This window comes from Bombus bifarius, unplaced genomic scaffold (assembly GCF_011952205.1).
Source record: "Bombus bifarius isolate JDL3187 unplaced genomic scaffold, Bbif_JDL3187 scf7180000007987, whole genome shotgun sequence".
NCBI classification, from domain to species: domain Eukaryota; kingdom Metazoa; phylum Arthropoda; class Insecta; order Hymenoptera; family Apidae; genus Bombus; species Bombus bifarius.
The window spans coordinates 2,851,489-2,904,574 of record NW_022884369.1 but is presented as its reverse complement, the minus strand read 5'-3'; the positions used below and the strand labels follow the sequence as shown (position 1 = coordinate 2,904,574).

General features: G+C 32.8%; 2 protein-coding genes across 4 annotated transcripts; one reads left to right on the top strand and one right to left on the bottom strand.

The window, feature by feature from the left end:
* The first annotated feature begins 394 nt into the window (after positions 1 to 394).
* Positions 395 to 25,305, top strand: LOC117205314 (protein windpipe). 3 transcript variants are annotated; one of them, XM_033443595.1, is made up of 3 exons: positions 396 to 826; positions 18,365 to 18,414; positions 21,355 to 25,305. In XM_033443595.1, the coding sequence occupies exon 3, from the start codon at positions 21,372 to 21,374 to the stop codon at positions 23,466 to 23,468; it is 2,097 nt and encodes a 698-aa protein (XP_033299486.1). In that variant the 5' UTR covers positions 396 to 826; positions 18,365 to 18,414; positions 21,355 to 21,371; the 3' UTR covers positions 23,469 to 25,305. The 3 variants fall into 3 exon arrangements, with proteins under 3 accessions (XP_033299488.1, XP_033299486.1, XP_033299487.1); XM_033443596.1 differs by lacking the exon at positions 396 to 826 and adding an exon at positions 9,957 to 10,143; XM_033443597.1 differs by lacking the exon at positions 18,365 to 18,414 and having other exon boundaries at positions 395 to 826.
* Positions 25,306 to 26,877: 1,572 nt separating this feature from the next.
* On the bottom strand, positions 26,878 to 32,576 carry LOC117205313 (leucine-rich repeat-containing protein 15). Its single transcript, XM_033443592.1, has 6 exons — positions 32,124 to 32,576; positions 31,169 to 31,472; positions 30,593 to 30,821; positions 29,197 to 29,792; positions 28,437 to 28,839; positions 26,878 to 27,544 (listed from the first exon to the last, which is right to left on the bottom strand). Exons 1-6 carry the CDS (start codon positions 32,334 to 32,336, stop codon positions 26,923 to 26,925), a joined length of 2,367 nt encoding a protein of 788 aa, XP_033299483.1. The 5' UTR covers positions 32,337 to 32,576; the 3' UTR covers positions 26,878 to 26,922.
* Between the last annotated feature and the right edge of the window lie 20,510 nt (positions 32,577 to 53,086).

Here is a 53,086-nt window from a genome sequence, read left to right as displayed (position 1 = left end):
TAAATATCGGTTGAGTTAATACATCATATTTTACATTTCACTCACGTTAAATCTTATTCCCATCATTTTTTACAATTACTAAATCAAACAAATCTAACTTATTGCTTAAATTCTTTTTCCTCTGTTCCATTAATTACGAAGATAAATAAAGTAACTTTATACAATAAGGTAGAGAGCTAAATAAAAATAATAGTTTAATTGATCACATTGATTAAGTAGAAATTGGGATGAATCATATATTATATGTCGATTAATAGAAAAAGGATACAAGAACGGGGGAACATGATTTCGCAGTTGTTTAGTATTTCATCATACATATATAAAGGACAAACCTGGGAGATCGGCGTTCTTCAAAACGATTTCACCGGTTCCCCGAGACAGATCGCGCACACCTATCGCTACCAAGTGTGCATCGTGAATCGTGGTGGGGCCGCCGAGAGAGCAAGCGGAGAGTTGGTAGGCCTGCCCGCTGACTACGTTCTCTCGCTCATGGATTGTCAGAGTCCACAGTCCTAACTCGGCCTCAGGCTACGATAGATCGTATCTTACGTCGGTTCGATCTTGCCGCGAATTCATCTTGCGCGCGTCAGCTTGTTCCGGTCCTGACTGACCTCTTCGTTCAACTGCGACCGATCGAAAGACCTTCAAGTATCATCGAAACTCTACCGATACCTTCCTTTTATCGCGCCTCGCGTCGATAACGTTCCGCCGAAACGGTTCTTTCCTCTTCTTTTCCGAGTGCTGGTGAACTCAATTATTCAAGGATACTTTGCTGTCTCAAGGATTCTTTGGTAGGATAACATACCAAAAGACTGGAACTTAGGAGGTAAGGACACGTGGTTTCGCAAGACTTCTAGGGAAGTTGGCCTTCGTTTGTGAGAAACCTCATTTTAGTTGGAAGCGAATCAATTCGAGAAATCGAGTGTGAATGGAAGATCGCGTTTCCAAGTAGATCGTGACATCCAATTAATTTGGGATTAAAATTTTTTGCTATGTCAGTTTTCTGTCATTTGCCGGCTACAGGTTTCGAGTAGTGTTGGTATTAATGTATGTATGTATGTATATGGCAGAATGTAATATGATTGTAACGAATACAGCTTTGTGCAAATTCTCAGAAATGAACGATGAAATTCATTTTTTATTTTCATATTAGCGTATTTGAATGTTTCATCGACTGAACGCTTCGCGGAAATGGAACCTTTGACAAAAATGTAAAGTTTAAAAGAAATGAAAAATTCAGAAGATAAAGAAACTTCCAACGGGCGCTTTTATCGTGAGCACGATCTATGATTATAAATTTAATAATCTTAGTTGTGATCTAAATCTAGTTCCTTGATAATACGTATGTAACATAGCCATTAGTTTTATAGTTAACTGCACTTTCTTTGTAACCCAAATGAATAGCTATTTATACCTGTGTCCTGTGTAGATTAAATTCAATTCTTATCTTGCATCTCATGATTTTTGTAAGACTGTATTTCCGGCATCGACGGTCGAGCTGTATTTCTCTAAACTTAGAATAAATCGTTAGAGATCAAGTAACGTAACCTCGAGACAGTCAGGGTCGGTCAATGAAGTCTAGTTCGGTCGTATTTTGATTTATGATAGGTAATAATAGGTTATTAGGCTATGGTTCTGTGTCTTAACATTACAAAATTAACAGATTTACTTTAAACTAATTAATAAAAATCTTAATAAATCTCGACTTGTTTGAATAAGATTTTAATTCATATTAACAACGAGTTCTTTTACTTTGTATTGTTGTCCTAGTTTAAATTTTTGCATAAATACTTGTTCCAATAATCTACATTTTTAAAACAGCAACGTTAATAATTATTTTACTTCTACTTCCTTATTTCATTCTAAAATTATTCAACTGTGCACAAGTAATAGTGCAGTACTTCCTGATTTTACCTTGATCGTATTAATACTTTTATAAAATAAAGAGATAAGTCTTGGTATAGAAAGGTAGTTTGAAAAAGTTTATTATCCAGATTCTATTAGAAGTACCTGCATCTTATTGTTACATTAAAACTAATATTTATGTAACATATACCTTTTACTCCCATAATCGTTTACAAGTAGAAAAGTGTACAAACTTTCTACAATTTATTTAGTGTTGAATATCTTTAAGATATTGTTCATTTTATTCTTATATTTTACACTTAAAAACCTGCCTCAAAATAATAAAATAATTACCTTTTTAATACTTTTAATTTAATATATCTATCTAAAAGCCTCCAGCGCACATCATAATCGTGCACATTTCAGTAAGCATTCTTAATTCCATGAACAATACAAACACAGAATGTATATAAAAATGTGAACACTACTAAGACACATTTTTTCAACATGATATACATGAACATTTGCATAAATTCCATAATAAATTAATTATAAATGCTAATGATCCATTTTTCATTCCTTTTTTTATAAATCAGCATATTCATAGTTCTTATGTTCAACACATTGATATTGGATTCACAAGCTTAAAAATCGTCAATAATGACGTGAAACTGCTACATCAGCAATGTTCTACCTTAAAAGTAACGTTTTTAAATAATTAAAGGATGCTTACTGAACACTTTAAAAAAATAAATGAGCGATTTCATATTCAATGGCTAATGATTATATTTTATCATCAAAATCATACTGAATCCTGTAATGAATTTGTGTTGTACTCCAAGTTGTACTGGGGATTATTACTTTCAAAATATGTACAGGGCATCTTACAGTGAATTGCCATAGATTATGAACACTGAATTGTCGTAGTTTACTGTACGCAGTGCACATTGCTTCTTAATATTAACTAGATAGCTTTGAATCAGTGTCAATATTTGCGAAATGATTCTATATTGTTAACACACCTAGCTTTATATATAAATTACAGTAGTAGAAAGGAAAACTGTTATGATGATGTCAGATGGTTGACACACCTCCGTTACTCCTACAACTACTTCATTCATTACTTTTCTTCTTTGAAGACATTGACTCCGTTCGTCATTTTTACGTAATATAACAAATGCAGTTATCCACCGATTGATAGTTTCTTCAGTTCGAACGTTACGGCTCCCATTGAAATGATGGTGGAAGTAGAATTTAATGACTTTTTCTTACCGTGTGAATGGAAATTATTTTTATTTCGACATTGGGATATTACTGACGGGTTAACAGGTATATGCGTGATTGGATTGCCACGTACGTCATGATTAGTCACGCCACCGAAGCATACTTTCCACTCGACTTGGGAAACCAGCAATTTAAAAAAATTGTTATCATCTTGGATTTATGTCACGATACATTGCATTCCTGGATTTGTACAAGTACCTGTTCAATTCGTTATCTTTCTTTTAAATGTATATGTATTCTTGCAAGTAAAACAGAAGTTGTATTACAAATAAATAATAATTTCGGTACTATTCCGTTCAATACCACTCGATAAAAATTCGTATGAAAATTTGCATTGTCATTCTTCGAAGGTATGTAGCTATTATTAGATCCCTTAAAGGCCACCCAACTTGTAGTAGTTTTGTTCCATAGTGAGTTATTTTGGTTCTAAATAGCTTCACTAAAGATACGAATATTCCATTTCAAGGGCAAACAGGCTAGAACTCTCCATTTTCCTATGTGAGAATACGATGACGTTGGATTTATTGTAGACAGGCAGGCTCAGGATTATATGCTGCTTTTGATTAACATGTTGCACAATACTTATTCAGGCTATAACAAGAACTTGAGGTCGTACAAGTACAGGCTTAAAAGATAATGAATGCCGAAGACGCAACTACGTATCTACATATGTAAAATCGCTTCATTCAATAATTTCTCTTTCCAAATTTATATAAACGAAAATTTAAATATTCCACAAAACGTTAAGCATGGAAAGAAAATTGTATTCATGTCCAATGGATATAGCTTCTTTGGTTCTTGTTAATAAAAGATGTATATTCTTCATGAAATTTGTATTTCGGCAATTTGTAAAACAAAAAATTATTTATGCTTATAAACAAATATTTTTCACAATTCCATATAGGTTTTCCCTAGAATACATAAGTTCTATATATTTTATAACATAATTATAAAATAATACCTTAATAATTTATAGTAATAATAATATTAAACAACAGGAATTAGCTAATCATATTAATGTCAATATTGTACGTACATTAATGTTAATTATATTGTGTTAGAACTTAATAATATAAAATAATAATAAAGTGATAAAATATAAGTGATAAAATATCACAAAAATCTGTTAGAAAAATAGATTTTTACTTATTGTAATAGTAAAGTTATAAAAGTAAATAGAAAATTTAGTTGCAGATTATACAAAATTCATAAAACATTTCTTTTTTGCTAAAATACTTTTGTAAAATGCATTGCAAAAAAACATTATTTGTATCGAAACCAAAGTGCGAAGTATCGCTATTTTCATATGTGAATCTACAATATCTTATCAACTTTTTATCCCACTGTAAATATGTTCGATTAAGGGAATGTAGCTTTATATGTTGCAAATATTCTCCTACGAGTGAAATGTTCAACCCTTTTAAAGCATCGATATACCATTACTTAATTAGGATGATACTGATTGAAAATGATTGCTGATATTGATCGACAATTGATAGAAATTCATATAAGTGACGCGTAAATTGGCTTATAATGGATGCTAAATACTGTAACAGAAATATAACTTATATAGTATACATATATATTATATATAAATATAACAATTATGACAATACGGATTTTTATGTATTTATGAGAAATTTGAAAGTACAAAATTGCTCACGATACGGATAATATGAAAAGATATAAATAAAATATCCAAAGTATAGTGCCTTCTATAATACTTAGTAGGAAAAACAATTTCCTATCGATGTTCTGCTTTTTTGTACAAAATATATTTACTGTATCTTGAAAAATATGAGTTTGCGTAAATATCCACAGTCTAGTTAGATTTATAGCTATTATATTTTCATTTTAATAGCTTAATGTTTGTAATGATTGTAAACTTGTCAGTAAATCAATTTTTTATTCCTTAGAAATATTTATAGCTGCGTCTGGGGGAGTTTTTCAAATTAAACATGAATGTTTTGTCTATTATCACGACTATAAATATTTTACGGGCAATTTCCTTGCAATCACTACTTCGATAGGTCAATTAAGAATTTATAGCAAGTAGAAATCTAAAGAAACCATATCTACGCATAAAATAATATCGTGGAACGTTCGCTGATATGTACATATAATGAAAATACGTGACAATTAGATTGTATTCGGTGCTCCAGGTTTTTTCAGCATAATAAAATTAATATATTTCATGGATAAAATGAATTAAATTCATTATACTGCGAATTTCTTATTGAGTCCTTCAATTTTCATAAATGAACTGCAATTATATTAACTCCTAAAACGTATGTTAATGCTTTTTGTGTATTCTTTTCTTTAAATTACATAGTAACAGAAATCTAATGATCTAATGATTTCCCGATCATAGGTTGGATCGATAGATGTTTATTTGATCATTTGAGTTAGACGAGGAACAATTCCCAAGAAAAGAAGCTTGAACAAAGAACAAGCCATTTTGTATTATTATTGTAAGAATTTAATGGAGCATCTATGAGCCTATGTTTATGCTACAACGTTTTTTACATTTTTATTCATAGAATATGCTACCTTCGCTTTGCGGAAGATACCTGAGCACCTTGCATACTAGTATATTCCGATAAATATATTTGTTGTCACAGTCAATAAAAATGTTTTGTAAAACAACAAATAAAGTTCAATCGTAATATTTTGCAATGTTTTTAGAGTGTTTTATTATTTTGTTATGTGACGGATATTGTTGAGAAGTTCTTGCATTTTAGCTTCAATTTATTAAGAAAAATATAATATATTGCATAATATAATATAGTATAATATAATATAATAAGAATATAACATAATATAGTAAGAATATAGTATAATATAATAAGAATTAAGAAAAACTATTTTACAAGTGAAGATCAAATCATTGATGGCATTATTTGGTTTTTATCTCATTTCGACTTGTAAGGATTTGTGCGAATAATATTTGCAAAAACGAATCGAATTGAAGGAGTCTTGACTCGAAGTCCAATTGACGTAACTCAGAGTATGTCCATATTATGATATCATGATAAATTCTCAGGTGTTTGTAACGAAACCAAACAACGTCATCGAAGTCAGTTTTTTATTACTTCAGTCTTCCCCTTGTAGATGTTTGTATGTATCGTACGATACGTTTTACTCTTACTTTTTATTTATGTGTTTCCCTTTAGTTCTTGATTATTCTTATCGGAAATTTCCAAGTACGCGCATGTAGGAAACGTATAGCCTTACAGAAAATTGTTTATTAATGTAATACTGCTTATGTATATTGTTAAAATATAAAACGTGATATAAAATATAAAAATCTTAGAAACAAAAAAAATGTTCCGGTGTACTTCCGCGTTATTAATCTTGCGTTGTTAATCTGTTTTATATTTTATATTTATCCTATATTTACACACTACATTAGCATTGATAAATTCTTCTGAAACGAATTCATTCTGTATCATGTAATATCTACACACTTACGCAGTTATGTTACTGGAATTTCAAGGTTTTATCGCAGCAACATATGATAACAATTATTCGATTATTTCTTACTTCTGACTACGTGACTACTTCCGTCAAAAAAACTTCGATCTAAGTAATACAGCTCTTTTGCTGTTACGATAAGCTTGTCAAAGTAGTACATTCTGCAACTCATTGATTGTGATACGTAAAGAGATAATATGTATTAAGATAATGCGTATATTACCTTACTTTTTTTGCTTGAAAACGTAATATTCTGTATAATTACGCAAGTTACAATCTTATAGATTTCATGATTATCTGCTTTACGTTTCTCTTGTCGTTTATTTGTTAATGACCTGGAGGGTCAGTTAGGGAGTAATGCATCTCATCTTGACATACGCACATAAAATTTAATATAACATTTATAAAAGTAGACGGAATCATGGTGTGATGTAGAAATTAGTGATAGAAATTAGAAAGCATAATAATGGAAAGCATATAAATGTAATGCGTTGCTATTAATTTAATGGAGGTTCATGTATACTTGCAGGTGATAAATTGAAAGTTTTCCAACGAACATACTTTTATCGTTATGTGACATCATGCGTAATTATCATAATTCGAACGAGCTGAGGCTTTCTTGGAACGTTTGCAGGTTTTACGTACCTTTTATCATAAATTTATCAATGCGTGTTATCGTTATATGTGATAAACATAAAATACCGCAACTTTTATCTTCTTTTTTCATAGCACAAATTTTCAATATCATTTATGTAATATAGAAATATGTGTTAGTATGTATTGTATTTGTTAAGACTAAAACAAATATACAGATAACAAAGGAATAGTCATTTTCGAGACATTTGTCTAATTCTCAGCGAGAAAATAGTATAGCGATTAATTCGCTATAACCTTTTACAATAATTTTATATGATATTTATAAAATTTCACACGTAAGTTATGTTATTTCTTCGTGTTAATGATAACTTATTAACCTTAAATTCTCCATTTGTACATATGTCCATAATATTAAATGGAGAATTAGAGTTAAAAAGTTCACTGATTTTAACTCACAAATAAAAAAATCTGTTATTAATGTAGTTCATAATTCCAGACATTTATCTATGCAAAACTTTACTTTTAATAATCATTAAACATAAATATCTACTTGTGTAATCAGTTACTGTATCAATTTATTGATTCATAATTCGTATTAATAATAATTAATTGATATTCATACATAAAAACGTTTTAATATCTCTTATATAATCAAAATGATTGAAAATTCATTGAGAAATCGAGTATTTTTCAAATGTAGTGCTATTTAAAAACCGCGTAAGGTGGCATAAAAATTATAAATAATTATATATAAATGTATATAAGTAATTCTGTTATGTAATTCTTAGATACAGCCTAATATAGTAGCGATTTGAGGTACCGTATTGCAGCAACCTTACAAAACTCTAGAGTTACCCAAAAGAAAATGTTCTAGTTTCACAACAAGTGTTTAAAGACAGTTACGTAACATACATGTAATGTCGACTCTGTAATATGTAATGCAGCATATAGTCATTCTTTTTATATTTAATATTCTATTTTAATAATAATTTAGTTCATAAATGTAATAAATATTTCAAAAGGTGGTAGTAGTAGTATCGTTTTAAATTTAGATTACACATGACATAGATACACATGGGTATGTATCTACCTATTTTCTACATTCTTCTGTAAATATTGTCTTAAAAATCTTAAAGACTTTATGTTTAATCTACATGCCTTCTCAATTTACAAATAATTAATATAGAAATTACTCAAATATTATCATTTTTATCGAAATCTCGTTCCGATATTAATTACAAATCCTCGATTAAACATATCCCACAAAACCGCAAGTCCGCTTATCTGTTATATACTCCGTCAAAGGTAACGTTAACTCAACACCTCAAACTACCCAGAAATATGGAAGCAATTAACTGTAGAGCTTGTTTCTCGGTTGATCTTGGTTAATTCATGATTTTCTCTGATCTTTCAACGCACGTGTCATTTACTGTGAACTTTCACGAAGATTATGTGCCTTTGAACAAGAAAACATTGACCGCAATAACTAGTATGTTGAAATACAATTAGGAAGAAGAAATTTGGAAAAAGAATAAGAAGGAAGAATAAAATACAGAAAGCAAGCGAGAGGAATGGATATAATAATGGTCAGAAATTTAAACATCATATGAAAAATTTTATATTAAAAATAGTCCATAACATAATGGACATGTGCATAAAAGAAATATTAAGGATTTGATAATATATGTTAAACGAAGAAAAGAAAACAACATTGACTCTTGCTTTCGTAGTTAAATATGTATTTACTTTTGTACCAAAAATGCTTAATATATAGAGGCAGGCTCAATAGTATGTATAAGCGAGCATGCGACGATTCTTTACAAAAAAAAAAGAAAAAAAATGGAGAGGATATAGAAGAAAATTTTTTTGTCCCAGTCTCAGTTTTCGAGAAAAACGAGTTTAAAAACTCGTCAATTTATGCTTAAACTTAATTACCGACTAGCTATGAATAAACAATCAGTAAGAAGTTATTCTACATGCGAAAACAAGTAAAAATATAAGTGAAATAAGTACAGTTTAAATTAAGCAGTTTTATAGTTTGAAATACATTCTGTACAAAGTAAATGGTGAAAAAATATAATCTAAGCCAAGTAGATTTATGATGTAAAATATATTCTGCGAAAAGAATTTAAAGTACAACATCCTAGCAATAAGCGTTAAGCTTATTATACAAGATAATTGTAAAACAGATTCTTCCTACCTAAGTAACTTTGTAACGAACGTATGCCAATTAACTTCTTCCATACGACGCTCGTCCGTCGCTCAGTGTCACTTGACGGCAACTGTAATAATTATTTAAATGTAATATGTACAAAAGTTGACAGATTACTTATAGTTACGCGATCAGAATGACTAAACAAAAGGATATAAACAGTTGCCTGAAGGCAATGGTAAATTGTATGCTTTTTGCAATTGTCGACTTTAGTCCAACGCTCATGTCGAAGAGGTTAATAGTCATCGATACCCATTGTATAACATTTACGTAAGTAATTGTAAGAAGTAAAAGATGTCAGAAAGGAAAAGGATAGTGTATTTTCATCTACTTGGCTGGCTAAACAGGGATAGACGTTATTGACGACATTAGCAATGCTGATACACTGAAGTCGACAAAGTGACCTACGACCCCTGCATATTTATTTTAGTTTTGTCGGTCGGTCTCATTCTTTTTATTTTGTTCGTATCCGTGTTTTACATAGTTCCAAACGTTTGCGGCACTGTGTGCAATCCACATTACGTTCGCCGTTCCCGTTCGCGGTATACGAAATCGCTAGTGAACAACGAAAGCATAGTGTATACAGCAAAATTCTGATGTAATATCATGATACAGTATGTTGTGCAACCTACGAATCACGTAACGTGCCAAAATGTTCGGAACACCTTGAATTTTTCTCAAGAATCGGGAACGATAACGAAATTCTGTACTGCTGACCTTCGATAGAGACAGTAAGAAATATTAATCGATTGTATGTAATATCAAAAGAGTGATTTGATAATTAAAAATATTTTAATCCTCCGAATGATATATGTTTTTTACGTTTAGTAGATTTTTATTATTGGCAGAAAGTATTATAGTTGAAATATCGAAATTATTATAATTATTTATTAAAAGTATACTAAATAATATGAATGCTGAAGTCTCTAATTCAAATAGAATTTTAAAAGCAAATAATTGTTTATACTTGAATGTCGGCAAGTGTATACGTTTTAGTTTTTTAATATTCATAAGCAACTAAAGAACAAAGTATTTTAAGAATACATACTTCGTTTGATAAAATGTAGCTATAAACAATGTAGTTATGAAAAATTTTATTGGCGGAACTTCCTTTTCAAAATTTTACAGTTACATGGGGAAGGCGTAAGGTGATTATTGAACAGTAGGTATTACATTACTACAATTGAAAGCTTTGAAGTGTAACTACATGTTTACTAATCTGAAATATAGTTTTATCTGAAGTGAGATATATCCTACAAATTTATAATACCGTCAAAATGTATTGACCGTGTTTTATAAATTTTCTTTATATATATGTCTAGATATAATAAATAAAATACTTTGATTTAAATATAAAGTGACAATTATTCAGCACAAAGGATCAAGATGTGCAAAGTTGAAATTTATGCAAATATTATACTTCACCATGGTAGAGAAAAACCGAAATCATGTAAAAACGAAGTAAACGTATTATGAGTTATCGAACATCGACGTCATTTAATCGACGATTATAAATTACATAGATGTGTTATATCACATGATATTAACGGAGATGTTAAATATTATCCTGAAAATATTCTTCTTGAATTTTTATCTGCACGTTAACAAATTATTGCTTATTAACAAAAGAGATAAAATAAACTATTTTTTCCATCATATTGATATTTTTTACAAAACTGTGTACTATTTGCGTTAATATTACATGTGTGGAAAATAATTCATTAATAGAAATGGTTCATTGTTCAGATACCTCGTGTGCTAGAAACTATTCTTAAAGGGCAACTTTTTCAAAGATTGCATTAGATAAGATAAGATAACTTTTATGTTGCTTATGTTGCCTGTTACTTCTTTTTCACTCATTTGAAGATGTCTCAATATAACACGATATTCACTTATGTAGTCTTTTTTTACAATTTCGCTGTTGAATTAACAAAACAATTTTATACAACGATTTTTTCGAGTTGAAAAAAAAATAATATAGATAATATAACATATAATATAAGATAATATAGATAAGAAATAATATAAATATGAAAATATAGTGAAATATATTTCTCTTCCTATAATCGTAAAAAATAAAATAGAGTGTTTAATGTTTAATTCCTTAGATGTGTATATAAAATTCTTTCACAGTTATTCACTGACTTCTAAACACTTCTACTGAGATAATATATGCTTTCTAATATTTTTTTTGTAGTATTTAAGATAGAAAATAACAAAAATTATTTCCTTATAGTGCATTTTAGATTATAAGGATCTAATTTTATTTGATTGAATTTTTATTTAATTTAATATAATGTAATATTTTTACTTAATTTAGTGATTTAATAATGTAATAGTAATGGAATAATTTTTAATAAAACTATAACTAGTTATTATTGGTATTTTATCTACTATTATGTATCATATCTATTATATTAGTTGTTACTTTTCATTGTTTCTCTCTGTCAAAATTTATATTTTTTTCTTAACTAGATTAAATTACATAACCTTTTGATATAGACGCGTGCCGATTGCCAAGCTGAAAAACGATCGACGTGTTACAATAACATTTTGAGATCTAATTTTATGCCAAAACACACCGTCTACATGTATACGAGATCAACGGATCTCTTCCTGTACAGGTCACGAATGAAAGTAAAATGAAGTAAATGGTTCATAGTGGTTTGATTTGACTTTGTTATACGATCTTTTCTACTGCGATATAAAAATCGATTTTAATGAGGTGCGATATACATACATACACATGTATCAGCTTTTGAGACTTAACTGCGAACAATTTAGTTTTTATTAATATGCAGTTAGATTTCTGTCGATTTGTGTTTAACATGTAAAATTTCAAAGAAATCCACTTTCCGAGACTTCAAAGACGTCCAGAAAGTTTAAATAAAATATCTGTATTTCCTTGATGCTTTGCGAATTTGTATGTATTTATGTAACAGTATGTACATTATACATATCCAATGACGTTTTTTCCCTGAAAGATGCAGTCGAGAAAGAAAAGATATCACAGAGAATGCTTTACACTTTTTTTTAAACAGAATCTTGAATTAATACATTTCCTTTTCCATTTTACCATAAATAACGCATACAGTAAAAAGTCCAATAATCTTGAAAATTAAAAATCGTTTGATAATAATTATAACATTACCATTTATAGGGATATTAATTACAAATATCATGTTTTTCACGTAGTTAATTGAATTTTTTAATTGTATTGTTCATTAATTGAGTATCTGTTACGTTTTTACTATTTTTTTTATATATAATATTACGTTTTCTCCGCTGATTTTAGTATGATTATATATTTAATACAATGGTAAACACTCATTAATATTTGAGGTAATTGCTAACATCGGATTTATTACGTTTGATCCACGCAAATAAATAGAGAGTTAAGATCGACTAGTAAACTGTTTAAATATAATTGTGAAGAGATCTTAACATTAAATTGTTATCAGAATGATAACGGGCTTATGTGGGGGAGAGAGAGTTGAAGATGTTGTTCTTAGATTATACCTCTTAAAATAGTATGGAAATTGAGTTGACCTCTGTTCTATTATAAAAAGTGTCGTGACTCACATCTTCTGTTTAAGTCTATGAATAATTTTCAGTACCATTCTTTTTCTTGCTGATTTTTTTAGTATTGTGTTACTGATTTATTTATTTTACATATAGAAATGGTCATTCTCCGTATTTTATACATACATACTATCCGAACACTTCAATCGATTTATAGTAACAGCATTAGGATATGAGCATTAGTAAAGTTATTTGTTTAAAAATTGATCGACAACAGATATATACCTTTGTATGAGATTCATCGATGTATCTACTGTTTTCAAGTATTATTGTTTAAATTGATCAGATTAGATGCCTAAGAACTTATATTCTTTCTGAAACATTGGGAAAATTCAATGTTGAAAACGAAATTACATAGATATACACAAGAAATAATTATTAACGATAACTTTAAAAAAAAAGTTTAAATAATTTACACATATACTGATCATCATGGAATACGTTTTTTTTATGATTTAAAACTACTGTTTCAACGGGTCAGATCACAAATCGTTATTTTGTAATTCTTCATATTTATTATTAGTGGGTGAAAAAAGATATAAAAATATTTGGTATATTCGCCTTGCTCTCTTAGCCGAATGACACGTGCGACATTCACACCACTTGCTTCGCTACGAAATGTATGTCAGCAGCAAGATATCGTCCTTAATTGCTTCCATTGGTTGTCAATAAGAACTATTTCAAAAGTATTGACCATGTGATTCTTATAATTCAAATAGATTTGAAGACGTTGGTGTAACCGCAAAGCATTATCGAAAATTTTGACGTTACCAAGTAATATACTATTTGGTTTGCTTTCATCAGTTACGGAAAACCAGTTTTCATGGTGATAACGGGATTATTTTTTCATTGTATTACAAACAACTTGTCAACGGTCAATGATAATCGTAAAATTAATAATTAATATGTTACATGCGTATATGAATGCAAGAGAATCTAGTTTTAGTATTAATTTACATAGTAGCACATTCATATAAGAGAAATTAAAGTTCCATCGGCTTTGATCTTGTCTCTGTGCAATTTTCTTGTTACAAAAGATAAAGTGCTGTTGATCTTGTACTTGTATAGGAGATGTCATTAATATTCCGTTATACAGTTGAAGATAGCGCTAATGTTTCAATTTTAGGTAATTGGCTAATTTATCCTTATCATCGTTATCTATACCGGTGTTATCTACATTTTATGTTAATATGGTTTTATGATGTAGCTAAGATTTATAGAAACAAATTTTACTTTACAAGTGGTAGCACTGCTCGTGGAAATATGTACTATATCCACGCATTACCTTTTGCTGCAAAAGCACTCGTGTACTTTCATTTTGTATTTATTTTTAGAAACTGTTTTTTGTAAATTGTATATTTTATAGTACAAGTAAATGACTGATATTGCTAATTATATGATTCATTCCCTCGGCATAATTTTTTTACTTTTCAGTTTCTTCTGAGCACTAAATATGTGCAAACTCATTACTTTCACTTATTATCAAGCATCATGGAATATACTTTTTTCTGTAATATTTTTTCGACTTCTTTTTCGATATATATTATAATAAAGATTCCAATCGATAAGAACCAAAAGTTACTCTTTATATTGTATTTTTGATTAATCGTATACAATAATAATACTCTTTCTATCGAATTGAAGTTAATGCCGTTTGTTAACGGATAATTACAACTAATTTTCATTACTTATAATCTTTGATATTACGTATTACGTTAATTATTAACACAATACAGAGATCTTATCGATTTCCTTAATTTCTACTTAATAATGCTCAAAAAACCAATAAACAAGTTTAAACAATTCTCTCGTACTGTCATTCGATGGAAAACATTACAACTCTCTCGTCGTTACATTTTTGCCGGCAATCACGGAGTCCGAATGATTAATCGAAAGCGGCGATTCATAAATAGGAAAGCTCGTTAGAATAGCACATATGAAATTGTTATTTCCGATTACTTTGAGTTGATTGACCTGTCCTGACGTATGGTTCGATCCTGATTTCTGGTGCGTTACGGTTTGCTAATCGTTTCGCACGACCGGCTGCCATCGATACCGCGATACCTGCGTGGTTAAGACACTCTCCCTGTGTGGCCTGCGTCTCTCTTTTTCGCTCTTTCCCTCTCTTTTCCCCCTGACTTATACCAACCCGCATTCCCTCGCGCCGCTTTCCTTTTTCCTCGGTTCCGCTTCTGTTCCTTTTTTCCCCTCTGTACCTCTTCGTTGCGCTTCACGCTGCCAGGGTCCTACCATGTCTTCGAGCTCCCGTGAAACACCTTGGCATTCCTTTAAATGGATACTGCAGATACTAAATCTGTAGTTACGTTATACGTGCAACATCCGCGTAATAATTATACAGGTGCGTTCATTCCATCCTCCATCCGCTAAGTTAATACATTATGTCCAATAATTTGCTCGTCCACATCATCACGTAACCTTATGCTTTATTTAATAGGGTGTAATTCTATTAAATAGCAGCAGTAGAAAATAGTCAATGAGTTTTGTATCTCATTATGATTATATTACAAATTTCGATACACTTTAAGCACGTTCTAATTACATACTACTGTAGAAGTATTTCTTTTTTGGTATGGTTTCTATCTTCGTGAGGTTATTTTAAGAATCGGTAGCGTTGTAACTATCCAAGCAATTAAAGAATAAGCTATGTGTTAAAGATCATATTATATATGTAATTGAAGGGTTTAGTACAAAAATCGGTTAGATTCATTAGTGTTTGATGGCGTATGGCAGTTGAAATTTTGTAGATTAATAGATTTTTTGATACGATACATGTACATTTATTTTTTTTTGTTTTTTTCTTTTGTTTAGTAGAGATACAGAAACGAAAAGCTAATTTTTGTTGGCTATTGGCAACAACAAGAAATCTATGCTCATCAGCAAGAGAGAAGATTACTTCCCATCGTGGGGCTATTCGACTATTGGTAGCTTCAGATCTGAAACGACGTATACACATATACATAAATAATTTTTATCTTAATTTGGCAAATCTTCATTTACGTACTATTTATTATCTTTCGGAAAGCAATAATTCTACGTCTCGGTATAAAGTAGAATGTAATCTCAAATTAACGTAATTTATGCATGCATTGTTCAAGATCCATATCATCGCTTTATCATTGATGTAGACAAGACATTATCGTTTAACAAAGAAAAATAACCGATTAAATTATGAAGCCGATAACTTTTTTTCATTGATTTCATGGAGGTCGACGAGTTCAGATGGAATTTCACAGACACTTTCGTCTTCCTCGTATCGAAAGGTACACGACCTCTTGAAACGACTTCTGGAATTGCCGACTCTGTTAGAAGCACGTGGTGAACTGGACCACGAGGCCGCGAAGGTACCGTTAAGCGCGCAACCGGCAAAAAGTAGAGGCATGACCAAAGCGGGTGTGTATGCTCGTTGCCACGTTCATTACAACCTCGGATTTCCTGGTCAGCCCTATTGGAATCATTGTCACTTCCTGTATTCGTATTGTACAATTTAGGATGGATCAGTTCTTCGTTGTTTCTTTTGTTCGCGATAATACCTTTTTTCAATCGAACGTGAGCAAAATAATACTACTTTGAAGAAAAATAGATGCTGACGTTTAGTTTATTTAACCTTCATATTTAGCCTTTATTTAACTTGTATTAAGCTTGTCGTCTTTGTAAAAAGAAAAATTAGCGTACCTCGTAAAATTCTAAGAATTTTCGAAATTTCCCGACGTCAATTTAAAATACCTTATGTTCACTTAAATATACTTTTGTACATTAAATCTAAATAATGTTTTGAATCGTGCTAGCTGTTCATAGTAATTTGAACTGAGGAGGATTTATGCAAAATAGGTTCCAAGTATCATAATAACGTTCTCTGTCACACTCTATGTGATTTTTAGAAAGGTATCTCCGTTTTCTTGTTTTCAAATATTAGGGCCGATCTCAAGGACATCTTGGAACTGTAAACAATATTGAAAAGATTGCGACAGATCGCAATAAATAGATGAAGGCTTTCAGTGCGGTTTTCGAAGCTGGGAATAATGTCTGAGGAGTATAGTTCGTGTATAGCGTTCTATATACTTTTCCACTGTTTCTAACTGTTTTAAATTGAACCATTGTATTAGCTAATAAACTTCTTAACGAAATCAGTTTTTTATATGATAATTCAGAAAGTGGAAGCTGTAGTGAATCTAAATAAATTTCTTAGCAATAAAAGAAACGAAAGAAGCTTGCGTAACAGTAATACAAATTTCAACTGTATCATAATTTATTTTAATTAAGTAGGAGGTAGTATTACCTTTCGGTGTCCAATAAATATTTCCAACAAAAATTTACATAACATTATGTAGAATACATATGCTTAATAAGCATAGAATGATTTCCAATAACAGGTTTGATTTATATCTCTTGTTTCACTATTTTGTAATAAATGTTAACTGCAATAAATATTTGTAATAAGTGTAATTCAATGGGATTAGGTACTTATTAAAAAAGGATTTTTACTTAGAGTATAGCATGAGAATATAAATAAGTAGGTTTAAACATGTACGGTATATAAGTAGCGGTTGCAGACATAATAACGTTATCCTTTGAACTCAAAACGGTTAACGTTGTCTTGCGGTAAGAATTGAGTAATATAAAAGAATGTAAGAACGTTGTAAAACATTAAGAGAAACTAACTTGTTCAGTAATTGTAGTTCCCCTGTAATAACTTTTACTGAATGTGTATGAGGCAACTATTTTCACTTATGCTTTTATAATGCGAGTCTGACTAGTATTACTTTTCTCCTCCTGTTCTTCTTCTTCTTCTTTTTCGTGTATTCCATTGTATATAACTTATTATTAGCGAAACGTAATTTGTGATTCATAAATATTATTTTACGAAGAACTAATAATATAAGCTACTCTTGAGATATAGAATAAGACAAATTAATACGATAAATAAAAGTAGCGGTGGCTTGGTGTTATACAAACGTATCGTTTGTTATAATATTTTGTTCAGCATAGAAGAACATAACGCGATTCTATTACTTATTTCTCGATTCTACTCACTTTTGTTCGTCACTTTTCCGCGGACCGAATATTTTTATCGAAAAGTTACGTCATTCGAGAAGAATCCATTTGTCGTATAACATATGTATAATGAAGCTGGTGACAAGGTAAACTAAACGACAGGAATTTCTCTTAGCTGTTGGCTCTTGATCTCTTACGATGACATTTCCGAGAAAAGTTTCTTGAACTACTAATGAGATCCGCTTACTTTACCTTAATGCCTATAACTATTTATTATAACACCGTATATTTGATAATCGTTGATATAAATTATATTCACGTAGCAATTCTATTCTTATATTTTTCACTTTGCTGCAGATGCTTTCAAAACCACAGTCCTGCTAAGGCTACATCTGATCAAATATATCGTGAGTATTTTATTATAAATATCTCTTGCTATGCTCGAAATTATTTTAAAAACGAACACTCTCGAATCAATAAATAGTAGGACCTACAGATGCTTGAATTTTATACCGCTTACGAGAAAGGATTGCAGAATCTGTATTAAAATCTCCTTATCTTATTGGCCATGACCTATCTCCACCCACGCGTCCGAACAAAACACTTGGAGACTGCTTTGCGCAGTACGTAACTACTTAAATTCTATTAACCGATCGCGTCTGTTTGCACATCAGGCGCAGAAATTGTCATAAGAATACCCACACACATGTCACTTGGACTTTAGATCGATGGAATTATCCAATGGGCAGTGCACACTTTTAAAATACACTTCATCGGCACATATACGTATTTTTATATAGCTTTATCATGTAGTTTTATCTAGAACTAAGTTATTCATTCGATTGATTTATTTCCTTAACAATTATTTAGAAATTTTAGATTTATATAATAAAGCTATAATCTTACATTTCTATATTAAAGTTCTGTAATATTTGAACATCTTCAGAATCCAGTCTATACATTAACCTTTACTAATCTTAAAACGTTCGTTCCTTATCTTTATATTCGTTTAATTCACGTTAGAGTTTGCATGATATACAATGGACAAAATAAAGGCAAACAATGGCACAATTATTTGAATTATCGCCCTGATATTAAAGGGCACTTGATATGCATATTAGCAGTCAGAGAAATTTCAAGGCATACAAAGAACGCGTGGTGTGTGCAATCGTGGTCGCAAATTAATGTGATTATAATCGAAAAAAGAAGTTCAGTGCTTGTGCATTCTCGTGAGAGCTTCGCATACCGAACAACGTTTTCCTTTCCTTTCATCTGAAGAAGATGATGTGTGTATATAGTAATTACTGGTGGCGGCACGTAATGTTGTCAACGTGGGCAACATGCAAAATAATGCAAATAACGTAGTAATGCCGAAAGTAATAGACTCACCTTTGGTTCATCTATCTATAGAACGACTGGAACGATAATTTAGCGGTTTAATGTGGCATTTACGGCTACAAAACTAGTCGCCATTTTATCGCTTGTTTCTCACGATTGCAAACCTACTTGAGTTATGATTTTTCCAAGAGATGTTTATTAATTTTAAAATCAGTTTACGTTTAAACAATCAATTAAGAATAAATTGCCGACAAGGATATGTATATTTATTCCGAAGGAAAATAATTTCTAGCATAGAATTGATAGGCTTCTATATGTTTTGGCAATTTATTCTTAAAAAGCTATTGATAGAAGAAATTATGATAATTTAGACTGAAAAACTGCAGTATATAAATATCCATACATATATAACGATATTATGTAATTTTTTACTAGTAAATAATAAAACATAGTAGATAATAAAGTTACTATAGTGCAAAGCATATCCAGTATTCACAAACATTATTCGTTAAACAACATACGTTTGAAAAAATTTAAACTGAGGAGACTGCTTTCTATGGTAATTTTTGAGGCTGAAAATGTAAGTTTGTTGCATAAAATATGTTACGCCGGGCCTCTCTGCCTGGCCCAGGTCACACACCGCGGGCCAGACGGACACCAGATGTCCGCTTTTCCGTACGGCGTACCCTCAATATCCTTAAGCACCCGTCATAAACCCGAGTCACTTGCCTGCTAAGGTCCTTCAAAACAAACAAACATCTGTGTCCGAAGCATTTCTAAAGACTATTGTCTACCACGGCGGGACAAGGGAAAGTTAGTTTTCTCACGTGCGCTGCAACTTTCCTCCCACTAACCACTTTCTGTCGAGGGCATTTAAGACCCTTCGTTTAACCAATTAAAAACGAAGCCTATTCCCTCACTCTCCTAAATAACATCGGCCCCAACAAATCCGATGGTCCCGTGCGCTAGACACACCCATCCTTAGCTTTCCTCGGACACAGCATCGTCACTCAACTTCACTTCTTCTACATCGTTGGAAAAGTCAACTACTAATTATACGCTAATGCCCAGCGGGGCAGTCTAAGCATAACGCGAGAGTCGGTCTCGGTATTGTCGAGCATACATTTCCTCTCCTAAATCTCATAGTGCTACGTCCACTAATACACTAAATCTAATTATAAGAGCCCTGCTCTAACGCATATATCTATCTTAGCTTCGTGCGACAAGTTGTTAATTGCTTATTTCTCTACGTCAGTGTAATCTAAGTGCTGGAAATATATAATTTATAATTCTGTGAATCCCAGGGTTATACAACCTCAATCACCCCTATTATCTCAACGGAAATCAGGGGATCGATCAATTCGTGGTGTCGATTGTTATAATCGTAACGGGGATTTACGACCCCCGTTGACGTCTCTCCTTGCGATTACGTCTCCCCGCGATTGGTCGAATAAACAAAATAATAACTCTGAACTACAACTTCTTCGCAAATAATCGGCGATAATAAAGCGGATATAAAAGTTTTCAAGATATCTGTATATTAATTTTCTTAGTTATTCGTGTTAAAACATCAATTAGCATTGAAATCGTTAAAGAAGCAATGTCATCGATTCGAGTGTTTCACGTGTGCGATTATAAGATTATAAGATCTCTTTTTATAAATTACAATTTCGATAAATGAAATGATATTATGATAAAATTATAATTAAGACAGAATTTTATCAAAGTTTTATCAAAAAGTGTCGTTATTTACAATTTTAATGCAGATTTATGTCAAATAAAATAATTGAAATATAGCTATAGAATAAGATAAATTAAATAACTTTATAAATATTACTATGATTTTATCATCCTGATTATCTATTCTGAACATGTATGATCTTATATGAACTAACAACACACTCCTGTTCTGTTTATGATTTTTCTAACATCTGCCATTATTAATCTCAAAATCAGAACGATGAAAATTATAAATAAACTAATTATAAATTCTCTTTTCTTTTTAGCAGGTGAATCGGATAAAAAGATGCAAAGAATACTGTTGCCATTGTTCTTAACATTCTTGAGCTATTCAGGATGGACCAGCGGGCTTTGCGTTTTGGAGAACGGTACAATAGCTCGTTGCCACGATCTCGAAGATGTCAAATATATAGACACTTCTGCCCTTAACTTGCTGAAAGCTTCCACGGAGAAATCTACCCTCGGGCCAAATCTTTTCGTCAATTTGACCAGTCTTCGGCATTTAGATCTTTCAGGAAGTGCCATCGAACAAATAGAACCAAAAAGTTTCAGCCAATTGACGAATTTACGAAGTTTAAACCTTGCGGATAATCGTATTGGACATTTGGAACTGGCTTCTCTAGATGGTTTAAATCATTTGCATAGTTTAAATCTTCGTAAGAACAATCTTCGACACTTGCCACCAGCCTTGGCTCGCTTAAAAATTCTGAAACATCTGGACGTTCAAGGCAATCCATTGGAATGTAATTGTGCAACACTTAGAGTAAAAGATCTAATCGTAAAAAGAGGCGTGAAAATCCCGAAGAAAGTTCTCTGCGCTAGTCCGAAAAATGTAAAAGGAACATCATTGCTCAAATTAGATACGACGATTATTTGTGAATTCGAGGAACAAGATCGCGAGATGCAAAATGATCAGGCATCTACGTATTCGGAGGAAGATTATGGCTCTGGAGATTTGTTTGATACAGAGGAAGAGAGCATGGAATATTCGATAGAAGCTTCAACCACCGAAACTCCGAAGGAAATCGCAGTTGAAACACCATTCCCAGAAATTCCTGTTACTACTGCTTCGAGTTTTGAATCAAAAACAACTGAATTACAGCTTTCGACTCAAACGACAGTTGCTAGCGAACCGACAGATGCTAGCAAACCAACAGATGCTACCATAACGACAAACAACAACGACGATGAGATCTTTTTCGATTCCGAAGAAAAAAGCAATCCTACTACGGTGGATATGACAACGGAAAGGAAGAAAGTCTACCAAGATGGTCTATTTTATCCGACAGAAAGTTCAGGCGATGGAGAAGACGGTTCTGGAGAAGGATCTGGAACAGGCATGGATACTGGTGACTGGAATACAAGTTACCAACCTGAAACAAACGACGAAGAAAAGGAAGTTTCTCTTTTTGAGAGATTCTACAATATATTTACGGGATCAACGACGTCTTTAGAAACGAAAAAGGAACCTAACTTGGAAGAGGAAGAATTTATCGACGCGTCTTCGACTAAAGGTATCGAGGAAGAAGAGGAACAATTAGTCGACAAATCTGTGTCAAATCCGGTTGCAGTAGGTGTATCAAAAAAGGATTCCGACGAAGCAGTACCAGGTATTACTGACATCGGTACCAAAGCTGATGTAACGACACCTGTTAATGGAGTTGAGCTATTCGACAGCAAGTTGAATGAGATGACGAAATTAGGCAAAGTTAAAGTGAACGAGGAAGACGCGGATAACGAATTGACGGTATCTCCAGCGAAACAATCGAAGAAAGGAATGGGTTCTTACGTTGTTCTAGCTGTTTTATTGGCGGTTTTGGCGACTCTCATAGGATTTGCAGCTTACAAAGGTGACTTTTGCAGGAAAGGAAGAAAACGTGATGATGTTGAAAATGGGACTGAATTGAAAGACATGCAGAAAGCTTTGTTGGAAACGGGAAGTTCAACGCAACCAAAGATAGCTTCGAACGGAAGCGTGGAAAGCACACCTTTGGTCGCAGACACGACAGATCATGATGAGATAAGGATTTCGAATAACTACCAAGTGACGGCAGAAATACCGCGATCTCCGAACGGTATTTCCGACCGTACAGAACCAGTAAAACCACCGCGAGCGATTACTCCGCAAAACGATCAACGAATTGAAGAGACAACCGGTCAAGATGGAAATTCTCCGAAAGATGATACGTTGTCGTTACGGACAGATTCTATAGATCCAGTAGTTAATGGCAGCCCGATTTCACCAGAAAAGATCCAACCTCCCTTAAGTCCCGGTGCTCAGAGAGTGAAGATTACTTTGCAAGAAAATCCTGACAGCGTGCCAAGGACCCCTATACTCATCACGAGAACAATGGCTGGTGAGAATCTAGTCAAGACGCCATGAAGTAGATTCGAAGGGCCTTAATCGGATGAAAAACTTGAATCCACAGGAGAATCAACGAAGACGAAGAAGAGATCGGTATGTTCGTGTGTGCCGAATTATCGGATTCATAATGCCACCAGTGTTCCTAAATCCATGCCGAATGGGCCTTGATTTCAATGGATTTTTAAGATACTGTGAGACACACAATTATACTATCATCGAATCTGTGTTTTGACTAAGAAACGGATTGCTTTAAGTGAAAGTCCAGCTTTGTAAACGTACAGTTTATTGACGATTCGTTTAATCGAGTTAATAGGAGGAATGAACGATTCTGCGAAATGTTGTTTGTACATATTTGCAAATAATAGTCGTACATTATAATACTTCCGCTGTTTGAACAAAGTTTGTGGATGGATACTATTTGATACATTTTATATACGTTTATGCAATATTAGCACACTAGTCAGTTCTCTTAAGCATCTTCCTTCCTGTGTAAACTCGAATGGAATTTGAATACGATAAGTTCCATTAGAATTCTTTATACGCGAAGTATACCATTATTGTTGCAATATAACACGAGTGATGCTAAAGCTATAAGAATCTTCATATATAATGTCAAAATCTTTCTCTATTCGATTCAATTTTTATATGATACTACACGTACGGTTTTCGTTAAATTTTTCTTGAGATGTATTATAATATATTGATAGTAAACGAATGTTTCGTTTTGTGATATTAAATAAAAAATTAAATGTTCTTCTGGAAGAATACAAAAGAGTTTGACTTTCGCTAGCGAAACTTAACACTTAATAATTAAAAAATTAATTTATATAAAATCTATATCCTATGTATTTATAATAATCATTCCAAGTTAATCATATCATCCTCATCGAACCGATGATGTTAAATAAAATATTGATATAAAGTAAGATAATATAGAGTATATGTAATTTATAGTTGGAGACAAGCAGTATATTTGAAATTTGTTTGGAAAGGAAATTAAAACTTCAACGTTTCAAATATAAAATGTCAATTGTGTGTCTTGTATCCGCACGAGTTCGCATAAGACTCAACATTTGCATTTTTTAGCAATTCTTCAACTGCTGAACAACCTTTTTACTACACTTAAAATTCCATAAGGATAAATATTATTAAATGCGAATAATCTATTTATGAAAATCAACATTACAAAGTGTTAATGTTAAATATTGTTTAAACATTTGTTACGGTGCATTGAAAGTAATGAGAATTATCGTTAAAATTGTTGGATAATAATATTTAGCTAAAAAAAATTATGGGTTTCCCCTCAAACGAGGAAAAAATATTTTTAAGAATAATTCTCTGAAACTTGTAGCTTTGATCATATTTATTCTTCTATACCAAATTTCTCTTAACTTTTGCAAACCAAATGCGTAAAATATTGAAATATTTGCCATTAAGATAGCGCAAATCTCCTTGTAAAAATTATTTCCAAAGAAAACCTATGCGTCCTTGTATTATGGCAGCAAACTATTTGTGCAAAACACGAGGCGTTTTAATTTCGTTTAAGCGTGTTCAGTTGAACTTGTAGCAAAGAGAATTATCTCATTGATACTGTGATTATCACTGAAACGCTAAGAGAAGGTAATGTTCGATCCTTCGTTTTATCATCGACATATCATCGTTATTTTCGCCATTAACTTTGTTCCCTAGATAAGTTTTCCCATGCAACATTTATGAAATATACATTGTTACATATATATAGGTACAAATTGTATGATAGCGAATATACAGTTGAAACAATCATATCGATATATTTTTCATGCGTTTATAATTTTGAACAATGGATGCGAAATAAAATGATAATATTTATAAAATACATGGTTGTTTTCGTCAGTATTATATCAATCCTGTTAAAGTACCGTTTAATTATAATGAAGTATAAATGCTTAATCCATAGTACCTATAATTCATAAGGAAATAAATAACAACGTACGAAATGTGGAGAAATAACATAAAACAGTAGCGGAAAGGATAATGATGATGTTTTTATTGACTACTGTAACTGTTAATGATAAGAAAAAGGATATAAATATTTTTTATGTATAAATTTTTTTATGTATATATATATGTATGTATAATTATCTCTTTCATAATAACTTAAATTTGTGAAAAACAGAAATATTTAAGAATTGAAATGATATTGAAAATATGCAAAAATGACTATTATACGTATATAATGATTGTTATACGAATATTAAAAACAACTTGGTGACAACATACGTTACATTCCTAGATACAAAATGTCTGTTTAACATCATTGTTTACTATTTAAGAGATTTACATTTTTCTGAACAACTATTGGAATTTTCTTCGCTTCATGTGTTACGATAAATGGTACGTTTATTGCTCAAATTACCGGCTACGGTGCCAAGCTGACTCTAACTGTATTCAAGTTGATCTGAAATTACTGTAATTTTACAGTTCCTTTATTAAATCCTAATCCCTCAGTGAAATATGTTGTTTCACGTGAGTAAAAATATAATCAGCTGTAAGTTTCATTTCGTTATTAATTCTATACGCACACGCACATATATATATAATGTTTTTAAATCTGTTAGACGAAAAATGTATCTTTACATCTAACCATAGAAAAATATTTTTATACAATATTTTGACTTCTTTATTAAGACATTTGAATTATTATTACATACATAAGTTAAACTAATGTTTTATCTATTACTTACGAAAAATTTAGATCCACTCTAATATATCATGTAGCATGTGTAAAAAATTAATTGCAGATTACAAAGAAATATTGCAATTTTGAGAATGACGACTTCTTAAAGATAAGATAAATGTGATATGATATACGTACGTGCAAAAATTAAGTACTTAACGTAATCTAAAGGTTTCCAATTAAAAATATAAAATAATCATAGTGTGTAAGAGATTCCTTGTATTTACCTTGTCCTAACTTTGTCGTGTTAATTCGTTGATTTTTATTAATAAATACTTTGACTTATTAATGCTACACATTATATCATTCTGTATGATCTTTAAAACATTATGTTCGTCGCTTTTTAACTTTTAAATTTCTTTAAATAATAAATCTCCTAAGCAGTTATAATTTATCACCACTGAATTTTTTAAATGTATGAATTTAATAAAATTTAATAAAAGGTAAGCATAAAAGACGTTCGAGAGAAATATACCTTTATTGCGTGATCTAATAATTCGTAATCCTGATTAATTGCACGTTTCATCTTTATTTAACTATTTTGGCAACATGTTTGATCGTTCTGAAGAATAATGCAAGTGCGTTATTACAAAATTACTTTTTCGTTGACAGTAATCAGTTTTATTTAATATCTTTCGATGGTAGATTAATGATTATGAATGTGATCATTTCGTAAAAACTAGGTATTAAAAATATCAAAATATAATAACATTTCGTTTAAAAAATATTTTAATGAAATTGATAACAGATAGTTCTTCAAGAATCTTGTTCTGCGGTAGATTCTCTGTAACCGCTCTTAGGTTCTCTTCGAAGTTCTCTGATCACAATCGATCTACTAGAACCGACTGGTTGAATATCTGAGTCTTCGTCATCGGTCGAGTGCCCGTCGTAAACTGTGTACCTCCGTCGCCTTTTTTTTGAGTTCGGTGTTTGCGGTCTGGGTTGAATTCTTCCGCTTCCTGATTCTACAGAATCACTTATCACGCTTTGCCTTCTGGCTCTACGTACCATATAGGCTCTAGAATTTTTCTGATTCTGTGGTAAAGCGGTTTCGCTGTTATCGACGGAGGTAGTTCTTTCTCTTCTGATTCTTTCGTGTCGTCGCTCTTCCCTTCTAAGCAAATCATCCTCACTCTGAATTCTCTTCTTTGTTCTCCTTGTTCTTCTATATTTATATCTTATGTTATCAGCAGAACCCATAACACGCGCAGAACTTGTTTCTACCGAAATTTCATCCAAATTATCTAAGGACCGGGCTAGTCTCGGCATTTGTACTGCTTCTTCGTAACTAGGTGGCCCTATTAATTCGAGAGGATGGATTCTTGGTTCTGGTGCACGTTCCAAATGTTCTTGTTGCTGTTGTTGCGTAGCTTGGTTTCTGTTGAACAATCAACAATTACTTTTTCTTTTCATGATAAAAAAAATATTTAATAAAAACGATTTAATTGAATTGAGAGTAAATAATTGAAATGAGAATAGATAAAGTCAATTAAATATTTGGATTCTTATCTTGATAACTTTAAAAGAGATTTCATCAATTATGTCGAATGCACCATGATAACTTCTATTGAAGTCATTGAAATTTCTGTAATAATATGGATTTTAAAAGAATACAACTTCCGAAAAGAGACACTTAGCTTTTGTAAATGAGATTTATAAAGGATTGTTAAGTATACAATCGTTAATTTATAACCGCAGCTATACTTTGATCTTTTTAAATAAACTTATTTCATTGAGGTAAAACAGATTTCTAATTTATTGTACATAGGTAATATTGTAATTTGTACAGATTGACAGATGTAAAATGATAATTAAGAAACGATGAAAATGTTCTTGAACTGTAATTTTAAATTTTGTAGTTAATATCACTATATCGGAAAAATTGCAAAGAATTATTTGTATAGTTCTCGTTTTCGTAATTTTAAAAGAAAATTCCTTACTATCTGTTTTATCTTTGGGGAAAACACTTTGTTCATTTAAAACAGATCGCTTATAAAGTTTTAACACTTTTTTTTAGAATAGTTATTTTGTTTGCTATAGTCGAATAATTTCTTAATAATGCAATCCGTCTGAATTGAAATACTTTCGTGATTATTATCGTCAGTTTTAAATAGATAAGTAATCGTTTCAAATTAGATATTCATAATATTGTATATAAAAAATTTCAATATAATATTTTTTATTCTTAGAGAGTTCTTAACAGTTCTTAGAGAGTGTAGTTAAGTTTATAAATCGTGTAAGTCTGAATTCTTTAAAAGAGTCTTCCTCACCTTCTTTGCCTTAATAGTCTTAAAGTTTCCAATTGTTGTCTTTGTTCGATAGCTCTCCTTTTAATCCTCATCATATGTCTGATAGATATGAAAGTTCCACATAAAACAATGATTGTAAGAATAAAGAGCATCGCAAATCCCCAGGTTCTGTCCTTGTTGTAATAAACAGATCCATTCCATGCGTTGAAACAAGCAGTTAGCCAGGTATAACCAGATACGTTCGATGGACTTTGACAAAGCAAAGTTTGTTCCACAGTTTTTGCTGGTCGTTCAGTTAGAAAAGTATACAACATGTATAAGTCCTCACAGTCGCAACGCCATGGGTTATCCTCTAATTTTATGTTGTTTATATCTGGATTGTTTCGAAAAACTTCTGGATTTATAGCTTCTGTCAAACGATTTCCTAAAAATTTAAAAAGTTTGCTATCATTAAAAAAATTCGAATAATTCTAAGCGTTATCAAAACAATTGATTAAGAACTATTGTCTGAGCAAATTAGTAATCAATTATTTAATTTTCCTCGCTACCTCTGTGTCGTAAATTTAATGTGATAAGATGCTAATTAAAATTAACATTAATCGTTAAAAAAATTTATCGGTTGTTTAGTTTTGAAAATTAACGTCTACGATGTATTTCGATTGGTCGACTTATACACGATACACGAGCAGGTAAATCATTAAAGAGATACGTTTCAAAAATACTTGAAGATCTCAAGATAGGTATGGTAGCAGATCTATCGATAAACTGGTAAAAATCAAACCTGATAAGTCGATTCTTAGTAGTTGCGGTAACTGAAGAAACGTATCGTTGAGCACCTCGATTATTCTATTTTGCCTTAAATCTAAATTCTTCAGTGATGTGGATTTTAATTTTGCTGGAAGCCTTTGTAGTCGATTATCACTCAAAATAACGCTCCTTATTTTTGGCATGTTTGCCAAGAAATTTCCATTTAGATCACTTATCAAGTTTGACGATGCGTCTAACGTTGCTACCGTTGACGTGAAGTTTGGAAGCTCGTGCAAAACGTTGTAGGATAAGTTGAGCAATTTGAGTTCAACATTTTCGTGAAATGTCAATGGGTGAATCACTTCCAAGTAATTGGCAGACAAATCTAATACTTGCAGTTTCACTAGACCCTCGAACGTGCTCATATTCAATTTTTCAACTCCATTCGCGTTAAGGTAGAGGAAGCCGAGTTCTCTATTTTTAGCGAAGATTCGATCCGGCAGCATGCGAATCATATTGCGGGATAATCGAGCCTGAGTCAATAAGGGAAATCCGTGTAGACCTGGCCTATCCAGATTACATCTCGACACGTCCAGCTTCTTTAGTTTCGAGTGTGTCAATGTCGAGTTTCTGAAAATAAAATATTCACGATATTGTTTATGTAAGTGTAAAATAGGCTAACATACTCAACTGTTAAAATATTAAATTGGGTTTCATTTATCTTTCCTTCTTTTTTATTTTTAAAAGTTAAAGACGAAATAGTTGTAAGGATAGCAATTTTTATATTTTTACACAAAATCAATATTTCTTATTGGGTTCACTACCTCTTACTTGTGTTACTTTTTCATAGAGAGATGTAATATCTTTCTAAATTTAATAGCTTCAGTAATATAATAAGAATACAGAAAGAATAGAAAAAGACTGGTGTATATAATAAGATAATAACTTGATAGGCTGGTAATAATAGAAAAGAATCTAATGCTTCTTAGAAAATATTATGTTCTAGATCGTATAATATTAATTTGAAGAGGAAATTATAAAATTTCGTTCATTCTCTAATTAAAATTAGAATAACGGCTGCAAATTTAATTAGTTGCGAGTAATTGGCTTCGTTCTTACAGTTTCTTATTCCTTTCAACGTCATCCTGTAATGTCACATGTTCTTAATATTTTTCATATTTGTATAGTAAAAAATAGACTTTTTATGCGAATAACGACGTAACGATCATACTGTACGATAATACAAACGAAAATTGATATCGCAACCAGAGTTGCAGAAACAGTTATTCATGTAAGACTATGATTTTAATTTTTTGTTTTGGATATTTTTTCATAACCAAAACTGAATCATCTTTCGTATTACAATTAATTCTCAAACGTTGTCCTCGGCTTAAGGAATAGTTTCTTTGCTTAGAATTTCGATTGCTTACCTCGTGCTGTAGACTAAGGTAGGATTGTTGGACAGTCGAAGCTCTTCAAGCGCTGGAAATCCATTGAAAGTATCGGGTCTTAAGTAATTTAAGTGGCAGTCAGACATATCGAGCCACTGTAATTTTGGACTCCATGTTTTGTCAATGTTTTTCAGTGGGTTTCCCATTAACGTAAGCATAGTCAGTGCTGGTAGATTATCCAACGATGTATTAGTGAGTTCCCGTATCTCTGTTAAATGAAAAGGCGTTAAAAACAAACTCGATGGTTAACAATTAAAGTTTCTTCTCAGAAGCGTATTTACATCGAGGAATAAATTTACAGTGTCCTTATACGTATTAAATATATTATTTAGCTACTGTCGCTTTCAATGAAAGAATTAAACAAATAAATCTTCCGAATATTAAATAAAATTTAATTGGTACTTGTATTTGGAATTTCGGTTTTTATATCTTTGAAAATTTATTTGAAATAAAAGCCTTGGAAAATTCATGTTTACGATGAACAAAGAATAATTGAAGAGTACGTAACAAGTTTATTATGAAAATATTCATATAATTAATGAAATATAATTGTACCGCAGTAACTAGCATCCAAAGCTTCGATACTGGCGCTCATTAATCCCTCCAATTTGGATAATGGATTTGTGGATAGGTGTAGAACCGTTAACGATGGTAGTTGTCCTAAGGATCTGATGTCAACGACGTCTTTTATCTTGTTGTCGCTTAGATCCAATCGTCGTAAACTTTTCAAAGACCTTAAATCCTCGGGCAACGAACTTAATTTATTTCTTGCTAAATTCAGGTATTGTAAATCTGTGAGTCGCGTAATATCATCGCTGATATTCGTTAATAGATTGTTGGATAAATTTAATTGTTCTACCTAAAACATAATTAAAAGATGATTGTCACGAAATAGTTAATAAATTGTTCTTTAAAACGTTGTCAATATCGAATGCACATTCTTGTAACTGGTATGTCATCATTTCTTGTACGTAACGTTTTATGATCAATACATGACATCAATCTATAAAAGATTATTGCTCATATCTCATAAGATTGAAATCCATTGTGTCCAAAGTTATTACAGATAATATAAAATTTCATGTGAAATGATATTTATAATATCAGAATACAATTTATATAACGTTGATTGATTCCCAAAGCGAAAACGTATTAATGATTCGAACGAAAAATTTCGTACATGTGTATGCATGCATATTTTCATACTGCAGTACTTCTATGTATGTTGACGTTGCTATTTTTACATAGTTCGACATATATAGTACTTTTACATATTGTTATATATGCAATACTCTTCAAGATATTCGTTAAATACTCATTTCCTTTCTCTACCGGTACATTTGTAGTAATGACTCATTCTTAGTTGCTTTTTTAATCATTAACGCGATAAAGCATAGAAAATGTCTGTTACACCGCCATTACCAACACTCGCAAACACTTCTTTTCTTCTTTCCAACACTACGAAGATGAATTCGTCATTAGCTTAATCTTACAGAGAGAATTCACCTACCACGTCGCTTATATTTTCAGGAAACACTTCCAAGCCTTGTTTTGAACACATGACAGTTCTTGGTTGTTGGCTGAGGTGGCACAAACATCTCGTAGGGCAAGTACTTTGACACATCGTGATCGAGAAAATCGAGAAAATTCCTAAGTACGTGGCTAACAAAGATAGCAAACCATGAGGCGACATTATCCGGTCCTTCATATTGTCTACTATCATACGCGATCGCGTGAACTTCCATAGAAATCACATTTTCATTCGGAAGCGGACTCAGATTCTTGTTAATAGAAACGTGGCAGGAATTTCTATGTCAACTTTCGACTGTACATTTTCACTGTTCTTTTCTTTGAGGTTTCGTGGAATGAAGATGAACGGTTGCGGATCAATGAGTGGGCCAACAGTACTCGGAACCGTCCTGAAAACTACTGAGTACTTATCTTTGATAAGTAACGTGGGATATGCCACATGATATCTCTGTAAGATAACTGGCGCGTACAACGAGGTGTGGAGAACATTATTTCCAGTGATAGTAAAAAAATCCAAGTGATATATCGACAAATGCACCTGTTATTCGTCTAAAAAATTACGATCATCGTTATATATGAATTATTTACATTTACTGGAACAAATTACGAGGTGGTAAAATTCGAAGAGTGTTAAGTACAAAAATTGAATATTTAAAAAATCATTAGAAAAGTACTACTACCTATTGTTACAAATATACCATGTTCTTCTATACATTTTATTGTGATGAAAGAAAGTATAGAAAGATTAATTATCGTTGATACTTAAGAAATATTAATGGGACTATTACAGGAAGTATATTTAAAAAACTAGTTTATGGAAACTTTTTCTGACAGAAGGATACAGTGAATCGTCTGTGAATTGAAATTTGAATGGGCAGTCCAGTGGAAAATATAAGACATTAGATAAGTACCTCAAGCATCCGAAAAGCCGATATTGAGGCGGCCATCTCCGCAGTCTAAGTCTCTTTCGGCTGACCCATGCGGATATTTTCCCCTTTCCCCAACTACTGTCGATGTATTACAACCTTTTTTTATCAATCCAACAGGGCAGCATCTAAGGTTTTCTGCAGACTGGAACAACCGCAACCCGGAATTATGTCGATAACCAACGTCAATACAATACAGTAGCAAGAATGCGATGAGCACGTTGGACGATAATCCATAAGATATTTAAGAGATAAAAGGATAAAAATTCTCCTTGCTATTTTCATTTTCATTTCCAAGTTCTAATCGCACAGCCTTACTTCAGTTAGTACTGGTATCTGAATATGGCCATTCGATTTTAACTTTCTCGTAAGATAGTTCTAATTTCAGTGAAGCACTTCATTCGCGTACCTCGTTACATATCCTTGGCTGCTGTAAGGAAACAAATAGCGACCAACGTATAGAAATTTACCGAGATTACAGCCTAGCATAATAAAATAATAGCTACAGTTTACAAAGAGAATGCTCGCTACTTATCAAGTACCTACAATGTAGAACGTGTGAATCAATGCATGCGATAAGAATTTAGTTAAAGTTAGATAGCTGTGACATGCACCGATAAAGGCTCCTCCCTTCGTGTTGATAGATTTAAAAAAGTCGTTATCCGCGCAGGACTGTGTCTCTCTCTTTTTCACACGTCCGGTTGGTCCAATGGGGATGATAGGTCACACCCTCGGGAGGGTGCAACCGGTTTAGCCAGCGCCGGCGCTTAGCCGACGGCTTATCCAGTAGGGACAAGGACGCGCTACTTCTACCTGTTGATATACTAAACCAACCCCTTCGTGGAGATTTTGCAAATCCACAGTTCCACACCAGACATTTGGTCACGCCCTCCAACCTGAAGATTACACGAATTCTTTGCATTCTTGTACCTGCTACTTTCCACCTACTCTTCCGGCTCGTTATAACCAGATTCTGTGAATTTCAAACATTGAAGCTACGAGCTTTTAATCATCTTACGCCGAACATTACGTTATTAGAACAACGCCACGCATTCGCCAAGCAAAAGTTAAATATTGGGTTATGGAACGAAGAGTACTTTGCATCACGATGATGGTTATTCAATGGTTTCTGTATGGGTTTGATTATCAAGCCTGTATCGATTTCCTATTTCTAATTTCAAGTCACAACCGGTGGATATACTGCAACGTATAGTTGTAATAAAAAAAATCGGCGCTCTTTAATACGGAGAATGTGAAGTGGCGTTGATTAATAAAATTTGATTAAAAGTAAATTTGGTGTCCAAAGACACGATTCCGTGTTTAGTATTTAACAAATTATTAAGCGACAATCCATATATAAATTTTAAAATTTATATACTTCTTAGTTAAACACTGGAATATACGGAAATAGACAATTCTAATTCAATCGAACGAACACGACAGATTTGAAGTGAACGTTTTTCTATTCTCAATAAAGTTGCTATATGTAATATTGTTCAGTTCTTTTACGTTTCATTGTTATGTGAAAAACTGTTTCCCTGCAAATGTTCGAATCAACGCGTCGATACCCGTTTGAAAAATATGTAATCTTGTAGAGACCGAAGTATGTATCGTCTCGGTATGACAAATCAAGAGAGAAAATACATACTTCTTGCCCGTTATCTCGAAAAATATTAACAAGTATATCTATTCTCATCTGTCAGCCGTTTAGTAACAGAATCAAAAGGTAACAAACGTATTCTATGCGTGTTTCTGGCAAAGCCGCGGTTACCATTATCGTAAAGGCACTGCCCATCCAGACAACAAAAATTCATCCGGCAAACTCGCTATTGAGGCCAGCTATACGAAACAGTTGCTGGAGAAGATATTACGTTGCTACTATCTGGCCTGGTAGATTCTGTCCTGTATGTCTACGTAGGTATATATATATATATCTATATACTATATACATCTCTCTATATATTTTTAACGCCTTCATTTCCGGCCACGTTGGGACACCGGAAATAGCGGGACGATACCTCGCGGTGTTTCAGGTATTGATCAGTTCGAGAACTGGGTACCACCCACCCTCAGCGGGTGGGGGTGCACCCTCTGCAGACTGGAAGCTTCGACCCCTGTACCGACCCCCTCCCTTTTACCCTCACCACCGGCTACCGGCGTCGCTCGTGACGCCCCCATCCGCCTCCACCTCCATCCCCTTCTCTCTGCCAACCTGCAGTTTCAACTGCCCTCCACCCACCGTGCCTCCATCCCCTGCGACCCAGCTACGAGCCATCGAAGACGAATCTTTAGATATCGCCGTCGTCTCCGCTCGGATCTTCGGGTTACGCTTCAGTAGGCTCTTCGGAAATAAAACGGGGACGAGTTTGCATTGGTATCGTTTGCACGGTAGCTTCTTCTCAGGAGACGTTTCAGGATTTGCCACAGCTACTTTATGGACCGTTTAATTGGAAATACTGCGACGTAGAATTTCTTTGAAGATTAAACCGCAATTCTTCAGAATGTTACGTTGCTGTTGTGTTTAATATGATATTTCTTTCGTCGAATTAATGAGAATTACGTAGTTACGTGTTAGATCCAAGTTGTTTTTTTTCGAACGTGATAAGCTTGGAACCACAGAGTCGTTTGACGTGGAAGCTTGACGGGAGGGTCGAACTCGCGCTTTTTATGCTTATTACATATTTATCCTGAGAAAAAATTGCTCTTCCAAGAAACTTTTATCATTTTCGACTCTATGTTGCAAAGACGATGGCAGATAGTTTTGCATTGGATTTAGTTTTATCTATTCGTAGAACAAAGTATACTGTAAAATAGTATGCTGACAGGAAATTTGACTCGTAGATATCAAATACGAATAAGAGAGTGTCATATTCGTTGAATGTCTTCTATTAAATCCTACGTATTAATTGCCAATTCCTTGCTAATTCATGCGAAAGTACAATGATACGTAAATTGAAATTACTTACATATACATATATCTTAGAAATACATATCTCTCCGATCTCTAATTACTTACGTATAGTTTATGCTACTAGTTTCGACGGGAGTTTAGGAACAAATATCCTAAAGTTCTATGCAAAACTATTTTTTCTTTACAAAAAGCACTGACTGTTGTAATTAAGGTAATTTTCGTGCTTAACTTACTCGTTTATCACCTTTCGACATTAGAAACGGGGAAAAGATACTTTTGCGGGGGTTATACACGCGAGTTGTGAGATTCCGGAGTGATTTTATTTTCCCTAAAGCCACCCCCGCCACGCAATGGCTCTAAGCTCGGTTATAAATAACGGCTTATCTTTTGTCGGCTTCAACGCCACTGCGAGTCTGTACAAAGGCAAACTCCACTCCTCAGAACGACCCTACCCACCACCTTTTATGCCTTGTAAGGGGGCGCGTAAAAGAAGACGTCTTTCGGAACGTGCACTCGTAATTGCTGTGGCATGTATCTGAATTAAATCCAGCGGTTTGTCGTGGTCTTTCCGCATCGACAGGCATGCACAGATTGTACGTACAGATTTACGGTATCCTGTACGTGGCTTTGTCCTACGGGTTTACCCTACGTTCCAAAGTTTGGGATTGTTATCGTAATTCCAAGTGTTGATGCATTATTAAAATTAGTGGAGTCGGAATACATAATAAATGCAAGGATTTTTTAATGAAAGGGATAAAGAAACAATTAAATTGCAAGTAAAAATAAAAAACACTAAAATTATTTCATTTGAAGGTATGAAATTATAGGTGTTTTATGATATATATATTACCTATATTTTGATAATATACGAACTTTCGATGATAATGTGTGCATATATGTATATACATAGATTATTTTTGTGTTCTTCAGAAGGTGATAAGTACGAAAAGAGTTAAAGTTGTAATATACAAAGTTTAAGATTTTTTTGTTGATTGCAGCAAGATAAAGTGGATTGAAAATTATAAAATATGCGAATTTAATTAATATATCAAATTTTTAAATTTCGGGCTTCACATCCGAATCGTACAACAGTGATACCGATTAAATCCTTCGAGATTAATTAGTTCGTTTTAGGTAAATTAAACACCAGTGTTGATACTAAAATTAAGGAATTTTCAGGAAATGGAGTTGTTTAGCTCGTATGTATTTAGTATAGTCGTGTGTGTGTTGTGACAGATTTTAATACTTTACCTGTTACTAAATGTTTCTATAAAATATCTGTAATTGCAATCTAATTATATCACATATTATCGATATTGTAAATATATAAGAAACTTTATTTGAGCCTTGTAACCTTCCTATAGCAGACATGTACGTAATTAGACTAGCTACATTTAGACATCGTAAGTAAACTTCTTGCATTACGTAGTACAACAATTTGCTAGTATTCGTGAAATATACGCAAAACTACAAAAGTGTCAAGTTTTTTTTTTATCTAGTTTATCAGCTATCTTTACCAGACTCTGATTAGACACCAAACAGATTACGTTATAATTTTGTCATATTTATCACTTTGTTAAGTTAACCAACGATACGTTTTCTGTTTTGCTGCTGCGATATCACCCACCACTAAGTTGTTATTGCCGTGCAGCTAGCTAGCTTAAGTATGTAGGTAGATTTCTCGCTAATATTTGAATGGATGCCGGCTATTTGTGGTTCAGTGCGTCTTTAACAAGATCAGAGACATTGAGGTGCGGGACCCTCGCGAGGATGAGGTGCAACGTACACAGCAAGATACGCGTGTGTTTGAGTCTCCGTCTACGTATACACGTCTATAAAATATACGTTGGGTCCGTGATACCGCGCACATCTGTTGGTGCTCCCAAACTATGGAGAAAGAGAAGGACACGCCAAACCTTGGCATCCTCGATGTTTCCGTAGCATTGTTTAATCGTCGTCCGGACCTATCCTTCGTTTGCTGTCGTTTCTATTCGCCTTCTCTTTCCTACGTTCGTCTCCCTGCTCTCAGACGATGTAAATCCGTATTGGAGTTCCGCACGAAGCCTGTAACCCTGAAACAGGATCCTGTTCGAGCGAGTGACGATTAAAGGTCGTAGGTGGAAGAAGCGCCGCGTTAAGGAGAGTGCAAATTAAGATTCGAGGGAAATCAGACTTTGATGTCACAATTTGGGTAATAAATCGTTTCGCGTGGTGTAAACGTAAGTAAGGAAAAATTTAAAGAAGATAGAATATCGAATCACATCGCGGTGTATTTAAGAGATTTAATTCGAAGTAATTCTATTATTCGAGTCGAAGTAATTATATTATTACTATGTGAATACGTAAAAAATGTCTTGTTTCATGAAACTAGATGAAATTTATCGTTTAAGAAGAGAAATGCTAGTAAACAAAATATAGATATTTTTTATGTTATATGTATATTCATTGTGAAAGGAATATAAGTAGTAAATAATTACATAAACTAATAGAACAATTAAGTAAGCATTAATGTCAGCCAGAGTCCTCTGTTAACATAATATAAATGTACAAAGAAACTACCAGTAACATTCATCATATGCAATTCATACATACACACAATATATATGATATACATGAAATGATACAGATACAAGGTAAACATCTACAGGTAAAGTTTACAGATACATCAATTTCTGAGTGAATAAGAAGAGATACGGGATTTAACTTTTTCAGATCAAGGTTTTTTCAAGGAAGATATTTACTTGGAATGTGATTTCAAAATTTGTTCACTAAAAATTTCTTGTACGTTATATCTGGTGACTTCCATAAATTGACAATTATCATTGTAGCATTTTCTTGCCATAAATTGTCATACCGTGAAAGGTTCACACATATTTATAGTAGTTGAATTAAAAAGTTCGAAGATACAGATTCATTTGATTGTGTTATTATATCGAACTTATGTAAAATATACAAGATATAAAGCCTGAAAACTTGGTTAAAACAACGTCTCAAACAGTGAAAAATGCTAATTCATTTTCGAAATATTGGTGTCACTAAATAAAACCACAATTGTTATGTTAGAACGAATTAATTCGTTCATGATCCTCCTCCGTTCTAGAATACATTGAAATACGCACTATATATTTCGAGATCTAAACAAGAAAATGTTAACGAAAAGTGAGAAACATAACTATAAAAATGCTGTAAAATTAATTTATTTATTGTTTACACGTCGTATCTATGTCTGAACCAATTAGCTTTCTTACTATATTTTCCTCGTGGTTACAATTATATAACAAAATAAATAAACAATATGTTTAGACTAGATTAGGACATTTTTAAAGAACAAATAAATAAACTATTAATCTATTTTACAAACGATGAAGATTGATAATTTCTTCTATTTAATTATAAGCAGGAACTTTTATGGCGTAAGAAAATCGATAGGGTTGATATTACTTCTCCGCACTTTGATTTTGTTCGTAACAATCGTTCGCTATAGTATTCGTTCGTTGTAGCATATTCCACTATATAGTACATCAGTCGTGAAATTGGTGTTGAAATTTTCAAGCATAACGAGATGTATTAAAATAGATCTTCTAACATACTGTCTCGTTAGAACTGTCCAAACTAAATATCGTTAGCATGCTATTAAAATCAAAGCGATGAAAGATAACAAAAATATTATGTATATGTCTGTGCAAATTAAGTATCGTCACACCGTTCTCCTGCTAAAGAGGCGGCGATGTCAGAACATTCTTCGTGGATGAGCATATTTCATAGCGCTATCTGAGAACCGGTGTACATCCGAATATGCCTAAAGAGTCGAAAAGATTGCGTCGTCTACGCCAGGCAACATGCCAATCTTGCTCGATGCTTTTTATTGCCGCGATAAGCGGCTGTCCTGTCTGCTTCTCACACCCCCAACAAGAAAATACCCGACGAAACGTTACGAATGTAATCTTTACTTCTGTACCGCTCCTTAATGGACGGTTTCGCTCCTTCGTGCCACGTAGCACGCACTAGCGACTAAGTTTAAATCTCTTGCAGATTTGACAGAATGTATCTTCTTTATGGCAAAGAGGGAAAAATGAGATAAACTTTTGTAGTGTTTAGATAAGGGTTAATAGAAACAAAAGGCTATATACCTACTTAAAAGCAATTGAAGATTTATTTTACGAGTCTTTATGTCGTTATATATAAATTTGTATATTTATATATTACGTACAAATTTCTATTGTGTAGTATGTGTATGTACTTCGTCAACCCACAACCTAAACACATTTTTTTATCGTTAACAAATTTCTCAAGTTGATCTTTTTGCACGAGTTTTATATTTACATTAAACATCCTCTTATTTCTGATTCAGATATAAAATTTGAGGAGCGCAATATGAGTATAAAGGGAAAAGTAGCTAAACTGTAGATATATCAAAGTGAATTGGAGAACTGAATTGATTCAATGCTCTTAATTTACGTTAAAGCCATTGACGTGTCTGCATAATATAGATACTACGATATGCATATACATATATACTTGTATCAAATCATTCCACAAATTTGTATGCACCTTTCTAGGCTTATTAAAAAAAAGTGAGTGATAAAAATCATTTTAAGAAGATAGAATGAAACTGCTGTTATCAAGATGCAGAGGAATTGCACGAAATAATGACGAATGGCTATATCGTTGATTGAAATGAATCGCAACATCGTATCTTTTTATTGCTTCATTATGAATGAGAATTATAGGAATTTATGGAATGACCTTGGTATTAAATCAGTAAAATCAACCTTTATGTGGAATTATATTTTAATATACATATATTTTAATGTACGCGGTTTTGATACAATTTGAATTGCATATTATTAGTAAAAATCGAGAGTTATTTCCACCACATTTCTTATGTTGTCCATCACATTCTCTTATAATTTTGACAGGCCTCATTAAAAACACCTTGTCGTGGTCTAAACTGTATTTTAGTTGTATTGTTTAAATTGTACATTAGTAAAATTCCTTAATAACGATTTAATTTAAGGTGATATTACTTACGACGCTATACTTTTTCGTACAATCTGCACTAAAAATTTATAAATTTAGAATTTTAGATTAGGGATCAGGCAGTTGTGAGTATGAATTTAGTTTTAACTTAAATACCTTGATGATACGTTATGAAAACGATATGTGGCAATCGTAAATTTAATCTTTTTGATAATTGCAGAATTAAACAATTTCTTAAGTTCTGTATAATGTGATCTTTTATTATTCCATTTTGAGAATTTTATTATTTTTTTATTTTCAGTAATATCAATGATTTGCGTACTGTAGTATAAATTTGCAATGGTAAAGGAACATTATGTTTTCTATATAATATTAAATGAGAGTGCAATTTTATAAATATTGTTGATCAAAGATCAATCATACTTTATCGAAAGAGCTCGAATCACGTGTGGAAATAGAGAGGAATAGTTCGATTTATTGAGAAAATTTTCGGTAACGCAATACCTTAAGAGCTATTTTGTTCAACGTCAATGGAAATTCGATAAATCGTCTTTACGTTATGCTTAAAGCTTTCCTATAATGAGCCAATCAGGACGTTCTGCGATTAAGTTCGTTGCGCCGCAAAACTTAACTTAGAGAACCTCGACAGTTCTTTGAAACTTGGAAACTTTGATCCATCTCCGCCTATAAACCTCCTTCTAGAAGTTTTTAACTTTTTCCTTAGATAAGGTAAGCAACCTTGCCTGTCATTTAATGAAGATCGTATTAGAATGTACTACTTCGTATCAGCTTTCGCGTCACAACCTAAACTTATTCTGCATATAAAGAGATTATATCAACTTTAATCACAATACGTATATTCTTGCGTTGCTCACGTTAACTCATTGCCAGTGCGCCTACATATCTGCAATCCGTTCAACTGCGATGTCTGGAACGAGCGTACATATATGTCGTAGACAGACTTTATCATAAATAAATTATCGTATTACAAATTCTATCGTCTTCACCTGAAATTTTTTTCAAAATAGAGAAACAAATTAAAAAGATTCTAATTTTATACTCCAATTAATACAAAGTATTTGCTCAAAGAAAATATTTAAAAATATCAATTTGCTTGTTGATACTTTGGTTCATGTTATTAATTTATACATAAAATACAAACATTGGGTTATACCTAATAAGTTTAGAGATAAAACTACAAGATTAAAGATCAACTACAGAGCTTATTCAATTGTATTCGTGTCTAATTCCTTGTGAGTTTAAGATGAAAATAAATTAATTAGAAAATTAATCTTGTTTTTATTTGTAGTTGAAATAAAAGTTAGTCTAAACACTTATTACAGTCAGTCGCGAAAGTTCACATACATCTATGAAATTTTGAGTATCTGACTAACCAGAGACACTAAAAAGGAATTTAAAAAGTTGAAACGTTTAATTCACAAAAATCTTAGGATAAAGTTATATCAAAAATCACAAAACCTTTAATTTTTTCAACATAAAAGAAATAGCAGATCATTATTGGTACTTACTTTAGGAAAAGGAGGAGGAAGCTAAAACATATTAAATATAATATTAAGCTTATTATTACTTGCAAAAATTTTTCATATAAATATAACAGGTGTATGTAATTTTTACATTGTATTTTATATTTCTTTACTTCTTCTTTTTTAATAAAGGTGAATGTGAATAAATTGTTACATTTTAACGATATATCTATAGTTTAGTGTGTCAAGAAAATTTGTAAAGTTAACATTTTTACTATAACATTTTACATTTAAGGGATGTCTATCTATGTAAAAATCATATATTTTTATGGTGTACAAACAATATAGACCAAATAACGAATTTTCTATCTTATATCAAAAGAAAAATTTTCTAGAAAATACTTACCCTCCTACAATGATAATTAATCTCAATTGCGGATACTTACAATATTTCACATGTGGGAAATTACATAGGTAAAAGTACGATAACCAAAAATTGCAGATGATCATATCAGGTTTATCTTAGTCGGAATATAAAGGATTAGGCGTATTTCAGACACGGCAGTTATTTTCAATTACCCTTCGACCCCCTTCAGTTGCATCCCCACCCTGTTCGAATGTAGCCCGGCCCGCTCAGGGCCGTATAATGTATGCGAGATAAAGGCCAAAGAGGCGCCGTCGTAGACTAAGATATTACAGAGAAATGGTATAAGGTGTGGAAGGTGGTGGCTGGGGGAGTTGGTTGCAGGGTAGCTGGATACGGTAGCGCGGGGAAAGGGGTACCCATAACTTATCGCAGATTTAAGGCTCTTAGACTTAAGGGACTCTAATAATAATATAGCGCCATTCCGCCACCGTTATATGGAATTCTAGTACATGTACTGTATAGCATAGCTAAGAATTCTCTATGATTTAACCCTTTAACGTACAACTTTCTGCGACCTGACCTGTCAAATATGCATAGTTTCTTTTAGCAGAATTGTTTCTTAGCAGTATGTTCCTTTTTCGTAAATTTTAATGTTAATAAAAGTTATGTTTTGTTATAGAATACACTTAAATAGATGCCAAATATAAAGTAAGAAATGAAAGAGAGAAAGTGTTTCTATAAATATGAAAATGCGATCGTTCATTGGCACCAAAAACGTGTTAAAGACGTTCAGTTAACTGTGCCTGAGCGTTAAGGTAAAAAAATATTGTGTAAAAGTAGTATATATATATATATATTGTATATGCAAATACATATATTACCGTTCGTCTGGACGATTGCGTAAGTTGATACGAAGTAATTTAATTAGAAAAATACAAATTAAAAACTAATAAGCTGAAGATTTAAGGCGATTTTATCCTTTCTATTTAGTATAGTATTGTTTCGTACATGCCGAAATTGACACCTGTATGAATATGCCAATAAAGTTCTTTAGCCTCGACTCGTTTGGTTTTTAAGCTGTAGATTCTCAGATAAAGAATATTCTGCTAAACTGATTGAGGAATATTATTGTAATTAACTTAATCAACAAGATTTAATTCGCTAAACGTCGCAAACTGATAAAGTTCCGTTACAAAGTGAGCGAAGAAGCGTTTGCATATTTATGAGTGATTCCAGGTAGAACTTTTTGACTGAAACAATGTTTATATATTCTACTACTTATATGATCTAAGATTGTTTCTTTAAGCCTTTTACTATATACATCAAAAAAAAATTTTTTCGAAATAACGAGTAGGAAAGTTTGATCTCTAAACGCTAATAGCAAAGTAATGCCTTCAATTATATCTACAATCGTTTTCCAAGGAGAAGATGGTACCTAATATAATCAATGCTCTCAACTGATATACGAAGTTGAAAACTCCTTGTTAATAGTTTTAATAAGGAAATATGCTAATTTACAATAATATTGACTCTAATAGACTAACGCACAATAATCTTGAATCTTAAATTACTCCATCCATTCTCAGCAAAGATGACCGCAAAGAGTGTAGGATTTCATATTCCTCTAACGTTTCTAAAAGTTTTCCTATTATGTCGGAAATTCGTGATTCAATCTTGCAGCATTTTCCGTTTCTATTGGGAAGCACCCTATAAGTGACAGAAAGAAACATGTTTCACCCTTGAAATGAAATACTAAATAGCATCTCACGCCAAATAGACGCTCTAATAGACTGTAGAAGCATTTGATATTTAAAAAGTTTTAAGTATTTGTACCCTCGAGTAAAAACTTGCCATGAGTAAGATAGGTTTTCATAGATTTCCAAAAACGGCGCTCCCCGTGGTGAATGTCGCAGGAACCATGCCGGCCGAGTAGATAATGCAAAAGAAGAGAGGAACAGGCAGCGAATAGGGAGATTTAAGACGGCGTGGCGCCATGGTAAACAAAAGCCACGATAAATTTCATAAGTCGCCGAATTAATAAAAGATTACAGCGCGGTTACTGCGGGCAGCCGCAAGATAAGAAGACACTCGGCGCGAGTACTCTCGACGGAACGGCCTCGAGACCGCAGCTAAATCATCGGATATCTTGCCCCCGCGATACATAAACCACCCTTCAAGCTTACACGTATACGTTTCATACACCGTTCTCCGCGTTCTATCTTCGCGAGAACAAGGATGCCCTCCTCTCGATGCCCGGGAAAAGGGCTCCGGATGTCGGACAGCGAATCGAATCGTCCTGCTAACAACCAGCCGTTAAACGCCAATCTTCCGTGACTTTCGAGTCCTTCCGACTTAATAATGACGAAACAATGTCAACGCAACTTTAACATGTACGTAACAAAAAAAAAGAGTATCCAGAAAAATTACGAAGTATGTAGTGTTTTTAAGAAGTACAAAGGCAACTCAAGAGAAGGCTATAAGTTTTATATGTAAACATTACTATACACAAGGCAATTATTAAAATTTATTGCTCGTGAAGGATTAAAAATATTTCCCGTATTTGGCGTTGGAAGCTCAAGACATCCTGACGAAGGAAATAATTTTCTGTAGGTCGTCTGTCGTTTTACTATATCGCAATAGGGTTACGGCGCTGTTGGATATACGCGATTGTTACTTATCTTAAATAACATTGTTATTGTCTATATTGTTTCATCGCTAAAAAGCTATAATTGTTAATAATTAATTGTACTATATATATTTTCTTGAGATTGTACTCGCGAATGAGTAAAACAAAACAGTGCAAGAGATTGGTAACAGTATAACCCTCTCAGTGATCACGATCATCCCTCGATTCCACTTGCTAACCAAATGTCTATTGTCTAGCATCATAGTCAGAATATTGAAACATCATCGGCAACTTTTTCACATTACTTGATATAATTTTATTTCATTCGATATTTATCATTGATTTAGAAATTAAGTTTCAGTTTCATCAACTTGGTGTAATCTAATTTAACTGAGATATAATAAACTACTGTTGTTAAATACTTCATTCGTTGTTCACAATGCTGTTAGTAATAAAGTTCCAATTTTTCTAAACTCCTCAAGCTGGCGATTTTAATTAGAATTTTAATTAACGATTCCATCTTCGTGACATAGTAGATACGTACATCGGACACTTCCAAGGTTTAAAATATAGAGGCTAATTATATTAGAATTAATCAGAAGCTAATAATAATAATAAATATATAGTAGAAGCAAAGAAAGTTCGATTACATATGTATAATTCAGATTCGATAACGTCGAAAGGACGTTCAGGCTTTAAAAGATTAATCCTTCCACATTTCCAATGATTCGCCAGATTTTCGTATTTACTTATTATTACTAGATAAGATGTGTCGCAGACCGGCGGACAAATATCTGGGTCTGGTATTAATTGGCAAGCAGGACACTTTGATAGGCAGTCCGGGGCGAATGGAAGACCGAAAGCTTCACTTTGATGTCGAGAACGCGGTCCATTTCGTACTGGGAAGCTCAATTAATTAAGCAACGATGAAGAGGGATGAACTTATATGTCCGAGAGTTTCAAGACTATCCTAAGTCATATGATTTAATAAATACGATTATCGTCTGCTTGAAACTTTTCCCGAGGATCGAGGTACATTACAATAATAAATTCGACGCACAGTTCCCTTATACTTTCATAAATGGTTCACTTTTTGAGATTTCTATATTTTTTAAATTTGTTTCACTGCGAAATAGTACAACAAGTAGATGAAATATTACAAATACTTTGCTGATATTTTACAATACTATCTTAGCTATGTGACTAAATAATCAAGTAACGTAATGAATCATTCTTTCTTGTTTTAACAGACGATATTAATAGAGAACGCATAAAAACAAAGAAATACCAAAATATATCATTAACGTAACGATCTCAACGTTTTAATCGTTAAACGTTTTTATCGTCTTAATGACAATCAAATGTTTTGCGCTGATATGATTCTTGGTAAACGTCGAATTAAAGTGAGAGTTAAGTCTATGGTATTAAGACGCGGACCTCGAAGACGAAGAGGACAGTATAAAGAAGAAGGAAGAAGAAAGAGCTAAGACGAGGAAGAAGGGGAGGACTAAGAGGAACATGCCGTAGTAGAAGAAGAAGAACAGGAAGAAAAGAGGCGAAGATACAGAGGCGGCCACCAGAGGCGGTGATCTATGGTGGGATTACCGGTGGCGGTATTTCTTCATAACCGTTTCTCCGGGTTGCTTCTCTTTTCTCTTCTTCGTCGTTCCCACCAGGTTCGGCTGGCTGGCCTTCTCTTGGTTGGTCCTGCGATCTACCAGCAGCGTCTTTCCTTCTTCGACTCTGCCTATATCTCCCTACGATGCTACGTATACACCCCATGCTCTATGCTCCGTTCAGCTCGTGGGGGGTTGTATCTTAATAACATTCATGAGCTCAGATATACCCGCCAGATTTATTGCTCTGACACCCGCGGATTCAGCGAAGCTCCGGAACCAACCACCACCCTCTCCTTTTCTCTTCGCTTGCTATCGTTTCCTTTCTTCTTTGGCAACACTCAATCTCTTTGCCTATTCCAACTTTTTCCTTTCTTCGATTCTGATGGCCTTCTGTCTATCGGATTACGTGAACTTGTTACATGATTATTCGCTGTCGATACCTTAAATGCTCGGTTAACATAGTTGCAAATTTGTAACTGCGAATTCAGTAAGGTCCTATTGCTAATAAAACACTTTTACAAATTATTGTGTATATATGTCTATCTTTTAATCGAGCACTGAGCACAATTTTCTCTTGTCATATCCACATAAATGTCTATTTTGGTTAAGTTGAATTGTGTTTTTAATTTTTAACTCCCTTAACCCACCGCTACGGGCATAGCCCGTAGTACGATGATCGGGTCAAACGTAAATATTACGGGCATATCCCGTAATAGATGATCGGGTCAAACGTAAATATTACGGGCATAGCCCGTAGTACGATGATCGGGCCAAATATAATATATAATATAATATATAGTAGCTTGTTTACGTTTTCGGCCCAAAATTCTCGAACGTAAATCGTAGGTTAAGGGGTTAATTACATTTCTCAATGACAATGACTTTGTGTCATTTCAATTTGATGATAGTCGTGAAATAACTAATAAAAGTAACGATGAAGTGATACGGTGAACTTATACATTGCAAACTAACTTCTTTATTTCTCTGTTTATTCCTTTCTTACGCGATCAATAATTAGGATAATTTCAAAGCTAACACTTTTGTTATCACTATATGAAACGAAACCACGGTGGCTCCGCTTTTATCCGTTTATCAATTGAGTCTCTTGTGGAACTACCCTACAGATACCATTCTGCACCCTCCGCTTCTTGGCGGAGGCCGTCGACGGGTGTGTGTTTCGATATTTATGGCTGCCTGTATATTACAAGCGAGCTTCGAAGCTACCACTGTCGTTATATATTCAACATTAAATATATACTACCTTCGATTTACAGCCGATTCGTATAAACGTACCTCGTTCTCTGCTACTTCTCTTTTTATTAAAACAATAACTAAAAGATTGACAAATTATTATTTACCAAAATTGTATAAATACATTCAGAAGGCAATAAGATCCAGTAGCAATTTTCTAGTAAGTATAACCATAGTTACTTTTAAATCTGTACTTTCAAATGTCAAATTCTATTTTTTTAACCTTGCAATTAATCTAGAGGCTGTAATTTAGAAGATTCTAGTGAATTATAACGTAAAATCATTCGATATAAAAGAGGGGGATAAGGAGATAATTCTCGCGTTATGAAATTTCTATGTTTATCTCTTTCATTCTCGTCATTCATCGAAATCGTGTGAGAAATGCATAACACTTTCACTTTTTTCACGAAGATATACTTAGTATAATACAAAATGAACCTAGAAAAACTTTCGTCAAGTTTTGCTAAGTTTCTTCATATACAATATAATCGTATAATCATATAATTTACACGAAGACAATAAGAAAGATTCATATAAGCATATTTTTGATCTAAACAATTTATAATAATAAATTAATATAGCGTAACCGTCTTAGCGAAATTGTTTCTATACCAAATTGCACAAATATTCATGGAATGTTTGTCAAATTAATAAATTTTTACTGCAGACTTGCATTCAGGTCCAACGTGAGTATCACAGGTCGAGTGAGTTCAGGTCGAGCACATATTTAAATAAGCAGTTACACGCCACTGAAAGACAAAAATGGTTATACCTGAGGGGAAAGATCAAACAGGACGTCTATCTCTTTCATCATATTTGCATTTTTTATCGACTACCGAAGTAGGTTCCATTGCGTTACAAAACGCCATAGATGATTCAAATTTGTTCCATAGGAGCCTATATATACAAACGAACGAATAAAAAAATATAAATTCCGTTGAAAAGTGTCGAACATTCCGCATCTTGGTTATTACATAGTAATTAACCAATTCTGTGTATTATAAACATAACTAAGTTAGTTAAACTAAGAAAAGTTAAAAATTCTACACCTTGATTAGTACGTCGTAATTAACAAATTCTGCGAATTGCAAATATAATCTAACCCATATGTGGAAATCAAAGAAGCAAAGGGATCGAAGGAATTCTTACGCTGATTCAATGCATCTAATTTTCAAAGGACGATCCTCGATTCCACGGAAGGTTACCGATTACATCGTTTCTTGTGGGGATGTCTTTCTATGTTCGCTTACACGTGAGTTTGTGTACGCGTGATCGTGGTCGTGTAGGAGTAGTATAAGCTTCTCTCGTGCTGCGCAAGGCAATACAGATTTATGTAAGTATTTAGCACAGGCTCTTTGCTTTATCACGAGTCGCCCAGCCAAGACATCGTTGGCGTTGTACCCAACCCATCGCACCGGTTTGACCGTCCGAAAATTTTCAATTATTTTTCCATCCTCGACTGCTTCGATCCCCTGTCTCGTCCTCTTCTCCTTGCCCTGTCCCGCGGGATCACACCACTTTTCGCCGTCGCCTGTTTGTGAAGACTCAAATCTCTAAACCGATTCTTATCGTTTAATTATACACATATTTGTTCTTCTATAAAAACATTTTTTAATTTGTAAAAGTTATCAGGATCACTTGTACGATCGAGCAAATATTATTAGTGAAGTTTTAATGAAATTTTACAAATTACGTTACAAGTTACAAACTACGTATGCTAATGAATTTTCTCGAACAATAGGATCAATAATCTTGTAAATTCGCTGATATTATTAGTTGTTGACTTATTGCGTAAGTATATTATTGTATTAATTTTAAACAACTGTCAGTTGTAAGAAGCATCCATTTATGTAATTAAATCTTTGCAGTGGATATTGGAACATCAATTTCAGTATACTATGTTTGTGGATATATTAAAGACAATATAAGAAATATAACAGCGATTTTTATAAATCGCTTGTAAAATGTCTATGTCTATTTATACAATAAATTAAGAGAGATAGTTGGGTTAACTGTTGTATAATTTACAGCTTAGTGGTTCCTTATATATACAAACGTTTAAAATAAGTTTATTTGTATTAATTTCGCGATCAACTTAAAATAATAGAAAATAAGGTACGTTCGAGCCACTTCATAGTTTTTTTTTTATCAAAAAGACAAAAATACAAAATAAATAGCAAACGACGCGTGTACTGTTTACAGAGAAAGAAAATTGACGAATTTTTTTTAAATTCATTAAGCAAAAAGACTTGATTCTTCGGTTTCGATTACAAAAATCTTTAGAAAAATACTGTGAGTGTAAATTTAAATTTATTATTAAATAAATATGAGAAAAGGGATGAACTTGTTGAAAGTCTCTACTGGAAAATTCTTCTATGGTTTGTGATTACGTGTCTTGTTACCGTTTCCTAGCAAGGACACGTCTATCGGATCAAAAAGACACGATCATATGTCAAGAGAGAAAAGATTCTGTTTGGCCAATCATGAAATGGCTAAAAGCTATTGGTATCGTATCAACAACCCCTCTGTCGAACCCTGATCTTCTAGTAGAATGGGCCTTAAGCTGTATGAAATTCCCGCTGATCCTCCTAAAATACTAACTAATCAGCATTCTTGAGTTTATCGAAAATGAAATAAACGATGACATTCGCTCTTATCCACTGCTTCGTTTTTAAATTCTTTAAAGCATAGTATACTTTAAGATATTATTATACCCGCTACTAATAATCATCATCATACGCACATCTTGTTTGTTATATTACTGTACATTTCTATGAATGCACCTGTCCTCCATTTCAATTATCTTCTCTAATATTTTGTACACTTTAGAGAATTTCGTACGAAATAACAAATTTGTACTTGGTATACAGATCAACCATAAATCCTACATTAGAAACTTAGCACTTGAGTTACCAGTCTTCATTGATCTTGCGATTTCAGTGGCTCCTAAAATTCAAATGATCTTTCTGCGTACGACAGAGGCGGTTTTTTACATTTGCGTATATAGGTGATTATGCAGGTATAAAAAAGAGACAGAGAGGGAGAGAGAGAGAGAGGGAGAGAGAGAGAAAGAGAGGAAGAGATGAGAGAGGTGTAAGGAGTAGAATGTTGGTGTTCGGTCGATCTTAATACTGTCTTAAGCCCACCAGAGCGCAACATAAATTATGTATCGTCCGGGCGTAAGATGCCTCCAAGATCCCAGGAGCACCTGGTATTCCTACTTCGGCTCATGGTTTCTCCAAGACTTCCTCCGCCTCCTTCTTTAGCCCTCCTTCTCGGTGGCAGTTTATACGTTCCAACAGTACCTCCTCCGCGGGTCCCTAAATTTTCTCGAAGTCTATAAGGGTTAAGGAATTAACTGTGGTTGCTGGCTGGACTGTTGCGAGCCTACAGGGTTCTGATACGACTCGGTGCAGGGTGCTTGCCTCTGGGAGCTTAATAGCCCGTGCGAGGGGCAAGCGAAATACCGAGAGGAAGGAAGGGAAGCTGGCAAGATCTTCGCCGAAAGCCATTACAAGGATTTCTTTTATTTACGATCGCGAAAAGAGCTCCTTTGCTGGTCGGGCTAAGTGGTATGATCTTCTCTCCTCATGATTCTACTTCTACGATAGATCTCGGCCAATGACCGACTAAGCGGCCACTTTTGGAGGCTTAATGTTCTGTCCAATCGTGTAATATTCGACTATAGATCAATTAAGAGGCGATGTTGCCTTTCTCCGAACCAGCAACTTTCTTGTATCGATCACGAAACATAATCACCCATAACTCTCTATTATACCCAATTCTTGTTTCTTATTTTCTATCAGATAAAGCTATAAAAGTTATTAACATAGGTGAGCTCCGATACTTGAAATTATTCCGCATTAAAACTTAGTTGAAAATGAAATATTGAATTTCAAATAAGGATAAAAAAAGAGTAACATAAATCTAAGAATTTGAATAACAAATAGAAATTAAGTGTTCGTGAAATATTTTTTATTAAGCATTTAAAGGAACCGCGAACGAAAAATGTATTGCCAAATTGTTAAGTCTGACAAGTCATGTAATCATTTAAATTTAAATATCTATCAACTTCGTTTGATTAAACTCTGCAACCAGGGGGTTATTATCAACCAACTATTTCAATCTTTTATGTCTAAGTCAACCTTTAGTGACTCATTGCATTGCTAATTTCCAAATGAATTGCATGCATAAAGAAATGATATGTAAAAGAAGAAACGTAATAACATTCTTTTAATATTTAAAAATACTGTTTTAATTGCAGAACTACCTAACATAAAATTTATTGTTCAGTTTTAGATAGTAAGTGAGCTAATTATTTCTGGCGCAAAGAAAATTATCTAGCAATCATTAATTATTTTGAATAAAAGAAAGAGTACGAATATGCAATATATCTACACTAATAAATAACAATTTTGGCAGCATTTATTTATATAATCAATTATTACTTAAGTAATCACCAGATCAAATCGTAAATTTTTATATACCCAGGGCATGTTAATTATATTTATACATGTGAATTAAAATACAAATTAAATAATGTCTCATGCTTCTAATTATATGTTCACGAATTAAATACTATATTTATAGATGTATGTAAATATTTGAAATATAAATGAAAAGTAATGTCCATTCTAATTTATTACGTGGATTAAAATTTTAATACATGAATTTTATGCAATTATAGACAAGCTTAAAAAGCAGTACTTCTACAATTTACAATTTCACGATATTTAAAAAACTATATGAAAGGATTTTGAAAACAAAATACCTCCATCA

What these genes read in the sequence shown, in the direction of transcription:
- LOC117205314 (XM_033443597.1), top strand. Translation starts at nt 21,372, where the DNA reads ATGCAAAGAATACTGTTGCCATTGTTCTTAACATTCTTGAGCTATTCA.
- LOC117205313 (XM_033443592.1), bottom strand. Translation starts at nt 32,336, where the DNA reads ATGATAGTAGACAATATGAAGGACCGGATAATGTCGCCTCATGGTTTG. An exon ending in ACCTTAGTCTACAGCACGAG is followed by an intron (nt 29,793 to 30,592) that starts GTAAGCAATCGA and finishes TTTTATTTTCAG; the next exon opens with AAACTCGACATTGACACACT. An exon ending in AGACTATTAAGGCAAAGAAG is followed by an intron (nt 27,545 to 28,436) that starts GTGAGGAAGACT and finishes ATTGTTCAACAG; the next exon opens with AAACCAAGCTACGCAACAAC.